The 72,089-nt window shown below is 34.0% G+C and overlaps 3 protein-coding genes, 4 long non-coding RNA genes and 3 pseudogenes across 10 annotated transcripts; 2 read left to right on the top strand and 8 right to left on the bottom strand.

Moving 5' to 3' along the window:
- Positions 1 to 1,367: 1,367 nt before the first annotated feature.
- On the bottom strand, positions 1,368 to 7,050 carry LOC139815991 (puff-specific protein Bx42-like; annotated as a pseudogene).
- A 12,793-nt stretch (positions 7,051 to 19,843) lies between these two features.
- On the bottom strand, positions 19,844 to 21,464 carry LOC139816395 (vacuolar protein sorting-associated protein 33B-like; annotated as a pseudogene).
- Positions 21,465 to 27,253: 5,789 nt separating this feature from the next.
- On the top strand, positions 27,254 to 30,335 carry LOC139816010 (uncharacterized). The gene is made up of 6 exons (XR_011732889.1): positions 27,254 to 27,332; positions 27,533 to 27,725; positions 27,805 to 28,047; positions 29,288 to 29,443; positions 29,771 to 29,881; positions 29,998 to 30,335. It is a non-coding gene; the product is annotated as an uncharacterized lncRNA (long non-coding RNA).
- A 1,613-nt stretch (positions 30,336 to 31,948) lies between these two features.
- Positions 31,949 to 33,902, bottom strand: LOC139815955 (uncharacterized). The gene is made up of 3 exons (XR_011732870.1): positions 33,688 to 33,902; positions 33,276 to 33,600; positions 31,949 to 32,306 (listed from the first exon to the last, which is right to left on the bottom strand). It is a non-coding gene; the product is annotated as an uncharacterized lncRNA (long non-coding RNA).
- An 8-nt stretch (positions 33,903 to 33,910) lies between these two features.
- LOC139815954 (uncharacterized) lies at positions 33,911 to 34,515 on the bottom strand. Its single transcript, XR_011732869.1, has 3 exons — positions 34,384 to 34,515; positions 34,149 to 34,308; positions 33,911 to 34,063 (listed from the first exon to the last, which is right to left on the bottom strand). It is a non-coding gene; the product is annotated as an uncharacterized lncRNA (long non-coding RNA).
- A 1,463-nt stretch (positions 34,516 to 35,978) lies between these two features.
- Positions 35,979 to 39,654, bottom strand: LOC139816114 (uncharacterized). Of its 3 annotated transcripts, none has more exons than XR_011732945.1 (6): positions 39,241 to 39,654; positions 38,850 to 39,040; positions 38,483 to 38,778; positions 37,161 to 37,316; positions 36,721 to 36,831; positions 35,979 to 36,607 (listed from the first exon to the last, which is right to left on the bottom strand). It is a non-coding gene; the product is annotated as an uncharacterized lncRNA (long non-coding RNA). The 3 variants fall into 3 exon arrangements; XR_011732943.1 differs by having other exon boundaries at positions 38,483 to 38,782; positions 39,241 to 39,653; XR_011732944.1 differs by having other exon boundaries at positions 38,544 to 38,782; positions 39,241 to 39,652.
- A 5,187-nt stretch (positions 39,655 to 44,841) lies between these two features.
- On the top strand, positions 44,842 to 49,898 carry LOC139816394 (eukaryotic translation initiation factor 3 subunit C-like; annotated as a pseudogene).
- Positions 49,899 to 49,984: 86 nt separating this feature from the next.
- Positions 49,985 to 55,775, bottom strand: LOC139815830 (uncharacterized). Its single transcript, XM_071783013.1, has 4 exons — positions 51,680 to 55,775; positions 50,853 to 51,596; positions 50,397 to 50,722; positions 49,985 to 50,319 (listed from the first exon to the last, which is right to left on the bottom strand). The coding sequence occupies exons 1-2, from the start codon at positions 51,873 to 51,875 to the stop codon at positions 51,070 to 51,072; spliced, it is 723 nt and encodes a 240-aa protein (XP_071639114.1). The 5' UTR covers positions 51,876 to 55,775; the 3' UTR covers positions 49,985 to 50,319; positions 50,397 to 50,722; positions 50,853 to 51,069.
- LOC139816393 (vacuolar protein sorting-associated protein 33B-like) lies at positions 50,056 to 50,907 on the bottom strand. Its single transcript, XM_071783885.1, has 3 exons — positions 50,853 to 50,907; positions 50,397 to 50,722; positions 50,056 to 50,319 (listed from the first exon to the last, which is right to left on the bottom strand). The coding sequence occupies exons 1-3, from the start codon at positions 50,905 to 50,907 to the stop codon at positions 50,056 to 50,058; spliced, it is 645 nt and encodes a 214-aa protein (XP_071639986.1).
- A 149-nt stretch (positions 55,776 to 55,924) lies between the features above and the next one.
- Positions 55,925 to 61,199, bottom strand: LOC139815829 (melanization protease 1-like). 2 transcript variants are annotated; one of them, XM_071783012.1, is made up of 5 exons: positions 60,817 to 61,199; positions 60,249 to 60,400; positions 58,416 to 58,692; positions 56,971 to 57,251; positions 55,925 to 56,589 (listed from the first exon to the last, which is right to left on the bottom strand). In XM_071783012.1, exons 1-5 carry the CDS (start codon positions 60,890 to 60,892, stop codon positions 56,236 to 56,238), a joined length of 1,140 nt encoding a protein of 379 aa, XP_071639113.1. In that variant the 5' UTR covers positions 60,893 to 61,199; the 3' UTR covers positions 55,925 to 56,235. The 2 variants fall into 2 exon arrangements, with proteins under 2 accessions (XP_071639113.1, XP_071639111.1); XM_071783010.1 differs by having other exon boundaries at positions 60,234 to 60,400; positions 60,817 to 61,198.
- Between the last annotated feature and the right edge of the window lie 10,890 nt (positions 61,200 to 72,089).

Below are 72,089 nucleotides of genomic sequence, written 5' to 3'. Positions count from 1 at the left end.
TTTTAGCCATCGAAGTCGTAGATAACGGTCGAAGATGCAGTATTTATTAGTGGCATTGTTTATAGAACCTTATATTTCGAAAATTTGTTTAAGCTATCTTAAAGCAACAAATTTTGGTGTATTGTTTTTTTGAATTTGAGCACTCTATATGTGTTTTTTTAGTATGTGGTGGGGCTAGAATCTGTGTCAAACTGACCCCTCCCTATGTGAAAAAATATATATAGAATGCTCAAATCGAATAAACGTTTATACCAGAATTTGTTACTATTTTGTTGCTTTAAGATAGCGTAAAAATATTTTGGAAATATAACGTTGTTTAAGATGCAGTCAATATATAGTGCTGTCAAGCAAATTTAATGGTACACATTTAAAGAGCGTTCCTTCAAGTACAAAATTGCTTAAGGAAATTTTGTTGTACGTCGCTTAGTTTTGCCTCCAGGAAAGAAAAAGTGACGCGAAGACAAATTTTCAAATTGAAAAATACCGGGGTAAACTCGACACAATTTTTTCAAAGGCAATTTTCAACAATTAGTTAAAATTTTCGAGCAAATTTAATGGTACACATTTAAAGAGCGTTCCTTCAGGTACAAAATTACTTAAGAAAATTTTGCTGTACATACGTTGCTTAGTTTTGCCCGAAAGCTCGATGAAAGAGTAGACCATTTTTGAGAGATCAGAAAAATTACTTTTCACTATCAAAAACGCTTATGTCGCGTTAAAAATTACACTATAACTCACATTTACAGTAGGAAAAGTAAGTTTCTACGATAGATTTAAATTGGCAAAAAGCCTAGTGTCAAGTTTGCCCCGGTGTCGAGTTAGCCCCGGTCTCCCCTACGTATTTTCTAAAAAAAAACGTTATATTTCAAAAATGTTTTCACGCTATCTTGGAGCAACAAAAAAGCAACAGATTCTGGTGTTTGTTCAATTCTGGGTTCTGGTTCAATTTGTTTTTTGGATTTGAGCACTCTATATAGGTTTTTTATTATGACGACAAGCTGCCCCCCCCATTTCGATCGCCGTTTCCTGCTAAACGGCTTGAGCAACAAAATCCGGACTAGAAGCAACAATTAGCACATAAATAGCACTAAATTTTTTAATAGGTGCGGATTTTTTTGGAATAGTGGGGGGTTTAACTTGATAGAGGTGGCATTGGCGTATAATAATGGGCAGTACGCGGCAGTGTTCATAATTGCATGGCATTGCCTTAAGTTTATATTATTTATATATAGGATTGACGGCATTGTAGGTATTGACTAAGCATTGTCGGCAGTGTACGAAAATGTCGGCAGTGTTTTACAGTAATGCCAAAAATCGGCATTGGTGCATGTACAAAATTTTGGGTTGTGAATTTTCCCTCAAAAATTAAGCAATAATTTCCACTCATAAAGCGACCTGTAAAGTCCCTCTTACAGTATTCTTTGGTATTAAATTCGTTGAAGCTTTCTTATTAAAATGTAAAACGTGTTTGCTTTTCCGTGAAGCAAGTTATAAAAATAGAACGGAAAATTGTGGGTAGAAGATAAATTTTTCATACACATTACGCTACCATAGTCTTTATGGAAATTTTGCTTTATTAAAAAGAAGTGTACAACGGCATAGCAATATCAGCAAGTTTTATTAATTGTGGTTCGTGTGCTGTATAAAATTTTTTTCTAAATTTATACAAATTAAAAAAAAATAAGAATACTCAAGATGCGACCCAAGAATTTAATATAATGACAAAACATAGGGTTGCTTGCTATGTTTCCTAACATTCCAAAGCAGAAGTGTGCAATACATCTTCACAATGATTAATAATTAATTATATTTAAAAAGTAATGTCTTTTTATTTATATATCTATGTATATGTATGTAAATAAAAATAAGTTGTGTTACATATTCTATGTTTTTTCCAATGGTTTTTTTAATCGTGCCCAGGGAGTAAGATTCGTGCCATAACAATGGAATAAACTTTTAAGGCTTCTGGGTACTCGTCGCAGCCATGTTGGAATGTGAGAAAAAAGCGAGAAATTACACGTTGAAAATTCTTGCGTAGTATTTCCAAATAAAAAGATATTTGCTTAAAATAACACTACAGATCACTTCAGCACACTTCGAAAATACTCCGAGTTGAGGTTAAGTCTACCCTTTCCCTTGACAGTTAATAAACAGCCGTGAAACGCAAATATCTTTTTATTTGGAAATACTACGCAAGAATTCTCAACGTGTCAATTCTCAACATTTCTCGCTTCTGACGTCACATCTCATGAGATGTTGGAAAAGAGCCCAGGAGCCTTAAGAATGTCTCGCGTGATATATGAAAGCATTAAACATACTTAATGCTTCCTACGTTTATCACGATCGTCTCTACGCTGTTCGCGTTCATCTTTGCGCTTTGTTGTTGTCGTGGTCGAGCTACTGGCATGCTTGGCCTGTTTCAAGAACTGATCCAAACCGAAAGGATCCTCTTCGTCTTTCTCAAATTGTACCGGTCCCGATAGAGCGACTGATCTATCGACTCCGCTAAATTCTTGTCAGGAACGAATCTGCAATAAAAAATAAGCAACAATAGCAACTTTAAATTTATAGACAACCACTCATAATCATTTATATTACCGTGAACAAAAATAGAAAGATTCTCACCTATTTGTCTTAACTAGTTTCTCCAAATCGTCTCCGTACGTGTCTTTATCGATATTCTTGCTGGGATGATAAATGTGCGAAGCGATAGAATTGCCATCTTTCCACGGCTTGTCATAGACGTTATACTCGTCATCGTGTCCGAAACCGCTGTTCATCCCTTTGTTGGTATTAAAGAGACGCTGATCGAACTGCGCCTCTCCCGAACTAGGAATGCTTTTTGCGGGTAAGCCGAGGACGATTTGCTCGCTGATGTCGCGTTCGCGTTCGCGTTGCAAACGAGACCGTTTGTCAGGCGCGGCGCGAGCCAAGTTACGTTTGCGAGCGCGATCCTTGTGCCGCTCTTGTCTGAGTTGGTCTCTCTCGCGTGATTCTTCAGCCTTATCTGTTGAAAGAGAGAAAGCATTTATTTATCACTTGAATATTTGTCTTAATTTTCAGAAATATTCTTTTTATCTGCTGTTTATTTTGTATGTAAACAATTAACAATTATACAAACCTAGCGTCGCGGCAGATTTCAAGTCGGCGCGCTCTTCTCGGGTCTTTTGCGCGAGTTGCCTCAAATTATCCTCCTTCTTCTCTTTCTCCTTCTGAGCCAATTTCTTCTCTAACTGCGCGCGCATTTCGACAGCTTGACGGATTTCTCTTTCAACGATGTAAAGAGCTCCTATTAGATTGGCAAAGTTCTCGTTGATGTGAACTTGTTGCAAGCCCCAACCGTCCGCAGTAAGACGCTTGTCTAACGGGATTGTATAACCCTGAAATATAACATTGCTTTGTTTAATCCTAGGTAGAATCGAATACATCTAATTATATTTCATTGTTGTCTCTCTTATGGTAGCGAAATATACGTGATGTTCAGCACAAAGTAAATATTTGCAAATACCTTTGCGTTTTTCCAATTACTTATACACGGTGAAATTTTACATTCTTTTTGTTCCTTTACCGTCACTTTTCTCGTGGGAGAATGCATGACAGGCGCTGGAGGAGACGGAGGTTTTCGCGGAATCTTTTTATTAATCCTGCAATCGCAAATCTTTATATTAATACATCCGGTAATTGTATCTGTTCTTCGTACGATTTCTCACGATCGTCTTATTTTTGCTCTACATACTTGAATTTCGGTGGTTCCAGAGGATCTACCTGTGCCTGCACCATTCTGATAACCCTCTGCTTTGCGCCTGAATTGAATGATTGCCTTTGCTGCGACGGCGTATAACGTATATATTGAGCCGGAGCTTGTTTCTCCGCACATCTCACAGGCATGGCCGCCGCAATCTTCGATCTCGTTTCTTTTTTTAACGCTTTTTTCGTCTCATCTTCAATTTTGTCATCGACAGGTCGTTGCAAGGTAGGATCTTCCTCGTTTGTAATTTCTGATGGTAGCAAATCGCTCGACTTGCTATAGACAATCTATAAAAAAAATTAATATAGAATAAAATGCTAGTCCGAGAATATATTTTGCAGCAAAATCGAAACTTACTTTATCTTTGCCATGACCTTGTCTTGCTATAAGATCATATTTTACTTTTCCTTGATCGTCGAGTTGTATCGCCAGGGCATTGCTTGTCGATTCCTTGCCCTTCATTTCCATTCCAAGTGTATACTGTGCAACGTGAATTTCGGGGAAGGCTCCTCCATCTCCAAAGTCCTATGCAACATACATTTCCAAGTACTATTGTATGTACATACATACATATATTCCAACCGTAATCATTCGTAATTTCATAAAACACAAAAGTAATTGAATTATGCTGACAAAGAATGATTGTTTGTGCAAGTCTTTAGCAATTACTCACTTCTGGAGTGCGTGGCACCCATCCTCGTCGCTGTCCATAAGGTGGTGCGGTGACGACAGCTTTGACTAACGCTGACACGGGCCTCTGGCGCAGTTTTTGTTCGCGTGCCTCATCCTCCCTGTCCCACACCACTTGGGTGGGGGCAAGTAACAAGCTAATTGCAGAGAAAAATGGAAAAAAACTACTATTACAACCAGATAATTACTTGTTAGACACTGATTCTTAAGGCTGATCTACAATGTGCTCTTTGCTTTCTGTTTTCTGCTTTTAACCTTTTTGCGACTATCTCGTCCCTGGTAACCATTTCTTTGCAATTCTGCTGTAAAACTGCACGAAAAGTCGTGCACTAACTTTCAGGCAGATCATGCGTTTTTTATTTCCAACTTTGACTATTTTTCTGTTGGCAGAAACTTGCTCTCGTCGTAGTGCAACAGAATTGTGGAAGATATGTGTATGCATTTACATATAGCAGAATAGTGCAAGAAATGCGGCAGATGCTTGCGCAAATCGCAGTGCAACATAATCGCGCCAGATTTGTAACAGCGCCTACTGCTACCCATACAGCACAAAATATTTTAAAAATATTTTTTAGGAAAATTAAAATAATTTACAAAAATATTTTTTATATTTATATCACCGCAGTGGTGTTGGGTAAGCCTTGCTGGCGAAGATTGTCGCGAATGTCACGATTTTGCTTCGCGCTTCGCCGGAGGCCTGCTTATATTAGATCCCAACTGAAATTTACTTGCGAGTTAGTTTTACTATTATGTGCCGCTTAGCGGCATTGTTGCAAACTAGCACATACAGCAGAATTCAACAAGAATTACGGCAGATGCTTGCGTAAGAAGTAGAGCAGCAGAAATACAAATGATTTTGGCATAAATAAACAAAACAAGGCAAATGAGAGCTCGTTCGCGACGATGGACGGGCGACAGTAATAAAATATTACAAATTGAATAAAATATATATAATAAAGTAAACGTTTCGGTCCTTGATTTGGACCCTCCTCAGTACATATAGCTGGTCGAGTGAAATGCAGTGGTCACAAGTAGTAAAAAATGCAGTTATTCCGCTCTCCGATTATGAGAGTGTGGATCTCGTATCCTCAACGTGACTGTTACCTTAATTCCATAAAAAGAAATAAATTAAACAAATATATATAGTCATACCTTAAAAAGTGATCACAAGAGTTACCTGACAGTCAAATTGATAAGATATATACGACACTATCTCTCCGCGTAATACAATAAGTATTACGCGGCATTTTTTACTACTTGTGACCACTGCATTTCACTCGACCAGCTATATGTACTGAGGAGGGTCCAAATCAAGGACCGAAACGTTTATTTTATTATATATATTTTATTCAATTTGTAATATTTTATTACTGTCGCCCGTCCATCGTCGCGAACGAGCTCTTATTTGCCTTGTTTTGTTTATTTATCGTTATTGAGAGCGTTATCTTTGTTATTTTGGCAGAATATACCGTACATCTGATTTATCAATCAAACATTTTTCGAAATTCGTAACGCCAAAATGGACCGTATAGCCTACATCTCACAGCACGAAGCTATAACAGTTTCACAATCTCCACTTAACTTACAGTAATTATTTCTATAAATATTTATAACATAAATTAAAAACAACTTTAATAATATTGATGATAATTATTTACACTTTATTTTATAATATTTATTATAATCTTTTAGATACTTTTATTTTTCGGACATTATAATATTTACAAAATATTCAACGTATATATTTTCAAAATATTTAAATCTTTTTTATAAATATTTTATAAATATTTTGTGCTGTCTGGGAGTTTAGCGCGCTCGGCTGTTCTTTTTCTGACGGGCAGATGCTTGCACGTTCTTTTCACGTTTCTGTCGGTCGGATCTGTACGGCAAAAACAACAATTTAAGCGACATACACTTGTGAAATTTTGCTGCAAATATGTTTCAAGCGTCTAGCACACTCAACTGCTCTTTTTCTCACGGGCAGATGCTTGCACGTTCTTTTCACGTTTCTGCCGGTTGAATCTGTACTCAAAAGATACTTCCATATTGTTTTCACATTTCTGCTACATGCTTACTTTTAACAAATAGTATAAAATTTCACAGTAGCTTCTTACAGCAGACTACTGCAATAGTACAGTAAGTACTTGTTCAATCACAGATATTATGCACTTTTGTCGCAATTTTGGACTGTTTTCTTGCGCACTTCTTCGGGACGCATCTGAACTACCAAACTGGTTACCAGGGGTATTTCGCAATTTCGTCGCGTAACGTGGTTTCTTGTCTCTTCTAAAGTTCGTCAATTTTTATCTTAGGCGACAGAAAAAAAAAACATCGCGTTACGCGACGGAATTGCGAAATACGAGATAGTCGCAAAGAAGTTAAGAGCAAAAAACAGGAAGCAAAGAACACATTGTAGATCAGGCTTTAGGTTAAGATTTCTGTTTTCTAGTCAATTTCAGAGAGAAAACGTCTCGCCTTTATATTACTTAGTATTATGATAAACAGCAATGAAACGGTTTTACCAAATATACAAATACACATATAAAAGTAACAGTCCCTTACTTTGTTAAAGACATCGTCGAACACGACTTTTGTATCTTCTTCTTCTTCTTCTTCTTTCTGCCCCGAATGGATTTCCGGTTCCACAGGAACAGTCACGCATTATAACAAGAAATCTGGGGGATTATCCGGGGGAATAGTCGCCCTCTTGCGTCTTTCATCAGTTACTCCTCCTCCACATGCCGATAAAGAAGAGAGCCAAGCTCCATATCAATCAGTTATAAATCGAACTTACAATCATTCAAAAAATTAATAATCACCTTTAAGGGGATCCTAAAGCCGTTTGTATTACCGACCAAATTCTATATCTGTCCTTGTATAGACAATGATGATAGACAAGGATAGACATGGTTATAGGTTATAATTTCTTCGAACGTCTCATTTTTATTCCAGGCTTTCAATCTCAATTTCAAAGGTACGTTATTGTTTGTGCACGTCTTCTGAAGGGTGGGAACATTTCATTTCGTACATATTACTTATACAACTGTTTATATTAGAAAATGAGGTAACAGCATTTTTAATTTTTTTCAATTATTACTCATTATTTTACATTCCCACCCTTCATTAGTACCTATACTTTACTCTTGTAAAAGAATTTTGCGATCTATAAAGCCGTTTCAAAATTAGACCTTTGACTGTAATTGTCGGTAATTGAGTCACTTTAGCATCCCCTTAGGGTGCATTCGGGGAGACGCTATTAACGCTATAAACGCAAACGCTATGAACTTCGTTCGAAGAGCCAATAGCGCGACAGCGATAGCAAGCTCCCCGAACGCAGCTTAAGCGCCAATAGTATTTCGTGCCTCACCTCGAAAATAATAGCGAAAATAGCGCGAGTGATGACGTCACGCTGCCTTTACAGTGACGTCATCATCGTATATCACAGCGCCACAAAGCGTCTCCTCGAACAGTTTTGGACGATAATTGTGCTAATAGCGTGCTCCCCGAATGCACCCTTAAGGTGATCCTAAAGCCGTGATCCTAGCCGGTTTTTTTCAGTTTTTTTCTTAGCACTAATCTTTTAATTGGCTTTATAGAAATGCAAAATTCTTGTCTAGAATTAAAGTACGCATCAAAATCTAGGTCATGGTGGTCGAATTTATATCGAAAACGAAAAAAAATTAATATTTTTTGTTATACGTGACGACCACCACATATAAATTCAACCACCATGACCTAGATTTTGATGCGTACTTTAATTCTAGACAAGAATTTTGCATTTCTATAAAGCCAATTAAAAGATTAGTGCTAAGAAAAAAACTGAAAAAAAACCGGCTAGGATCACGGCTTTAAGATCACCTTAAGGTGAAATTTCATGGGCAGTAAAAAGCCAGCAGCAGATCGTATACTGATTGGCTACAAAATAGAGAAGTTCTAGAAACTAGAGAATCTCTCTATTTTGTAGCCAATCAGTACGATCTGCTGCTGCTTTTCACTGCCCATGAAATTTCACCTTTAGATTTGTATCGAGACTCGTGGTTGTTGCGTCGTAATAAAGTATTATTCTAACTTTCGTAATCGAGTGTATAATTATTCCTCGATTCCTCTCATCAAGACGTTGGTAGTAGGCCGACACCCGGAGGGATAATCGACCTCCTGTGGTATTGAACAGTATCGAATTCCTACAGCGTCCCGGGTAAAAACACAGAGGACTGGCCTCTCTCCGGAGGGGGGGGTTCTCTCAGTTTCTCTCTAGATTTTAAAGTGAGCCTAAAGCCGTGATCCTAGCCGGTTTTTTCAGTTTTTTTCTTAGCACTAATCTTTTTAATTGGCTTTATAGAAATGCAAAATTCTTGTCTAGAATTAAAGTACGCATCAAAATCTAGGTCATGGTGGTCGAATTTATATCGAAAACGAAAAAAAATTAATATTTTTTGTTATACGTGACAACCACCACATATAAATTCGACCACCATGACCTAGATTTTGATGCGTACTTTAATTCTAGACAAGAATTTTGCATTTCTATAAAGCCAATTAAAAGATTAGTGCTAAGAAAAAAACCGAAAAAAACCGGCTAGAATCACGGCTTTAGGATCACCTTAAGGGGATGCTAAAGCCGTCCAAATTACCGACAATTACATTTCAAAGCTCTCATTTTGAAACGGCTTTACAGATCGCAAAATCCTTTTACAGGAGTAAAGTAGAGGTACTAATGAAGGGTGGGATTGTCAAATAATTAGTAATAATTGAAAAAAATTTTTAAATGCTGTCACCTCATAACCTTATTTTCTGATATAAACAGTTGTATACGTAATATGTACGAAATTAAACTTTCCCACCCTTCAGAAGACGTGCACAAACAATAACGTACCTTTGAAATTGAGATTGAAAGCCTGGAATAAAAATGAGAGCTTTGAAACGATCGTGTATATTTTTCACAAAAATATTCACGCAGAGCAGCAATTATGTCACAGCAGTAGTTCACGGATCTTGCGAGAGATGGCGAGCAATCGAAAAAAGGACAGATGTCATTTCGTTAGACAAAGACAGATATAGGGAAAACAAAATTAGAAAGGTTGACATTATCGACATCGAGGAAGTTCGCCAGTCACTGTAGGATCCCCTTAAGGCTATTCTACAATTGCGTAAACGTAGGGTTGTAGGAGTAGGAGTAAGAAATTGACCAATCACAGTCGAATTTGAAGAGAATAATCGACTGTGGATTGGTCAATTTCTTACTCTTACTCCTACAACCCTACGTTTACGCAATTGTAGAATAGCCATTAAGCGTCGTCTACAATGGCAACGGGAGTATGCGGTAAGACGTAAGCAGTGAGCTATTGACCACCACAGTCGATTATTCTTGAATTGTAAAAATCCCATATAATTTTTGAATGATTGTAAGTTCGATTTATAACTGATTGATATGGAGCTTGGCTCTCTTCTTTATCGGCATGTGGAAGAGGAGTAATGGTGCTGTTTTGCCCGCTGCCTGCGTGCCTGGTGGGGGACACGCACACAGCTGACGGAGCCGTGTACCTACGTGTGCGCTGGGCGCTCGGCGGCGCGGCGGCTCGACCAGCTTCGGGCGGGTAGAAGAGCGCAGACATACATTCGGATGTCTCGTTCTTCCGCGAGTCGTAGCATAGCCATAGCCGGTTCATCGAAAGTCGTATGCGTTAGCGCGTCGACTGACTTGGCTCGAATAAATTGATCAAACTATGAATAAAATATATATATTATAACATTGCAGATGACAATAAAATATCCCTTCCCACACTAGGCGCGATACACTATCGTGTGTCTCTTAATTATTTAAAAGTAATGAAACTAACAACAAAAAATGTTAGTAAAATTTATTAATTACATAAATAATGTCTAATAAAATTATATTATCTTTATTCTGAAAATATATAAACTATATAAATTAAGTAAAGAAATAAAAAGCAGAAAAAGCGTAAATAATAGAGATCCACTCTTGGCCAATATGTACGCTTTCTTTTAAAAAAATCTTGTTATTAATTTAGAAAAACGACTTCTGAATTCTTACATTTTTTAAAATAAAAATATATTACTATACATTATCACTATCAGCACACTGCGTAATTTATATTTTCTCTTTACCATATACGATTATACATATATCCGTATTAATGCATACGGTAAAATTATTACCATAAATAACGATACATATTATATCGTGTATATACGATTGATTCAGACGGGCAATAATTGTACATAGAAAACGATTCATAACTATAAAATTTGTATAGTTATTTTCTTATTCGGACCTAAAACGATAGAAACCGATTCGATTCGATTAATGTTTTATCTGTCTTCTAAATATGCAACGATAGAACCGATAAGATACGATTAAAAACGATACAGATATAGCCGTTTTTAATCGTTTTCTATTGGATATGGTTACCAGGGGTTCTAATAAATGGCTCCTGCCTCATTCGTATGAATGTTAGCCGACGACTGACACTTTTTTAAAAAAATTAGTGACATGTTTTAAAAAAATGTGAAATCGATTATATTTCGTTTGTAGATTATTGTAGTGCATTTATTTTCGTTTGTTAATTTATAATTAATTATTTAATTATAGACCATGAAACTAGCCGACATATATTATAAAATTAAAAAATTTGGACATTACTTCCTCACAATTTTCAAGTATGCAAATTATAAATTTGCACGTTGCTTAATCAACATTTTATTTCGCTCATAAGCTTCCTTTTATGAGGAAGCCTATTTTTTTATGTATAATTAGTAGATATTTATTAATTTGGCTTCTTCATAGAGGAAGCTTTATAAGCGAAATAAAATGTTGATTAAGGACGTTCTCCGGTCCTTATACTAGAGAAAATCGATCACCCAAAAAAAAATATTCTGCCGATAAGTGGGGAATTCCTCTTAGCAGTTCCTCTAAGCAAAAAATCTTACATGAAGAATATCCTTCTTTAAGTAATACGTATTACTTTATAAATGAGTGGATGCGTAAGCTATAATCAAGAGTAAATTCCTCTACAGTAAATTCTACTATTAGCCTCTTAAAATAAGAGGATATGCTAGATATTTGCGGCGCGCGCGTTAAAGTTAAAAGACGATCGTCTTATTAGCTACGCGATGCGTACGCTACCACACGAGACGCCCGTGTAGAAAGTTCAGCCCCTTGCACAATGCCAGGCAACAGGCAATAGGAACAGGAAATAATAAAAAATCGTTAATTACAACCTAAAATATTCGAATGTTATGATTTGTTGGCAACAGGCAATAGACACATAATTTCCAACGTGACGGAAACTCCTGTGTCTATTGCCTGTGTCACTGTTTATTCTGCATTTATACATTGATTTCTGATTTTTATTCCCTGTTCCTATTAATTGCCTGTTGCCTGGTATTGTGCAAGGGGCTTTATTAAGAATGGCCTTATATAACATAAGTCCTCGATCATTAGTTATATATTAGGGATGCCATAAAAAACGTTTTCTTATTTTTGTCTATTGAGGCCCTTGTAAGGATTTGATAAGAATGTTTTAACGTTTTAACTTTATAAACATACTATTTTCATAAATATATTTACGAACACAAAATTTCATAATAAGCCGGCACTGGTTTCTGACATTCACCCGACATTAAGAAATATTATATCATATATCTTATATCCAATTCAAAATTTATTACTCTTTTTAAACTGAATTGTTTATTAAGATGATTTTGGAAAATTATATATTTGCGCTGGTTATGTAGACAATATATAACACTTACATCAAATTAAGAAGTGGTCTACCATGTAAGGAAATAGCTAGTTTTTACTCACCTTTTTCTAGCATACTTTTATAATGAGTTACGGAACACACTAGACTTAAGTGCAACACAATAAGATATCGTTTATTTTCTATTACCAAAGACTAATATGTATTCGATTGCGAGAGCCCAAGCTGGCCAGACTGATTGTACCCTAGTTCATAAGAATTTTCTTGTTTATTGGAAATATATGTAATCCCGACAATTTATATGGTGTGCAATAAACATATTAAAAAAAAAAAAAAAAAAAAACCATGTAAGGCAGTTGGCTCACGATCCAGAGGTCCCGAGTTCGATCCCACCAAGGTAAATGTTTTTTCCAATACAAGAAAATATTTATAATCATAGACTACATCTAAGAAACAAATTTAGTTATAAAATAGTAATAAAATTTCAAAATAAATAATTTTTTTTATTTATTTCGGGTGAATATCGGAAATCAATGTCCTCTAATATTAAGAGGACTGCACAATCTTGAATCTAGAGTCTCATGATTAGAGGATATTCCTCTACAGTTTAAAACATCTTCTTAAGGCCCTATTTCAGAGGAAAATCCTCTAGCATGAACCAGGAACCGCTAAACTGCAGAATATTTTTTTTTGGGTGATTTTCTTAGAATTTTCTTGAAACTGTGAATATACGTTAATTTAGGTGTGCTTTATGCGTGGTATAAATTTCAGTACCTCTTCCGGGATAAAAAATAAAGATACTGAGCCTCAAAGTTTCAAAAAAAAATTTAAAATTTAATTTTTTTTAGTTTTGGCATTTTTTCCTTAGAACTCGACAAGAGGAGCAACTTTGGTCCTTTTGGCCAACCTCGTATCTTTTACCGTTTGGCCTGGAAATCCTTTTCATTAGTAAAAGTTGAAACTTTGAGGCTCAGTATCTTTATTTTTTATCCCGGAAGAGGTACTGAAATTTATACCACGCATAAAGCACACCTAAATTAACGTATATTCACAGTTTCAAGAAAATCTTAAGAAAATCGATTTTCTTTAGTATAAGGACCGGAGAACGTCGCAACGTGCAAATTTATAATTTGCATACGTGAAAATTGTGAGGAAGTAATGTTTAAATTTATAATTTGTACACTTAAATATTATGAAGAAGCAATGTGCAAGTTTCTACTTGCCCACTTAAAAACTATGAGGAAGCAATGTGCAAGTTTCTACTTGCACACTTAAAAACTATGAGGAAGCAATGTGCAAGTTTCTACTTGCACACTTTTTTATTGTGATAAACTTTATTGCGACTAATATTTGTTATACTATTATAAAAATCAATTAAATAATTAATGTTTTTATTAAAATGATCCCTACTAATTGCGGATATTTCTTAATTTTTCCATGTTGTTTCGTTTTTTTATTTATACATTAGTTTTTTTATTTCTGTGCTTTAAAATAATTTTTTAAATATATAAAAAATGATTTTATTACTAATTAGTGGCACAAATAGAGTTTTACAATCAACACAATGTTAAATCAATGTTGACTTGAGTTTAGGCTACATGGTCCATATACGGACTTGAGAATATAAGACTGAAGAATATAACAGATTTAGAATTGAATAAATTGCGACTGGTTTGGCGCAATTTTTCTAATTTTATTATATTTTTAAGTCTTTTCTACCCATATTTTATATATAATTTTTTTAGATTTGGTTGATTAGTTCTTGAGGCATCCTGTCTTTTTATTACAAGAACGTTCAATGAATTTATTCAATCGCAATCTGTAAACAAAACACTGTTGCTGCTAAGGTGACGACAAGCGTCTTGAACATTCAAAGGAGTATATGGATGTATTAAGAATTAATGAAACTTGACAAGTATTTGAAGTAGAAGAAGTTGTAGTTATTCTTTAATTAAATAAAGATTAAACACTATTCTTTTTAAATTTAACATATCTTTGAGATGCTGTGATGTAATTGTGTCCGAAATTATTTTTCTAATACCAAAATTAGTAGCTGCTATAATTTTGGTACTATAGGTACGAATCATGCCCCGATCATGGCTTAATTGTCTAGATCATGCCCCGATCTTGGCTTAATTGTCTGGATCATGCCCAAATCTTGGCTTAATTGTCTGGATTATGCCCCGATCTTGGCTTAATTGTCCGGATCATGCCCCGATCTTAGCATAATTGTCTAATAGATCATGCCCCGATCTTGGCTTAATTGTCTGAATCATGCCCCGATCTTGACTTAATTGCTTGAATTATAGCGATTTTAGATCATGATCCGATCTAGACAATTAAGCCAAGAATATAATAAAACTATAAATAGCCCGATATTTCGAAATTTGCTACACATATTTCTAAAAAGATTATGGACCTTTGATCGCATATAAAAATGGATCTAATCAATCAAATCTTAAAGAATTTTATATGAAATAGAGGTTAAAAAAACTGAAAAATATAATAGAATTAGAAATAGATCGATATCTCAAATATTGAGAAAGCTACAGCGTAAAACACGCTTTTCTGAAAAATAAAAATCCTCTTAAAATTTATATCGGTCGACGGATTTGAATAAAATTAGAGGATAACATACTTTCTATGATACTGTATTTGTGTGCAAAATTTCAACCCGGTATCTAAAAAATTGTAGAAGTAGATGCGTGTACAAAAAAATAGATGTAAAATCGATTGTATTTTGCTTGTAGATTATTGTAGTGCATTCATTTTTGTTTGTTAGTCCATAATTATATTTTAATTAAATATTTAAAGTGTTAGTCGCGCGTCAGCTATAACATCATAAGATACATCAACATATTATAAAATAAAAAAGCTCGTTTGTAGTTAATTGTATTTTGTTTGTAGAGCTTTGTAGTAAAGTTAAAAAGTTTTGTAGTCTCTTTAAATTGTTTATAATTAATAAATACATTTGTCGAACTGTGTAGCTATCGTTAATTAATTGTCGGACATAGTTTAACAAATGTATTTATTAATTATAAACAATTTAAAGAGACTACAAAACTCTACAAACAAAATACAATCGATTTCACACCTAATTTAAAAAAAAGTCAGTCGTCAAAAGTGTCAGTCGTCTAATATTATTACAAATTCCTGCCTCTTGTCAGAGGTCAATACGGTCCGTTGTTCGTTTCGAATTACGCAAGAAGCGCATAGGGCCGACATCACAGTTTCCGATTAACGTAATCCTCCAATTAAACTCACTCTTCGTCTCTTTCTAAGGGTATAGTTAGAAAGAGATGCAGAGTGAATTTAATCGGAGGATCACGTTAATCAGAGACTGTGATATCGGCCTATAGACCGCATAAACGCATCAAACGCATCAACTGCCTCAAGTCGAAATGGAAGCAGTCAATGCGCTGGGAGGAGTGCTAAGAATTCAGTACAGTTAGTACAATCGAGGGAATTCTCTGCACTACCAAAACGCTTCCAATGCGCGCATTGATTAAATTGGAACGACTTTCCGAATTACGCATGAAGCGCGTAGACTGCATATAGAAAGTCGTTCCAATTTAATCAATGCGCGCATTGGATGCAAATATAAAATATAAAACTTTAATACACGAAATAATATTGCAATAAATATTATGAAAAATAGGCCTCTTAGAATACTTTACGGGAAGCTCAGATATATTGCGACGTGATATCTCCTTGGATTCATCCAAAGAGAGTTTTATACGGTTTGCATATTTTGAATGACGGATTACCTACAGAGATTCATTTTTATGCATTAAATTCTCTCTCGAAATACTCTCCTTAGAAACCCTTCTTATGTAGCTGCAAATAACATCGGAACAAATTAATTTTTTATTATTAACAGAATAAAGAAATTTTAATATTACTTAATGTTGATAATAATACCTTCCATCCCTACAATATTCCATTACAATACAATATTCAGAAAAATGTCCTTGCAGATAATCTACATCCAAATGTGCATTTTTGAAATCTGCTGTTAAATTATGAATATCATGGTGTGGAAAGTACATGCGGTTAATTTCTTTCAACAGATTAGTTAAAAGATAATAATTTCTAGGACGAACCAACTCTGATGTACCTATAAGCATCACAGCATCTAGCTTTGTGCAAAGAGGTATTTTACGGGAACTGTCTTTAAAAAATAGTCTTAGCATTTTCGTTTTAAAGTCACGCGGGTAATATAAGGGTGGGGAAAATAATATTGGGGGTATACAATCTTAGACTTATAATCAGTTTTCCACAACTTAAACCACTCATTATTAGAATCGTCTTGAGCCGAAATTCGAATTACGTTTCCGTTTGTACATTTCGTACATAGAAACTCTGATTGGATATACAGCTTCATGAAACTCGATATCTTCAAAAAAGGAAATATCTTTTCAACAAAAGCGTTGATATATAAAATAAAATCTTAATAAAATCTTTTATAACAATATTTTACTTGTGAATCAGGTATCACCAATGTAATCATGTTCAAAACCTTGCCATGGCGCCCTTCGTATACTATGAAGATCTGTCATGGATTCGTCTTCGTATTGCCACGGAGTTATTGAAATGACGATATCATATCGATTCAACTTCTGTTTTGAAATGTCAAAATGTATCAAATAGTAGAAAAAATCTTGTAGCATATAACATATATAAATTTAGATTCCGATTACTTTGTACAGGACAATACAACGGATAATACACATACTATGAAATATCTTTCTCCATTAAAACACTATATAAGAATAAAATAAGATAATTATTTAGTTTAAAAGAGCAACCTTCTACGACCTTGATTTTGACATATATAGGGAGCACTCTCCTGAGTGACCTTCCAAAGGTTTTAGCCGTCGTTCGTTATTTATTAAAACGTTATTAACAAAAAAGTTTAAGAAATATAACAGTGCTAATTAAGAAAAGTCAATTTGCTGATATGTAGTGTTTATAGACAGTACACATGTGGGCGAAAGAGGAATTCCGCCTCTTTTTTTAGCAGGGATGGACTAGAGTTCCTCTAGTAATTAGGAGTTACGACTCCGCGTGATAACTCCTGATTGGTCCGCCATCAATAAGGAAAAAGTTAGTGGGAGTGAGACAAAGCTATAACATCCAAATAAAAAGTACGAGAGTGGGGAGGCTGTCTCTCTCGATCGTTCGCTATTAGATCAGATCTCTAGTAATTATTAATTACGGGCGGTGTCGCAACTCTTACTAGAGGAACTCTAGGGTGGACCCCGTTTTGCCCTGTAAACAGAGATAGAGTGGGGTAAGCCTCGCTTAGAAAGTTAAACCGTACAATGATAAATCTTGTCTTGTCTAGTGAGCAGGGGTGGAGTGGAGATGACATCGCTTTTCGTGTGAAAATGAAACTTGAAAACCCATATTGTACCATGATAGACCTCTAAACGAGAACTGAATATTTGCATGTAAAAAAGAATCGAAAGTGCGATAGTTCTATCTATACGGTGTTAAAGAAATCTATATTCTATTTATTATATTTCTTAATTGTTAATAACTTTTTAATCAATAACGACGGCTAAATCTTTGGAATGTTACTCGGAAGAGTGATCTTGGCAACATATGTCAAAGGTAAAATCATGGAGGGAAAATCGTCTATTTAACATTCTAAATAATTACCTGAAATAGTTCTCCATAGTTTGAAAATTTGGGTGGTCCGATTATGTCAGGAGCAGTATGAAATGCACTGAAATCAGAGTTGATTTTAACGTGTCTTCTCTTCACAAATTGATAGATGAAGTCAACTTTAATATCCTCTTTTTCTATGGATTTTTTACCGATATAAGGATATCGATCACAACTCTCACAATGTAAACTTTGGTAATTGGATGTCATATTTTCTCTCTGAAAGAAGACCAAAAATATGGAGAATAATAATCCTTGCTTTTGTAACATATTGCTAAAATGTATAATTGTATCATATTTGTAATTATAGCATAAAGATTATATAATCTAAATTCATCTTCCTTCCATTCACATTGCTAATTATACTGACACTATTGTCTGCATGTGAACATACGTAATGTAGACTATAGATTTTTAGTACTGGCTGTGAATATATTGCAGCTCTTGTAGAAAAAGATTTTAATTAACGATACAAATCTTGTTCTACAGAGAATAGTGTATATCTAGTGTATCTGATCTATAGTATTGACTGATTGAGTTTTATATTAATTGAAACCAAATGAGCTTATAAAAAGTGGTAGGTCGGCGGACTCTGCAGGCACGTAAAATAGCTTATTTTATTTGTTAGATGTCTTAGCAACGGTAAATATCACATTATCATTTGATAGCGAGAGGTGGAGTGTGAAGTCACGCATCGACCGGCGCGGCGCCGCGGCGGTTGATGAGTGACGCGCGTGACATTTATTTACGTGTCTGCCGAGTTCGGCCTACCGCTTCTCATGCGCTCATTTGCTCAGATGTTTCAATTAATAACTATATATAACTATTGCAAATGTTGTATTTTACTTCAGTTTGATCTATTTTACCAATCACCTTTTGGTTGGTCAATGGCTTCCTTATTGACTCCTGTACCTATACTTATTTTAAATTTCCAAATATGTCTTAAAATATAAATTATATTTTAAATCTATAATTAATACATAAAATCTATAACTTTTTGTTATAGCTTTCAAAATGGAGTAAAAGGAATTTAAATAATAAAAAAAAATTAGAAATATTATATTACATGTAATTTACAAATATTTTTTATTTAAATGTAGGAGAATTTGTTAATTGCGTGTGCTGATGTAAACATAAGCTGACGTCTTAAAATGTTTCTTACATACACATATATGTAGACTGTCTGTGAGTGTACTACATCATATAATTGTAAGCATATCACTTGACTGCTCATCATGTGAAAAAAGAAATTGATGTTAGATAATAGTGTAGTGTTTCTGTTTGTAAATAAAAATTAAATTTTAACAACATATACGTTATTATTAAATAATTAAACATTTAAATGCAGGCTGCATGCAGCCGTTAAATAGGTTCGGGACGGTGTAGTGCGGTGGGATGTATTACAGCTGTTCCCAATTATCCGCCGTTCTCAATTACCCCACCCATTCCTAGTATATAGATCTTTTTTTGTATATATCTTTTAAACCATTACAGATAGACTAATTTTGTTTGAGGCATTTAAAAGCACATGAAAAGCACATAATTCTAGCATATTGAGTTTTTTATTTTATATGTAATTTTAATGAGTGGGGGTGCTAGCTTACGTTGAGCCAGCACCCCCACTTTCAATTGCGATTTCCCGCGAAACCGCTCGAGCACAAAAATCGTGAATAGAGCGATCATTTTGTAGCTGAGGGGTTAGTCATTTATTTTTTATCAACATTCGCCGAGTTATTGCGAAAAAACGAAAATTTTGGTTCCCCCAAAAAATAAAATTTTTGCGGTTTTTTGCATTTATCTCGTTTCGATTAATAGATAGCACTTTTTCGCTCGTGAAAAAGTTGTAGGGCTTGAAAAAACAAAGAAAATGAGCGGTGACTCGTCCCGATTCGTCAAAAATTGGTTCCTCCTCCCTTCTCCCTCAAAAAGCTCTGGGTCTCATGATACGACAACTCAAAAAATAAGCCTTTCTAAACACCCCCAACACGCCTAAAAAGGAATAAAAAAGTTCGCATCACTTGAGAACAAAACCCTTTTTTTTGTCTAATTTGACTGGCCTATGCAGCTTTTGGATATTTTAAAGCTCGCTCTGCGTGATACCGTCGGTATGGTGATAGACAACAAGCACAGGAGACGCAAACATCGTAACGCATGTTCGTCTGCAAAAGAAGTATTTCACATTTTAATCGTAATTAAGTCATATTTCAATCACAATTTAGTTCCGATAGCGACCGCGATTAGATATAGTTTTAATTTAATTGATTCTAGTATTTAAAAATGCACCTCTATATTACTCTCAATATAGCTTAACAATTCCTTCCGGTCCTTGCAATCGATCATCAGTTTCTCGATCGTCTGCAAGACTTGAAATTCGGAGCCTAACGTGTCCGCGATGGTCTGGCACACTTCCCAATTGCCGGGTCGTGTCTCTGGTCCTTTGCAATCTCGTCGACACGTATCTCTCCATCTCGGTCAACTTCATCGTCTGTATCGCCTCCTGTTCAGCTGATGTTAGGCCAGTTATTAAAAATATTGACAAAGCGAGAGGCGCAATAATTAATGATAAAAATCAATACATTTAAGTGACTTGGCCTTCCCATGTAAAATCGGAAAGACCTCGCTGCAGGGCATGTCTCTCACTTCTCCGTAGATCTGATCTTTATTCGGATCCAATCTAGTCTGCGATTTTTCCAACGTCGCCATGCCGACGTTTACCTCTACGACTTCGTTCAATAAGCCGCGCGCGTACGTTACGAGCGTGAGGAGAGACGTAGCCAGATCGAAACCCCTGTTCATCACGATCAGGGCGCCGATCTCGTTTTCCAAACTAGACGGGCCCAGACTCTGTTCCATGGATTCCATCAGTTTGCTCATTTGCTGGCTGTGCTTGCCGAGAAGCAGCGAGAGCTTCGGCGAGCCGATTATCAGCTGCAACGACTACAGGTTGCGCGCTAACGCTAATGCTCGCAGAAGACTGAGGTCTTTGTGATAGTAGAGGTCGATAAATGTTGGATTTTCCAAGGACAAAACGTTCCCGTCTAATCTTATGAATTCTGCAGATAATGTTCGCAACGTAATCAGCTCGGACAAGCCTAAATAAACGATTCGATGTTATAAAGATTAAACGGAACAGGTAATGACCGTCGTTGGCGCGGTAATTTGCTGACCTTCCTCTTCGACTAGATTGTATAACACAGGCGGAACGAACGGCATGACCAACAGATGATGGCACACATCGACGTGAGGTCTGCCAATAAGGGATATTTCGGATTGTATTTGATCTAGAACCCTCTTGCACACTATCAAGCTGTTAGACACTAAGAATATACATTGACTATTCGATGGCTTCAGTCCTTCCTCCATTTTATAAATCTTGTCCACACCATATCGCCTAATTATAAAATGACACAGTTTATATAGTATGGATTGTTAATAAAAGTAAAACGTGGGTGTATTTTAGAATACGAGGACATTTACTTCAGTACGGTTACGCCTCCATCCGCCATCCAGTACTTTCATCAGTTTTTGTTCTATTATCAGATCTTTCGTTCCTGGAATGGTATCGAGTATCTTCACAGCTTCTGCTGACTCGTCTGCTGCAGCATGGACAGTTTATCATCCAAGGTAATTTCCATTTTGTTTTATTCGCAATAAATCGTAATATGTATAACAGTGCTCCGAGAAAAGTGGTCTCTAAAGCTGATTATCTTCATGGATGTATTTCATACCTAAAAATTAGATATTTAGAATTATTTCATGTATGTATACATGTGATTCTGCTAAATTTATTACTGTAGGGTAAATTATGTATATAAGAGTGTCGCTGTCATTTTTTTCACTCCACAAGGAGGTAACAGATTTTGATAAGTAAACTAAATGTAAAGTACAATTTAATTATTCCCAGACTTGATTACCTTCGCAGACACTCTCTTGTCTAAATACAAGATATAAATATCTTTTTCTTCTTCTTACAAATGTAAGATGTAATTTAATTTTGCATATCAAAGTCAATCCGTGTTGCACCTAGGCATTTAATTTAGGCACTTGTTTAGCAGTCTATGCTAACAGCTGACAAAGGAAAGCTGCGTAAGCAACAGAGTAGTGTGCAAGAAGATAACAGACTTTTATACAAATAAGTAAATTATAAACGTTGTCACGTTCTGACTGTTATTGTTCGTCCGTTTCTTGGTCAATGCATTTAAGCAATTTACCAGGGATTTGGACAAGTCGTGTAAAAGATATTATTATTATATTTATTATTCGGGACCGAAAAGATATCTGAGTTTATACGTATGGTAACGAGGATCAGCTTTATTTATTTGATTATAATTAGGATAGTCAACGTCGAAATCGACAGGAATAGGTTTAAAGGGAGGTGCGTTTTCTAGTTGTTGCAATTGTTGGAGGAAAGGGAGAGAATCTTGATTAGAAATGACTGCTTGTTTGATCTGGAATCTGATTCGTTTAATTCGAACGCGCCTACCTCCTTTCTTCGTCATTCAGCGGCGTTCACGAAAATGAATTTTAAGCTCGCCACACTCTTCGGCAGCGCTCTAAAACCAATCCGCCACACCCTCTGCTCGCCACACTCTTCGTCAGCGCTCAGATCGTCAGCGTAGAGGTCAAATTCACTTTCGGGAATTTATCGAGATTATTGTCTTTTTCTGGAAACCAACTCCGTAATCGCCACGGTTTCGACAGCGAAAGTACCGGATCGCCACACTCTTCGTCAGCGCCCCAGCACAGATCGCCACGCTTTGTCGGCGGAAATTGCGAGTCGGAATGCCAGAAGTGACAGTGATTATTACGACTCCCAAGAATCAACCCCGTAATCGCCACGCTTTCGGCAGCGAAAATACTGGATCGCCACACTCTTCGTCAGCGCCTCAGCACAGATCGCCACGCTTTGTCAGCGACAACTGCGAGTCGAATCTTAGAAGTGATCGATTTATGATTAAAAATACGAAATGAGATTCCAGATTTTTAACTTGTTCCTTTTTAAACTTATCTTACCTTTATTCTAGAAATCTCAATACAACTTGTGCGTGAAGCGCGGTCTTATAAGGTATGAGAGTGTAGGGACTAAGTCCCAGAATTGAGCGCGAATGCTCGAACTTAGCGTATAGCGGAACGTAGGAAATCGAATAAGATTAGGAGAGAGTCTGAGAATTACGTCTAGTCAAGACCGAAGTTAAAACTTATCTGCCTTCCGCGGCGTTTTTCCGCCCTATTTATACCCGAAAAAGACCGGAATCTTCCGCGCGAGATTCCCGCCTTTTTCCTACGCGTCTTAAGGGGGGAGGTATTCTAGAAGCTTCTAGAACATTCTAGAAGCGTAGTTTTGGGCCCATCTGGCCTCCAGCCCTTCAACGGACTCCGATAAGATAATCTAAACATTTACACTAACCCGGCCGTTTCCTCGGAATTCCGAGCCTAGCGTGCGTCGTCTAAGCGTTCAAAACTTTTAACGTGCGTCGTCGAAAATATAAAATTTCCGTACGTAACAACGTTAAGCGTAATTTATTATCATTTGCATATCAAAGGCAATTCGTGTTGTACTTGGACATTTGTTTAGCAGCCTTTACGTTTACATCTGGCAAAGAAGAGACGTCAAAATAACAGTATGCCAACAGTGAGCAACACCTCAGCGAAACCTTTTCATTTCAATTCGCGATTTCGCTGAATTCCTCTTTACATGAGACTAATTAAAAATCAAAATTACTCCTCCTTATTAAAAAAATTTGAATAAGAAGAAAGGAGAAAGAGGAAGTCAGAAAAGCATCAATTAACAATAAAACAAACATGTAGTAAATATTTTATTATTTACTTATTATCTCCGTGTTACATGCGAAATTAATGATATATTTCCCCAATAGTCCGTACCGTTTAATTTGTATATTTTTGTATCAAATATAAAATATACATATCTCACACACACACATTAATAGTAGAGAAAATTCAAACTGCATCGGATGTCCGATTACGTTCTATGTTCAAAAGAAACATTTATTTACAAAGGACAAAGTATTTTTCAGCTTATCGAGATTCGCACCTTCTGTTTTGGATTGCAAATTATACAAATTATAAAGGTAACAATTACAATAGAATGCATATTTAAATTGAAAAAATTTAAACTTTTGTAGATCGTCTAATAGTACGTCTAATAGTCATCTTTTCGACTTATCATATGTAACTATTTTGTTCTTAAACTTAAATTTTTATATTATGATACAAGTTACAAATTTGCGGAAAACGCGTCCCTACAATTAATACAAACAAAATTATCAACTAGTTGAAAAGTGGTTTAACTGAATACTAATTTCAACCATAGACGACATAGCCGTCTAATATAGCCGGCTTTTCGACTTGTCACTTCTGACTGGGAATTTATGTCAAAATTTATATAACAATTAGGCTAATTTCTTTTTTTAGGGTATAAGTCATTAGTAACTGTAATGTGTATAGAATATAATTCATTTGTTACAAACATAAAGAAAACTTTTGAAAGTAACTGTAATGTAAAATAATTGTTTTATTGTAAAAAAAAGAACTTTTAAAGAATCTTAAACTGTTTATGGAACAAGTATGATAAAAACAAAATTGAAAGGCGAAGTTCAAAGCTGATTTACCTTTCCGAGCACATCGAAATATAATGCACAATAGCAGCCAAAGATATCTGCAAAATACGTTTTAGGGGAAAGGGGGGTAAAATGACAAAATGGGGGTAAGATGACGAATTGCTAATTTTTCTAAACTAATAACAGATAACGAGTGTATGCGAAGGTCCGAAATAACCGTACATACATTCCTTCAAAGTAAACGGTACCATTGTAAGCGGTGATTATTGCTGTGGGCCGTGGGCTCACTAGAGAGAAGACGTCTTAATGATAGGACCGAAATATTTGCCAAATTTATTGTCACATGTATTAATATGTTTCGTTTTGCCACGATAGAAACCATATTGAATATTTTAGATTATATGCATAGTAATCATACACACATTTCTGCATTCTTATTGCATTATTTTCCGAAATTGTATTATAGATCAAAAATCCCGCAAATATCCACTTGATAAACCGCTTAATTATTACCCATCTTTATACACAAATTGGGTACTAAGGGTCTTAATGTTTCCGATGTTTCCCAGGATTTTTGATCTGTAATACAATTTCATAAAATAATGCAATAAGAATGCAAGAATGTGTGCACGATTATTATGCAGATAATCTAAAATATTATTGTCAATTGGTAACATCCCATACAGCATGGAATATGCAAGAAATTTGCTATAAACAATCTATAAATATTTTAATATTCCACGGGTCATTCAGAATATTCCGTAGAAGTTCTATAAATATTCCATGAAATTTTGTCCATTCGGAATATGCATAGAATATTCTACAAATGTCTAATAAATATAGTACATTTAAAAAATGCATAGAATGTTCTATAAAAATTTTGACAAATATAGAATATTTGGAATATTTACGGAACATCTTGTTAATATCCTTAAGGGGATGCTGGAGCCGTCTGTTTTACCGGCATTTTTTGTCGGCACGTAGCGTCGTATTAATTTGACAGAATTAAAAATCCTTCTCCAGAATTGCAGTACATATATTAATGATTCGGAGAAATTCTGATTTTATATAGAAAACGAGAAAAAATTACGGAAGTACAGATTTCCTTATCCTACTCTTGTCCCAATATGGCGTCTCGAGTTGCGGCGAGCTGTCAGCTCGTCACAAGATGTATTTCATATAAGAGATATACCATTAGTACGAACGCGAAAACAAGTTTCCCCGAATTGCACAACAAGAAAAACATCTTTAAACCCTCCAAATCAAGATTTGAAGCGTAATATAAAAGTATAATGTCGGTGTGCATCGTGCGTATGTGTGCGTGCAATGTAGCGTGCTATCCTTGTCTATATCTTTGTCTATACAAGGACAGATATAGTTCGCCGGTCTATATTACGCTTCCAAATCTTGATTTGGGGGTTTATCGATGTTTTTGTTGTTGTGCAATTCGGGGGAACTTGTTTTCGCGTTCGTACCAATGGTATATCTCTTATATGAAATACATCTTGTCGCGACGAGCTGACAGCTCGCCGCAACTCGAGACGCCATATTGGGATAAGAGTAGGATAAGGAAATCTGTACTTCCGTAATTTTTTCTTGTTTTCTATATAAAATCGGAGTTTCCCCGAATCATTAATGTATGTACTGCAATTCTGGAAAAGGATTTTTAATTCTGTCAAATTAATACGACGCTACGTGCCGACAAAAAATGCCGGTAAAACAGACGGCTCCAGCATCCCCTTAAACATTTATAGCATGTGCTATGAATATTCTGAAAAACTTTTCTAGAATTGTTGTGAATATTTCAATAATAATCTGTGAACATTGCAATGAACATGAAATATTCAGAATATTAAGGGAATATTTTTTACATATTAGTAGAATATTTTTAAAATAATCTATAAACATTTTAGGAAAAATATTGAAAACATTCTAATTATTCTAGGAATATTTAAAGAATATTTTGGAACATTATATAAATATTCTGGAAAGCATTAATAAAAACTTTTTAGAAATCCGAGACCTCTGCGAGCTAACGAAGGGGAAGCGTAACGAGACCGCGAGAGAGTCTTCAGGTAGGAAACGCCGATACTCGAGAAACGGGCCAAGACTGGCACGAGTATCGGCTTGCCAACGTTTAATGCCCAAGCCTGGCCCAACTATTACCCGAATTTGGGTAGCCAAGGCTTTGCAAGCAAGTGCCGCCCAATATTAGGCTAAAGCTTAATAGCCAATCCTTATTCTTTATCATTATTATTAGATTTACAATTTTCTTTAAAAAAAAATAATTAAAAATATATAATTGTATAAAAACATTTCATAATGAGCCGGCACTGGTTTCTGACATTCACCCGACATTGAGAAATATTATATCATATATCTAATTCAAATTTTATTACTCTTTTTAAACTGAATTTGTTTCTTAAGATGATTTTTGAAAAATTTATATTTGTGCTGGTTATTATGACATATGTAGACTATATATAACGCTTGCATCAAATTAAGAAGTAGCCAGTAAGCAAGGAACATTAAATTAACGTTTAAAAATATTAACTTTATGTGTATTTTTTAAACGTTTTTTAATAATATTATACACATATTTGAAAAATATTATTTTGTAATATGATTTTTTTGAATGTTGTTAAAATATTTTAAAAACGTTACAGAAAATACTTTTCAAATGTTACTCTGACATTTATTTGAGATTAATGCAACAGTTCAAAATTCCTTATAATTTGGACTTGGAAATAACGTTGGTAGTATATTAATTTTCTGTTGTTAGAATGTTATTGTTTTATATTGTGCGCAACGCTCATCGCGACAGCCATGATGCGTACATTTACGTATACGATGCGTGAGTGCGTATACACGCGTGTGGATCGAGCAGTGCGGAGTGCTCTTTATTTACAGTATATTTATATATAAGTAAGTAACTATTATATTCTAAAAGTTGTATTAATAATAAGAACTCAATTAACCATACGTGTTATGAATATAGTAGCTGATATGATGATCTATAACCTATAATTTAGGTTAACTACAAATAACGTTCTTTGGGTATCGGTAGAAGCTATATAGTAGAATTATTTGCTATTTTCTTGCAATTTACTGCCGATTATTTTCAGCTGTTTGAGCGCGTCGAGATCATGAGCAGACGCACGCTTGTCGCGACAGCCAATCGGAAGCATGCAGTAATAGTTCTGGAGACTGTAGTCGCATTACCTTACATATACGTATGATGCGTGAGTGTGTCATATATACGTATGTTTGTGCTTGTGCTGTCGAGCGCTTTTAATTGTATACAACATTTTTATATGGGTAAGTATAATTATTATATTCTAAAACTTGCATATTAATGATAAAAACTCAATTATCTATATGTGCTGTAAATAGGTAGCTGGTGATTCGAGATCTATTTTTCGACCTATATAAGAGAGAGATTTGCAGAAGAAAAGAAATATACCAAGTATTAAGGATTGAACATATTCTTGATGTACTCGGGCCGCGAGGCTGAGCAATAATCTGAGGAAAGTATTGTACAAGATACAAAGATTGGACAATATCTCCCCTTATTTTTCATTGACAATTTCTGACTTTTGAAGATATGCTAAAAACTGATCAAGAAGCTTTCATGCAAGTTGTAAGTAAAGCTGCTTATCACAATTATAATTAATTTTATAAACATTTACAAATAACATTTCCGGTTAGTAGTTACATAATCGTAGTAGATATAAATTTACACAATAAAATCAGACTTTGAAAATTTAAGAATTAAGAGAAAAGACTGTAAGAGATATCTTCTCTCCCTCCCTCTCTCTCTCTCCCTCTTTCTCCCTTTCTCTCCAAGAGTAGTAAATATAATATTTGCAATTTAGAGTCGACAAAGAAATCACCAGGACTTGTAATTTTTACCGATTTTTTGGTATTATTTTCAATGTAGTGCCTATAGCAAAGATAGTAATTGCGTATTATCTGTATCTACTATGTTTATAGTTATTTTGATTGTGGCGTAACATATGCATATATTTTTTGTTTATGACAATTTATTAGATGAAAAAATAGATGAAAACTCTAAAAGTGTCAGTAACATACATACAAAATCATCCAAACGTCATATCAAATAAGTACTAACGCATTCACACTACATTGTTCAAGTCGATCTTTTATGCATATAGATTTTCTATATATAAATGTATGTTGCTTTGTTTTACCATATTTAGCAGAAAGATTAAGTATTTATATATAAAATCTTCTTGCAAACTTTTCGTGTATTTTTAAGCTTTTAAATTTAATGAAAATGGTACAGTAATATTTTTTTACAATTTTCTTTAACGGAGCAAACATACTGATAATATATAGAAGTTGTACAATTTTTGTAACAGATAAATATTTATACTGACAACTCGAGATTTTTACTTTGAAATTTTTTAATCATTTTTGTGATATATTGAGCAAATGCTCTAATTGATTTACACCTATTTTTATTATGTAAAAGCATTTGTAATTCTATGCAACCAATACGATACATATAAACTTTCTAAAAAAAGGTAGAATTTTGTCGGTAAAGTTTTCAAATATGGTATGTCCTTCAAAAATTAAAATGTATTTGTATTAATCTCTATAATGTATTCAATTGTATGTTTTATGTATAAAACGATCAAATAGAATCTTGAGGAGCACCCAATGGGTCTAAAACCAAAAATGGTTACTCTGACTCTTAATCTTACAAACTTTATTATATCTATAATATATGTCCTTTAATATGTTCTATAATATCCTATAATATGTGTTATTATATTTTAAAAGTCTTCTGAATTATTTTCCTTGCAATTTATAATAATAAACTGCATTATATAGAATTACAAGTATAAATTTTTCAGGTGAACAAGGTTATGTTAATTGGAGGGAAACATGAAAAGGATTTTATTAGAAGAAGTTTGAGTGCTACATTTTCTGATGACTTAGCCTCCATGTGTTCATGGATTGGCCAAAAAAATAATTATAAAATTGGAGATACGCAATTCTGAGCATTAAAAGTAAGTAATTTTTAAAGAGATGTATATATTACTTGCAGTATTAAATGCTATGTTTTATGTCTCAGAATTTATTAAAATTGTCTCCTATTTTTTTGTAGCAATCATCGTTAAAAAGCAGGACACACATACACGTTAAAAAATCTTACGAAATAAAAGAAAAATATATATCCATAAACTAATACTTTTGATCGATTTAGTATATATGTAAACTATTCCGGAAACTTTTGTGTTATTTCAATAATTATCATAAGTTTTAATTGCTGTTAAATTAACATTATTTATTTCTTTCATCTAACAATAAACTGTATTGAATTTTTCTTATTCCAGAAGCTTTTAGAGCAATATTCCCTCGGAATACAGAAAAAGATTTTAAACACTTTGTAATGGAGTGGTTCAGATTCGCAAACGTCCGTAAGGAAAGAAAAAAACATTAAAAAGGTAATGTAATGTATTTCGGTATATACTTTCCATAAAATAAAATCATTATAGTTTGCCGCGTTATAATTTATAAGTATAAACTTTTTCACTAATTTAGTTCTACTTATATTTTTCAGGAAGTAATAAATATATTATCTTACTTGCGTGGCTCCGAGCGAGTGATTATTATAGTAACAAATTTTTTTATTTGAAAGATGAGTTTTATCCCAAAACCTTCCGCTAGGATCAGTGATCTTCACCAAAGATATTATTGTGATAAACTGAAAACTGTAATATATAGTATATATTATTTTTATATAAATAAAACTTTTTTATGATAATTAGTGAATTATTCCCTAATGCTGATTAGTATATAACAGGCCTGGGCAACTTTGAGCTCCGGAGCCGCGACACTCCCCTACTTTCCGTGGATAGAAAAGAATTAAGTGTCGTGGTTCTGGAGCTCAAAGTTGTCCAAGCCTGATCTATAAAAAAGCAATCTAAATATTAATTAGACAATAAATATTAAGATATTTTATTACTATTGCATATTTATTGAAAACATGTTGCCTGTAATAGAAATAAAACATCAATAAGAACTTTAAATAAATGTTATAATTAATATTATGGTAATCTTAATATAATATTGTAATAAAGTTGATAATACATTTAAATTTTTATCTCAAAAACATTACAAGAATGATAGAAAAACCTTAGCGCAATGTTATTTGCAACGTTATGGCACTCCCATTTCAACATTACTGAAATTTCGGAATTGTGGTCAAAGTATGTTCATAATGATGTTCTATACAACATTAAGAACTACATATTTAACAACATTACAAGTTCTAGAATATCGTTGCAATAACATTGTAATAATGATTTTTTGCTTACTGGGGTCTACCACGTAAGGCAGTTGGCTCACGATCCAGAGGTCCCGAGTTCGAATCCCACCAAGGTAAGTGTGTTTTTCAAATACGAGAAAATATTTATAATCATAGGCTGCATCTTAAGAAACAAATTTAGTTAAAAAATAGTAATAAAATTTTGAAATAAATAATTTTTTTTTATGTCGGGTGAATATTAAATGTAAACAGAATATGCGATATCCCATTTTTAATGTTCCTAAAATAATCTATAAATGTTCTATAAATATATTTTGCATATATAAAAAAATTATGGATTATGCGGAAAAATTTATAAAACATTTGTAGATTATTCGAGAATATTTACAGAAATTTCTAAGGACATTGAAAGCGGGACATTACATGTTCTTTGCACATTTATAGATCATTCATAGAAAATTCATGAATATTCTAAAGAATATTTATAGAACATTCATGGAATATTTCATGCTGTATGGGATTATTATTGGTAGTAATATAGCAGACGTAAAGATCATGAGCACCTCGGAGTATTTTTAAAGTGTGCTGAAGTGATATGAAGTGCTTATTTTATGCAAATATCTTTTTATTTGGAAATGGCACGCAAGAATTCTCAGCGTGTCATTTCTCGCTTCTGACGTCACAATTAATCTTACGTGATAGCAGAAAGAGCCCAAAAGCCTTAATATAGTTTGCCTTAATATTTCGCTAAACAACTATTTCAAGCAAAAAAATGACCATCTGCCAAAAAAGTCAAATTACAAAAAAGAAAAAAAAAGATAAAACTGTTCGAAAATAAATTATAAATAAATGTGGATATCTCGTTTTTATTAGGCACTAGACACTACAAACGCGCGCGCTTCGCGCGCGCTATTTAGCTTTAACATTATGCTATTATATAATAATCGCGACACGACGCGGGACGATTAACCTCGCGACACGACGCGAGCTGTCACATCATGACACACACGACGCACTACACGCACGAAACTCGCCACACTCCGCGATGACAGTCCCTCACGGGATGAAGCAAGCTACGGCGCGGCAATCAATCGAGATAGCCAATCGGCATCGCGGAAAAGAGGCTTCAATTTTACGATACATTAAAAGTGGATTAACTTCTTTTACAATCTAGTTCGCTATAGATAATTTTTAAAAAGTAAATTGATATATACATATTTGTATATATATATATATATATATATATATATATATATACATCTCAAAAGGGTTAACAAAACTATTAAAATTATCATTCAAGTGTATAGATGGACACATGCGGATATCTTTCCTTCCATTCGTTAACCAAACAATCGTCAATGTTACAGGCTAAGAGATGAAACTCTTGCAGTTTTGGACATTGTTCCAAAATAGTAAAACACTTATCAGGTGTAACAAGTTTCACACAATAAAGTTGTAACTGTTTTAAGTTTTTGCACTGCGTTAATAATTTCAAATTGTGATCAGTGAGAACAATATTGCTTAAAGTAACTAATTCCAGGCGTTGCCAAGAAGAAAGTAATCTGTGCAAGCAATCATCAGCGATTGGACATGGCGGGAATCTGTAACAAAAATCATATAATTATTATAGTATTGCAATTACAAAAAGTGTGCAAATTAGAAATTTCCTCGTTATTACAGATTACTACCATTGCTCCTATTCAGAGCAATTTAACATTTTATTTCGCTCATAAAGCTTTCTCTTATGAAGAAGCTTGTATTTTGCTTGATGCATAATTATTAGTATTTATTAATTTAACTCCCTCATAGAGAAAGCTTTATGAACCAAATAAAATAGGAGCAATGGTAGCGATCGATCTGTAATAATGAGGAAACGAGTTCCTAATTTGCACACTTTTTTTCAAATTTTAAGTTTAATTTTTTTATGAATTGATAGAAGATCAGCTTAACACAAGTGGGGTTTTACAATCGACGCAATGTCAAATCGAAGTTAACTTTGGAGTTCAGGCTATACAGTTTATATATGGATTCCACATATGGACCTTTGATCGCGTATAAAACTAGGTATAATCAACCAAATCTTAAAGAATTATATATGAAATAAAGGTAGAAAGGACTGAAGAATAAAATGGAATTGTAAATAGCAAAATATCTCAAAATTTGCGGAAGTTAGAGCTACCACGGACATTTCTCAAAACATTTAAATTTTTTATAAAGTTAAAGAAAGTCCTTTACCGATCATCGCCAAATTCAATACCAACCTTCCTTTAATAATATTCTATTGATAATTAAAAAAAATTTAGCCCGATATCACACACACACACGCGCGCGCGCACGTACGGACATTTTTTATAAATGTGATATTTCAACGTTTTAGAATATTTAGAACACATTGGCAAAGAAAACTGAAAAAATTTTTTCACAAGAAACAAAGATTTCTCTATGAGAAAGCACAAAGAAAATTATTGTAATTTTTTCAAGATCTTCGAAATGCAAGAGAAGCAAACACAAATTTCAATCAAGAATATTGTAATGTATTAAGAAAAAAAAATTAAGAAGCACACACTTACTTGGGAAGATACACTTTTCGTAAATTCTTACAGTCAGCGAGAACGTCAATATCCTGCGATGTAAGATTAAACCGGTTCTCTAAACGTATTACTTCCAAGTTAGGACACACATTTATAAACTCTGTTGCAGCTGGATGTCTTATAAGAGAGTAAGAAAAAGGTTCAAAATTGAACTCACGCATCCGTTGATTTTTTTGCAGTATTTTGTAAAGACATTCATGTTTTATAAGTGTATCACGAAGATTTAAATGTTCCAAGCTATTTAATTTCTCTAGATACGAAAATCCTTCGTCGTCTATGCGATGACAATAATCTAGATTCAATTCTAAAAAGAAATATGTGTTAGGCATATACAATTTATCAATAATCCCGACAATCACATGTTTTATGTACTTTATATGTATATACGTACCTTTCAAATTTACACATATCTCTGAAATTTTAAGTAGGGTAAGATTATTGATAGAACGGCATTTTTCTAATCTTAAGTGCGTCAAACGTCTGCCACAATTATCAAGAAAGTTATTAAAATCTTCAACATCAAATCTGCTTGCTGTTAGATCTAACTGCTGCAAATATTTACATCTAGATGTAAAGTAACAAAATATATTGCTTATATCGCGTTCTGCCATAGATAGCCACACAAAATAGTTTGCGAAACAGTGTATATTCAAACGTGTATAGAGTCGAGGGTCTCGTATCAAATCATTGAAGCGTTTATTTACATAATTCAAGCGGCATAACGTCATCAGATCCAAGTTTTTTAATATTATTAGTAGTATTTCATCCTGCAAAAATAAAATATAAAACTTTAATACACGAGATGACATTGCAATAAATATTATAAAAAATAGGCTTCTTAGAATACTTTACAGGAAGGTCAGATATATTGCAACGTGATAGCTCCTTGGATTCATCCGAAGAGAGTTTTATACGTTTTGCACAATTCGAATGACGAATTACCTCCAGAGATACATTTTTGTGCATCAAATTTTTTCTCAAAATACTCCCCTTAGAAACCCTTCTTATGTAGCTGCAAATAACAAATTCATTTTTATTATTAACAGAAGAAAGAGATTTTAATATTACTTAATGTTGATAATAATACCTTCCATCCTTACAATATTCCATTATAATGCAATATTCAGAAAAATGTCGTTGCAGATAATCTATATCTAAGTGTGCATTTTTGAAATCTGCTGTTAAATTATGAATATCCTCATGGTGTGGAAAGTACTGCATTTCCTTTAACAGATTACTTAAACTCTTCTCATAATTTCTAGGACGAACCAACTCTGACGTACCGATAAGCGTCACAGCGTCTACCTTTGTGTAAGGAGGTACTTTACAGAAATCTGTACCTCTGTCTTTAAAAAATAGTCTTAGCATTTTCGTTTTAAAGTCACGCGGGTGTGATAAGGGTGGAGAAAATAATCTTGATGTCGGGGGTACAATCTCAGACTTATCATCAGTTTCCCACAATTTAAACCACTCATTATTAGAATCATCTTGAGCCGAAATTTGAATTACGTCTCCAGGATTGTTTCGTGACATTTCGTATATAGAAACTCTGATTGGATATACAGCTTCATGAAACTCGATATCTTCAAAAAAGAAAATATAATTATACTCTTTTCTCAACAAAAACGTATCTTCTTTAACAATATCTTACTTGTGAATTCAGGTATTACATACCAATATAATTATTTCCGATCGGTCTTCTAGGATAATGCCATGGCGGCCATAGTATTCTATGATAAATTATCATGGATTCTTGGTATTGCCACGGAGTTATTGAAATGTCGATATCATTATTCCATCGATTCAATTTCTGTTTTGAAAAGTCAAAATGTATCAAACAGTAGAAAAATTCTTGTAGCATATAAATTCAGATTCCGATTACTTTGTACAGGACAATATAACGGATAATACACATACTATGAAATATGTTCTTCCATTGAAACACGAAGAATAAAATAGAATATTTATTTAGTTTAAAGGAGCAACCTTCTACGACCTTGACCTTGACATATATATTATAGGGAGCACTCTCCTGAATAACCTTTCAAAGGTTTTAGCCGTCGTTCGTTATTTATTAAAACGTTATTAACAAAAATGTTTGAGAAATATCCCAGTAAGCAAAAAATCATTATTACAATGTTATTGCAACGATATTCTATAACTTGTAATGTTGTTAAATATGTAGTTCTTAATGTTGTATAGAACATCATTATGAACATACTTTGACCACGATTCCGAAATTTCAGTAATGTTGAAATGGGAGTGCCATAACGTTGCAAATAACATTGCGCTAAGGTTTTTCTATCATTCCTGTAATGTTTTTGACATAAAAATTTAAACGTACTATCAACTTTATTACAATATTATATTAAGATTACCGTAATATTAATTCTAACATTTATTTAAAGTTCTTATTGATGTTTTATTTCTATTACAGGCAACATGTTTTCAATAAATATGCAATAGTAATAAAATATCTCAATATTTATTGTCTAATTAATATTTAGATTGCTTTTATAGACCAGGCTGGGACAACTTTGAGCTCCAGAACCACGACACTTCTTTTCTATCTACGGAAAGTAGGGGAGTGTCGTGACTCCGGAGTTCGAAGTTGCCCAGGCCTGTTATATACTAATCTGTATTAGGGAATAATTCACTAATTATCATAAAAAAAGTTTTATTTATATAAAAAATAATATATACCATATATTACAGTTTTCAGTTTATCACAATAATATCTTTGGTGAAGATCACTGATCCTAGCGGAAGGTTTTGGGATAAAACTCATCTTTCAAATAAAAAAATCAGATTTCTGTCTCAAATCCAGGAAAAAATGCATTTTAAGGCAAGATCAGATGTGGTTCCACATCTTCGTCGTTGATCCTTGAATACAAACTAAACGTAATATTGAGAAAAAATGTCAAACCAAATAATTTTATCAAAATCTTCCTTTTTTATTTGAAATGTGTCCCCTCGAATGAGGGTGTTAGTGCCTTCGACCTTATCCTTTTAGATCATATAGCACAAATCACTATTTCTAATGTATAAAAATTTTTTTTTACTATTGCCTAGACCTATGTATTTTTTTTTCATTCTACAAACTTTCTAAAACGGATTATTAAACCACATACAGGTCTTTCAATCCTTAAACCATTTACTTCCTCTTAATCAACCCCTTACAGGGAAACAAGTTAAACGAGGACTGTATATGCGGGATGCAGACTGAGTCGAGATCAAACCTAAGACCCTTTTGTTACTATAATAATCACTCGCGCGGAGCCACGCAAGTAAGATAATATATTTATCACTTCCTGAAAAATAAAAGTAGAATTAAATTAGTGAAAAAGCTACTTATAAATTATAACGCGGCAAACTATAATAATTTTATTTTATAGAGAGTATATACCAAAATACATTACATTACCTTTTTAATGTTTTTTTCTTTCCTTACGGACGTTTGCGAATCTGAACCACTCCATTACAAAGTGTTCAAAATCTTTTTCTGTATTCCGAGGGAATATTGCTCTAAAAGCTTCTGGAATAAGAAAAATTCAATACAGTTTATTGTTAGATGAAAGAAATAAATAATGTTAATTTAACGGCAATTAAAACTTATGATAATTATTGAAATAACACAAAAGTTTCCGGAATAGTTTACATATATACTAAATCGATCAAAAGTATTAGTTTATGGATGTATATATTTTTCTTTTATTTTGTAAGAATTTTTAACGTGTATGTGTGTCCTGCTTTTTAACGATGATTGCCACAAAAAAATAGGAGACAATTTTAATAAATTCTGAGACATAAAACATAGCATTTAATACTGCAAGTAATATATACATCTCTTAAAAAATTACTTACTTTTAATGCTCAGAATTGCGTATCTCCAATTTTATAATTATTTTTTTGGCCAGTCCATAAACACATGGAGGCTAAGTCATCAGAAAATGTAGCACTCAAACTTCTTCTAATAAAATCCTTTTCATGTTTCCCTCCAATTAATATAACCTTGTTCACCTGAAAAATTTATACTTGTAATTCTATATAATGCAGTTTATTATTATAAATTGCAAGGAAAATAATTCAGAAGACTTTTAAAATATAATAACACATATTATGGGATATTATAGAACACATTAAAGGACATATATTATAGATATAAGTTTGTAAAAAGAGTCAGAGTAACCATTTTTGGTTTTAGACCCATTGGGTGCTCCTTTTCAAGATTCTATTTGATCGTTTTATACATAAAACATACAGTTGAATACATTATAGAAATTAATACAAATACATTTTGATTTTTGAAAGACACCATATTTGAAAACTTTACCGACAAAATTCTACTTTCTTTTAGAAAATTTACATATATCGCATTGGTTGCATAGAATTACAAATGCTTTTACATAATAAAAATAGGTGTAAATTAATTAGAGCATTTGCTCAATATATCACAAAAATGATTAGAAAATTTCAAAGTAAAGATCTCGAGCTGTCAATGTAAATATTTATCTGTTACAAAAATTGTACAACTTTTATATATTATCAGTATGTTTGGTCCGTTAAAGAAAATTGTAAAAAAATATTACTGTACCATTTCCATCAAATTTAAAAGCTTAAAAATATACGAAAAGTTTGCAAGAAGATTTTTATATATAAATACTTAATCTTTCTGCTAAATATGGTAAAACAAAGCAACACACATTTATATATAGAATATCTATATGCATAAAAGACTTGAACAATGTAGTGTGAATGCGTTAATACTTATTTTCTATGACGTTTGGATGATTTTGTCTGTATGTTACTGACACTTTTAGAGTTTTCATCTATTTTTTCATCTAATAAATTGTGTCATAAACAAAAAATATATGCGTATGTTACGCCACAATCAAAATCACTATAAACATAGTAGATACAGATAATGCGCAATTACTATCTTTGCTATAGGCACTACATTGAAAATAATACCAAAAAATCGGTAAAAATTACAAGTCCTGGTGATCTCTTTGTCGACTCTAAATTGCAAATATTATATTTACTACTCTTGGAGAGAAAGGGAGAAAGAGGGAGAGAGAGGGAGAGGGAGAGGAGATATCTCTTACAGTCTTTTCTTAATTCTTAAATTTTTAAAGTCTGATTTTATTGTGTAAATTTATATCTACTACGATTATGTAACTACTAACCCGAAATGTTATTTGTAAATGTTTATAGAATTAATTATAATTGTGATAAGCAGCTTTTTACAACTTGCATGAAAGCTTCTGGATCAGTTTTTAGCATATCTTCAAATTGTCAATGGAAGATAAGGGGAGATATTGTCCAATCTTTGTATCTTGTATAATACTTTCCTCAGAATATTGTTCAGCCTCGCGGTCCGAGTACATCAAAAATATGTTCGATCCTTAATACTTTGGTATATTTCTTTTCTTCTGCAAATCTCTCTCTTATATAGGTCAAAAAATAGATCTTGAATCACCAGCTACCTATACAGCACATATAGATAATTGAGTTCTTATCATTAATATGCAAGTTTTAGAATATAATAATTACCCATATAAAAATGTTGTATACAATTAAAAGTGCTCGACAGCACAAGCACAAACGTATACGTATATATGACACACTCACGCATCATACGTATATGTAAGATAATGCGACTACAGTCTCCAGAACTATTACTGCTTCCGATTGGCTGTTGCGACAAGCGTGCGTCTGCTCATGATCTCAACGCGCTCAAACAGCTGAAAATAATCGGCAGTAAATTGCAAGAAAATAGCAAATAATTCCACTATATAGCTTCTACCGATACCCAAAGAACGTTATTTGTAGTTAACCTAAATTATAGGTTATAGATCATCATATCAGCTACTATTCATAGCACGTATGGTTAATTGAGTTCTTATTATTAATATACAACTTTTAGAATATAATAGTTACTTACTTATATATAAATATACTGTAAATAAAGAGCACTCCGCACTGCTCGATTCACACGAGTGTATACGCACTCAAGTATCATATGTAGGATAATGTACATTATGGCTGTCGCGATGAGAGTTGCGCACAATATAAAACAATAATATTATAACAACAGAAAATTAATATACTACCAACGTTATTTCCAAGTCCAAATTACAAGGAATTTTGAACTGTTGCATTGATCTCAAATAAATGTCAGAGTAACATTTGAAAAATATTTTCTGTAACGTTTTTAAAATATTTTAACAACATTCAGAAAAATCATATTACGAAATAATATTTTTCAAATATGTGTATAATATTATTAAAAAACGTTTAAAAAATACACATAAAGTCAATATTTCTAAACGTAAATTTAATGTTCCTTGCTTACTGGGATAATAGTGCTAATTAAGGAAAGTCAATTTGCTGATGTGTTTATAGACAGTATACATGTGGGCGGAAGAAGGATTCAGCCTCTTCCTTTATATGTATGAGTCTATATACGAGTATGTATGTATATGTATATTATATATATATATATATATATATATATATATATGTAGGTCTAGAGGTATGTTCGGGACTGTTTACGTTTTTTGAAATGTACAGTCCTGGAATATAACGCATATATATGTAATCAGATTCAAAAAATTGTCCCGAAACGTGCCGTAGGACATGAATTTTTTCCAGGACAGTCCTGGAAACTGCCAAATGTCCTGGAATATACCGATGTAAAAAAATAAAAGTCCCGGAACATACTTCCGGACCTACATATATATATATATATATATATATATACACACGTCGTTATATACTATACATGCTTATTACGTACTATAGTTCTATCTATACGGTGTTAAAGAAATGTATATTCTATTTATTATATCTCTTAATTGTTAATAACTTTTTACTCAATAACGACGGCTAAATCTTTGGAATGTTACTCAGAAGAGTGATCTTGGCAACATATGTCAAAGGTAAAGTCATGAAGGGAAATTCGTCTATTTAAACATTCTAAATAATTACCTGAAATGGTTCTCCATAGTTTGAAAATTTGGGTGGTCCAATTATGTCAGGGGCAGTATGAAATATACTGAGATTAGAGCGGATCTTAACGTGTCTTTTCTTCACAAATTGATAGATGAAGTCAACTCTAATATCCTCTTTTCCTACGGATTTTCTGCCGATATAAGGATATCGATCACAACTCTCACAATGTAAAATTTGGTAATTGGGTATCATATTTTCTCTCTGAAAAAAAACCAAAATATGGAGAATAATAACCCTTGCTTTTGTAGCATATGCTAAAATGCATTATAATTCATATATTTGTAATTATAGCATAAAGATTATATAATCTAAGTTTATCTTCCTTCCATTCACATTGTTAATACTGACACTATTGTCTGCATGTGTATTACGTAATGCAAACTATAGATTTTTAGTTAACTAAAGATTTTAATTAACAATACATTGTAAATCTTGTTCTACAGAGAATAGTGTACCATCCATATATAGCATCTATTTTTAAAAACATTAATTTTTACTGAAACTATAATTTCTTTACTTTTCTATTAACAAATTGTATTATTATTATAGAATATTACGAATAACTTGTTAACAAATAATTATTTTATATATTTTAATTATGATCTCAATATTCTGCATTGTATTCTTTTTTATGAAATAGATAGATGTATTTATTTATTTTTAATGCACCCTTTTCAATGCATCGTCTCCCGGCTAACACCCGCCGGATGCCTCCCGACCAACCGTCGGGCGAGGATAAGGCGCGGTGCGCCCACCTTTTTTAATTCGCTCAAAATTATTGTGTGCACGAGCGTTTGCGGCCCCGACGGAACCGCGACGGGAGCCGATCTCCGCCGAATGCGAGCGCGCGTAATTCATCTGCACTGCTCCGCCGCGTGGCTCGCACGAGGATCGGCCTCTTCACCGAATCTATCGAATAATAATTTATAAAAATCGGCGCCGCGGCGAAAGAAGACACTTCGACTTGAGATCAGCAACCGATCCGCTGCTCCCGAAGAGAAGAGACCTAACCAGAACCTCCTAGGGCGACACGCAAAACGGGGTCCAGTAATCTGTGCCTCGTCCAAGAAGTCTTGGTCGTCACCCGAACTTCCGTAGTCTGACTTCCCGGGTCGATTGAACGAGGTGAGCGCATGGCAAACACACGTGGCGGGAAGTAAGGCAAGCGAACTTGAGAGACGGGACGTGGAAAAGCTGAAGGGAGGGATCGGGAGAGCAAGGAAAGGATTGGAAGAGAGAGAGAGAAGGCAAAGGATGAATAAAAGTAATTAAGGGAGAAGGAGGAGAGAGGCAGGATATGGGTTTAAGATTTTCCGAAATGTATTTTTTATCTTATTCAATGTATCTTTTATCTCATTTTCTGATACACGTTACACGCAGTTCACCAAAGAAAAAAAATTGCAAAATTAAATTGCTTACGTTCGCTACACTTACACTATTTAGAATATTCTAAGACCGCACTCGACTGTACGTCCGCACTCTTCAACAGCTAGGCGAGAAAAGACCTCGACTATCCTCGATCTATCCCGACCTTTCCTTCCACCATATACGCAGCGAGCGCCTGGGCGGTCGCGCCATGCACTTGTATGCACATCTGCCATCTTCTTTCTCTTTCTATCATGTAGCTCTCTCTTTCTCTCTTCCGCTCAACGGAAACTTTGGGTCCGTTCAGGTGCAATTTTATGAACGCTAGAAACCAGCGGCAAGAAAATGTAGTGGGAGAAAAAGTTCCATTGAATTTTGCGGTACGCTAAAAAGCTGAGACGGTCTAAACTTTTTCCCCCACTACATTTTCTTGACGCTGCCGCTGGTTTCTATTTATTTCATGGACGCTAGAAACCAGCGGCAGAGTATGCAAATTTGACAGATGAGATGTTTTGGCAAGGAAAACGTGCTGTAGAACATATTAGCTGAACAAAATTGGACTTTTATACATTCTACATTCATGTTGAAAAATATCACTGTTTAGCCAGTATACCTTGTTGTTGTTAGACAATAGAAAAAGATATAAACCGCATCAGCGGTTTGCGCAGGTGTTAGAATAGTGCAGGAGAGTTTGGTCTTATTGTTTCATATTCAATTTGAATTTTACATCTGAAAGTATCATATTGTGTATTCAATTTTTACATCGATAATTTTGGATAGATATGTTTCTCTAAACATATCTTATAATTTTTATATTTACTCAAAGTTATAATTATAATATAATAAAGTAATTGTTGTAACTAGATGTAATCTTAAGGGCCCTGTATACCCATGTCAGCCATCTTGAATTGAGAGATGAAATATGGACAATTTTTACGGAAGATCTCAAATATAAGGAGTCACCGTACGATTGAATATAAGCGCTCAAATAAAAGATGAAAGCATATTGTATGTTTACCTGCTCATTAAAATTTACTGGTCCTAATATAGAAAGTGTAGTAACAGTGCAATGAAAAATTGACAGCTGATGCCGTCGACGTAGCACTGTTCTGGAAAATGGTTTATGGCACTTTATTGGATTATTATTTGAGGCAATGGACAGCACATTGACATAATCAACAAACTGAAGCTCAATAATGCACAATTTTTAGTACGATAAATGAGTTATTTTACCAATGAGATCTTCCGCAAGACAATATTGTCCACTGTTTCCCGCCGCGAGCCACTCGAGAGAGTCGAGAGTCGACTGGTGGGACACACGCACACAAGAGAAAGAACGTATCTGAGGGCACAGATACGTGCTTTCTCTTGTGTGCGTTTCCCCCACCAGCCGACTCTCGAGTGACTCGCGGCCACATCGCGGCGCTCTATATCAAGCTACGAAGCTGCCTCCAGTAAGTGTCGTGCCACTCGACCGCTGTATTTTCCGTGACATCCAAGGGCCTTAATAAAAAATAATAAATTTAACGATATATTATATGACACCATAATTTTTTTTTTTTTTTTACATAGGGCTTTAGCCCAGGAGAAGTACGAGAATAAAGCGAAGAGGAAGGAGCAACGTAAAGAACGCAAAGAAAAAGAACGAAGTAAAGCCCCGGACACACGAATCGACGGAAGACGTAAGACGTAAATCGTAAGGAAATCCACTAATCAGAGTCAACTATTCCCCTCTTCTTCCCTCTTAAAGAGGGGCATAGTCGACTCTGATTGGTGGATTTCCTTACGATTTACGTCTTACGTCTTCCGTCGATTCGTGTGTGAACCCTGCCGAAAATGTTCGATTAAAACCGATTAAAACATAATCCGTTTTAATCGGTTTTAATCGGTTCAATCCGCGTCCGGATTAAAAAGTAATTGATTTTAATTCCAAACTAATCAGAATGGGTTTTGATATCGCTTTTGCAGATTATTTCCAATCCGAAATCATTACATTCTAATCCATATTGTTGTCAATCCAAAATAAACACTAATAATCGGATGGATATATAATCCAAAATAATCCGCCTAATTTTGTATATTTCTTTTCAAGAGATGAATCCGTTTCAATTACAAAAACACCGATTCAATAAAATCGGTTGTAATCCATCTGAATCCGATTTGCTAGGAAAGACAACATTAATCCGTTTTAATTTGAAATTTAGCGATTGCGCGTATGCAATTTCAATCCGTTATAATAATATCCACTTTTAATAATTGAGTTGATTTTGTAATCCGATTTAATCCAAAATTTACCAATTTCGGGGATAAAAACTAAATTGATTTGAATGCAATAAGAATCAAATTTATATAGTCTGTGATAAAGCAACAGTAATTCGTTTAAATTTGAAATTCTCCGATTTTTCAGATGAAAAGGAAATCGGATATAATGCAATTAAATCAAATTTTTGTTATAATTATATTTGACTGTGTGTATATATAAATAAAGAAACAAAATTGTATTTATTACAAAGTTTTATTTATTATTGAATTTCAAATGTATTCGAAAGTTTGCATAAATATCTACAATATCCAACATCTATGTGAATAAGCTTGCTTTTGACATCGCTTATGGGAACTATTGAGCTATGTACATAATCTTCTGATTCTATCCTATCCATGTACGACACTTTAAGGTGGTTCGATGGCTACAACAAAATTCAGAGAATTTCATGAAATTTTAATATGTTGTTCTGCAATACAAAATAGAATTATGTGAATTTTTTGGGAATTTTTCACCGTCCCGTTTTGAAAAAAATCTACTCCAAAAACCTAAAAAGTACAATTTTAGGAGTAGATTTATTTCAAAACGGGACGGTGAAAAATTCCCAAAAAATTCACATAATTCTATTTTGCATTCCAGAACAACATATTAAAATTGCATGAAACTGGCTGCATTTTTAACATAGGTTCTTATGGTTTTTATGGGAAATGACATATTGCATATACCTTCAGAATGAAATAAGTGCAAGAAAAAATGCAAATGATAAAGAAAAAAAAATTTGCACATGTAACTTAATAATTTACAAATAAATGAGCGAAAGAAAGGGGAAGGTTACCGCACATTTCGTAGAAAAATTAATTATTAAAGCATAAATTGCTTGATTTTTCGTCTGCATAGACTGTCATGGTCGTGAACGACGTGAACAGCAGCACGCATTATACACGCGGCGACCAATCAGAGCAATCCCCTTCATTCCCACTACTTCAAACGTTAGTGCGCTGTTTCCAGAACCCCCGCGTCCCACTACTCCCCCCGATGAAGCCATCGAACCTCCTTAAACGGTTTATTGGAACTAATCGTAATTTTTGATATTTGCATGTGGCATTTATTATTTAATAGAATAATGTGCATTATTTGACCATATTCGCCTGAATGTAACTGAATCATTGTATCGTTCGTTCTTTTCGCTTTGCGATACTTCTGGCTGTGAAATACAACGCCTCTAACGATGCATTTTTTATATGCTTTATAAATTTTATCATCGCATTTTACGCTATAGCATTTGCCAATAAGAATGACATTGTTGTCATCAGATGTATCGAATTTTGATAAATGTTTATATTGAAATCTGCAGTAGTCAGACACGGCAGAATCATCACAGTAATCTACATTATCCGTTAGAAAGTGCAATATCTCCAGGACTTTTTCGACATTTGCTGGTCAATTCTGTTTTGACCATTCATACATTGTTTTAATTTATATATATTACTCTCGAAAGACGTAAATGTTGTTGAGGATAACCAAGATTCTCGTTTTTACGATTACTCACCCGAATTGTATTCATCATAATAGTCAGAAAAATTTGTTTTTTTTAATATATTAATGTTTTGATAGCAAAAATTTTATGTTTATTTTGAAAAAATTGAGAATAAGATGGAATTTTAATCAATTTGAAAAATTTATTAGTTCATAATAAATTTCAAATCTTAAACGCGTATATCTTGAGATTGCCAGTTACGTCGATTAAAATTCCATCTTATTCTCAATTTGGTTAAAATTGCTGGCGAAGTTAATGTACTTATTTGTTTATTTTGAAGATTTTATTTTCAATTTTAATTGTTTGTATTGCTTAAAAGTTTGAAAATTGATTAAAAACTGCAAACAATACACTCATATTAGGAGTTAATACCTAAATAAACAATAACCACTTGAAGGTTAACGCTTAAATTGTATTTCTTTTGTAAATATTATGCAGTTGAGAAAAAAATAAAGATTTGATTTTAAATAGCTTTATTGTGACTTATGATAACAGCAAATCCTACTCACACTACATAAAATCGATTTACTTTTTATCTGCGAAATGATAACATTTTTTATTAAAAGACATTATTTTTGCCTAGGGATTGACTATGGTAAATTCTAGCTAATTCAATTGCATTAAAACATATTTAATTGTATATCGCGATGTAATCCGCAAAATCGTGAAATTTCGAATAGCAACACTTTTATTGTTATCCTCCGACAGATTCACAGCGCATTAAAACCGATTTAAATGTTCGTAAAATAGAATTTCGGATTGCAACGGATTACTTTTGTCATCCTCCGACAGATTCACATCGCATTAAAACCGATTTAATTATAGCTCATGAAATCGTATAATTTCGGATTTAAATGGATGTATATCAAATCCGCCTGAAGCGTACTAAATTCGATTTGACTATTTTCAATCGGTTTTAATACCGTATTTTCGGTGCAGAAATCCCGATCGATTCGGATTACTTTCTTTTTAATCGGTTTTAATCGAACATTTTCGGCAGGGAAGGCCTTAAGAAACGCGACGAAGACGATGGCGAAGGAGAGTGGGAAACCGTTTAGGGCGGCGTGGATATATTCCCTCCGAGAAACCAAAAATGTTCGCCAAGGACGCAGAAATTAATATTGGTGCGGTGCTGAAGAAGTTTTCTGAGGTAATTGCAGCTCGTAGTAAAAAGCGCACGGACAGACCGCGAGCAAATAGAGCTCTTGCACGAGCTACAACTACAACTGATAGCCGACGCTCAATCTCTCGGTCCGGCTGTAACCGTGAAGATTAAGTTTTCATTGTATTTTCCATATTCGATTACAATCCAAAGGTTTCTGGTGCTATAAAGCCGGAATATTGGTCGAAGTACGTATTTTTGTATAAATAGATATGTATATGTAATGTAAATTTATAAGCCCTCTAAAATAGATGATTTAAAATAAGCGAGTATTATATATAAATATTTTTGTTACAGAATACTGGAGCGTATTACCGAGATGCTGGATATGTTACTGAGCAACTCGGACATGGTAATAGCGGAAACAATAACGGAATAAATGGAGGAGTTTGAAACGACGCCATATAAAATACATGGTTGTGTGTTGACGCTGGTGGAACGTCTCGATGAGGAATTCATATAAAGTTGCTGAAGAAATGTGATCCATACAGTAATGAATACGTGGAAAGGTAATGTCTTTTGAGAGAAATTATGCGAAATATATTGTACTTACGATTATTATTATTTTTTATACGATAAAATATCCACTTTGTCACAGATTGAAAGATGAGAAGCAGGTTGCTGCCATAATTGACAAGGTTCAAGAATATTTGGAGAGGCAAGGAACCGTGTCCGAGCTCTGCCGCGTGTATCTTCGTAAAATCGAGCACATGTATTACAAATTCGATTCGAATGTTATGAAACAAAAGGAGGTAAATCTTGCAAAGTATATTGCGTATAAAATTCTTCTATTTTATTAAATTGTCAAAATAATCAAATGTGCGTTAGAGTGGACTGGGATCAGACGCAATCACATCCGTGCAAGTTATGGAAAAACTATGCAAATACGTTTATGCCCACGATAACACTGATCGGTTGAGAACTTGCGCGATTCTCTCGCACATTTATCACCACGCTCTTCACGATAACTGGTTCCAAGCTCGCGACTTGATTCTGATGTCGCATCTCCAGGAAACTAAACAACATTCTGATCCAGCCACACAGGTTTGAATGTGTATCTGCGTTAAAAATTATCTTGTTAATAAAACGTGTAAAAATAATGTATTTTATTTTTTAGATTTTATACAATCGTACGATAGCCCACCTGGGATTATGTGCGTTCCGTCGTGCGAATATTAAATACGCCCACAACTGCTTGGTCGATTTGATGGTGAGAACTTCTGGCGCAAGGTCTGCTTCCGCAGCGACAGCACGAGCATAGCAAAGAGCAGGAGAAGATCGAGAAGCAAAGGCAAATGCCTTTCCACATGCATATTAATCTCGAACTCCTGGAATGTGTGTACCTTGTTTCAGCAATGCTCATCGAAATTCCGTACATGGCTGCTATGTTTTCTATGTTTGATATTCTTTATATAAAATACATTTAGTGTATTTTTTACGATTGCATAAACAATTACTTTCAACGTTTATTATACACGACAAATTATTTAATTCTAGCGCACGAGTTTGATGCGAGACGGAGAATGATTTCGAAGACATTTTACCAGCAATTGCAGTCCAGCGAACGCCAATCGTTAGTCGGACCTCCGGAATCTACGAGGGAGCACGTCGTTGCCGCTGCCAAAGCGATGCATAACGGAAATTGGTCCGCTTGCAACGATTACATTATAAATGAAATGATGAACGCAAAGATATTAGCGCGAGATTAACATTAGCAATTTTTTTTCAAATGTAGAATACGATGTAGTAATTACTTTTTATTGAAATAGGTGTGGGATCTCTTCCATCAAGCGGATGAAGTGCGAGCTGTGTTAACACGATTGATCAAAGAAGAGGCATTGAGGACTTACCTGTTCACGTATTCGCATGTATATGATTCGATCTCAATGCCGAAGCTCGCGGACATGTTCCAGTTGAAGCGGCCCATAGTCCATTCGATTATGAGTAAAATGATCATCAACGAGGAACTTATGGTATTTTGGCAGAAATACTTTTACGTTGTACAATTATTTACGTAATATTCTTTATAACTTATGTACTTCCTTTTTTTACAAACTTAGGCATCTATGGACGACCCAACTGGAACTGTAGTTATGCTGTTATGCATCGAAGCGAGCCAAGCCGCCTTCAATCATTGGCTCTGCAGTTGACGGATAAAGTCAACAACTTTGTAGATTCGAACGAACGTATCTTCGAAATGAAGCAAGGTATGTATAGATGGATGAAGTATTTTTGATAATCTTTACTTTGATATATCATCAAGATTATTGACTCGAGTACTATAAAAATTGTATTTAATTTTAACAATTAAATAGATCAGTTTTTTGCAAAAATTAAATTAATTATATTCGTTCCAAGGCAATATGTTCTATTTAAATTGTTGTTTTTGTTTTTCATGTACTTATATTTTATATTATTTTTAACAAGACCTAAACAGACCTGACCTGACTTGATCCGACTCGATCCCAACTTTGACTAAAAATTAAATTTGTACATTGATTAAAAATTAAAATCATGAAATATTCAAATAACTATGTATGTAACTTTGCATTGTCATATAACCTTGTATAGTGTTTAGACCTTTCATTATATTATAAAATATATTACTATTAATATAATGAAAGGTCTAAATACTATATATATAAAGGTACAATATGACAAAACAAAGTGAGAATAAAAGGGAAAGAGGAGGAATTAAGATATTCGATTACATACATAAAGTTATTTAAATATTTTATGATTTTAACTTTTTTTTTGTCGTCCAAAATACTTTAAAAATATTTATTCAAGATCATTTGAACTACTTTGCTGTAATAATAGATGTCAATGAAATATGGTTGATTTTTAGAAACTACTTTCAAACGTGACTTTTTTACAAAACCATAGATTTTATCGTTTACTTTAAGCTACATTTTTTCAAGTATATCTCATACTTTATTATATAATGCATAATTAAAATAATCTTCTAGTTCATAATAAAAATAATATTTGCAGGTAACTTCTTCTCAAGAGGAAACCAAGGCAATTTCCGCAATCGTCAGAGTTACAATATCGCCAAGGACAGGATTGGGGCCGGCAGAGACGCGATCGTGATCGCGATCGTGATCGTATTCGAGAAGAGAATCGTAATTATTAAGTACATGATAATACCGATATTAAAACGGTGCAAAATAAGAAATCAGAGGTCGAAACATTGTAATCGTCTAAGCACCAATACATAAATAATACCGATGACATTATATACAAACAACAATTGTAATTTGTTGATACATTGCAGAATTATTCGTGTTTTTTCCTGCAGTCGTCACAAAAAAGGTGTTATTTATAATTTATATAAAATAAATATGTATGAAATCATTTGTCTATTTATTATACAAAAAGATAACATTTTTACATTCCTGATGGATGCCACGAGATTTCATATCTTTTGTATCCTCTGGATGAGTTTGTTACCCGTTAGAATAGTATCGGATATAAGGACGAGGCGTATTCCTGTAGATTTCTCTATGAGTCGACAAGCCGCTATTTCTGCGCAAGTAATACCTCCTATCACGCAAATCACGACCATCTTTGGCGATAACGCACCCCGACGACCATTTACCACACAATTTGGTGAATTCGTCAAATCGTCAAAGCTACGAGGATCCTTCTCCTGATTCGATACGATGTTTAATATTTGCGCCTGTAATACGTTGAACGATATTACGTTAATATCCCATAATCGCTTGATTCATAATACGAAAAGAATGAAATACGAACTATTGTGGGTATATAAACGTTGTTGAACACGTAGCTAGGACAGGTACGACCGTTCTGATCAGTCCGTTTGGAATAACTGGGTAAGATCTTCAATTTTTGCGCGTTGCTGCTCCATTCGCTGCTCCAGTTCGGCAGTTTATGTAAAATATATTTGTTTCTATACTTCAGCAAGCCGGCTGTGTGCAACTTGTAGAACAGCGGGATATGCTGATAACCGTGAATATGAAGATGCAGCTTTTGGATATTTTGAAGCTCGCTCTGCGTGATACCGTCGGTGGTGATAGACAACAAGCACAGGAGACGCAAACATCGTAACGCATGTTCGTCTGCAAAAAAAAAAAGTATTTCACATTTTAATCGTAATTAAGTCATATTTTAATCCCAATTTAGTTCCGATAGCGACCGCGATTAGATATGGTTTTAATTTAATTGATTCTAGTATTTAAGAATGCACACCTATGTTTCTCTCAATATAGCTCAAACATTCCTTCCGGTCCTTGCAGTCGAGCATCAGTTTCTCGATCGTCTGCAAGACTTGAAATTCGGAGCCTAACGTGTTCGCGATGGTCTGGCACGCGGATATGTGAAATGCCAATTGCCGGGTCGTGTCTCTGGTCCTTTGCAATCTCGTCGACAATTATTAAAAATATCGACAAGGCGAGAGGCGCGACAATTAATGATAAAAATCAATACATTTAAATGACTTGGCCTTCCCGTGTAAAATCGGGAAGACGTCGCTGCAGGGCATATCTCTCACTTCCCCGTAGAACTGATCTTTATTCGGATCCAATCTGGTCTGCGATTTTTCCAACGTCGCCGTGCCGACGTTTACCTTTACGACTTCGTTCAACAAGCCTGCGTACGTTACGGGCGTGAGGAGAGCCGTAGCCAGATCGAAACCCCTGTCCATCACGATCAGGGCGCCGATCTCGTTTTCCAAACTAGACGGGCCCAGACTCTGTTCCATGGATTCCATCAGTTTGCTCATTTGCTGGCTGTGCTTGCCGAGAAACAGCGAGAGCCTCGGCGAGCCGATTATCAGCTGCAACGACCACAAGTTGCGCGCTAATGCTCGCAGAGGACTGGGGTCTTTGTGATAGTAGAGGTCGATAAATATTGGATTTTCCAAGGACAAAACGTTCCCGTCTAATCTTATGAATTCTGCAGATAACGTTCGCAACGTAATCAGCTCGGACAAGCCTGAATAAACGATTCGATATTATAAAAATTAAAGATTAAACAGGAACAGGTAATGACCGTCGTTGGCGCGGTAATTTGCTGACCTTCCTCTTCGACTAGATTGTATAACACAGGCGGAACGAACGGCATGACCAACAGATGATGGCACACTTCGACGTGAGGTCTGCCAATGAGGGATATTTCGGATTGTACTTGATCTAGAACCCTCTTGCACGCTATCAAGCTGTTAGACACTAAGAATATACGTTGACTACTCGACGGCTTCAGTCCTTCCTCCATTTTATAAATCTTGTCCACACCATATCGCCTAATTATAAAATGACACAGTTTAGTATGGATTGTTAATAAAAATAAAACGTAGGTGTATTTTAGAATATGAGGACATTATAACTTCCCGTTGCAGATCATTTTCTAGCAAATCTAAAATAAAAGAGTTCTTGTCGCATGCAGTCGAGTTCTATAGTTCTTGATACTTTTTAATAATAGTTCTGTTGATTTTGCCAAAAAAAGTCCATTGGAAAAATTATCTTTAATTATAATAAAAAATTAATACCGCTTGAAAACAATCATACGACATTGCCAGGGTCGGGAACTTTTTAGAAAATGCTTTAGTATGTTCAGAACTATTTGAAAAATATTTTAGATAAACCGGAACTGCGACATTTCGTACAACATATCACACTATTCTCTCTAAGTACTCGGTTTTTGGGCGGTATTAATTTTTTAAACAATCGTACAACATTGCTAATGTCGGGAACTCTTTAGAAAATGCTTCAGTATGCTCAAAACTATTCAAAAAATATTTTAAATAAACCGGAACTCCGAGATTTCGGAAAATTAGCAGATAATTTTTTCAATGGACTTTTTTTTGCAAAATTAACAGAACTATTATTAAAAAGTATCAAGAACTATAGAACTCGACTGCATGCGACAAGAACTCTTTTATTTTAGATTTGCTAGAAAATGATCTGCTACGGGAAGTTAGCAGATCATTTTTTCGATCGACTGTTTTTTGGATAAAATCACCAGAACTATTACTAAAAAGTATCAGGAACTATAGAACTCGACTGCATGCGACAAGAACTGCCTTTTATTTTTGATCTGCTGGAAAATGATATGCCAACTTCACAGACACTGTTGGAATGTTCCGGCGACACTTCCAGACACGAGGAAAGCAGCCATTTTGGAAACATCAGAGAAAGCCTTTTCAGGTTTAATACAAGAAGCCACTTACGAACTGTGGAGAAATCTAATTGTGGCATGGTTTGTGAGACCATTTATAATTACTATTCTGTATTGTCTGATGAGATCTGCTATTACAAGGTAATCGTTTTTTCACATTCACGAGTACGGACGTTAGACTTTCATCTAACGTTACATTAGGACGGACGTTAGACTTTCATCTAACGTTCATTATGGATCCGCAATGGATCTTTATTTCTCTAACGGTTACAAAATTCAACTTGCTGAAATCACGAGAGCAAGTGAATCGTAGAGTTGTGCACAATTTATTTCGAGTCAATTAATATAAATGAGCTTATTCAACTTTTATATACATTATTCAGTTTGTCGATTGCAATCAATTCTTCTTATAGATAACAAAATGTAAATAATTCTTCAACTTGCGTGCGTTTGAGAAAGTTTGATCAAAACGAAACTATTATATCATTTGAATTCAGATAACACTAACATACATGCGTATATGCGTCGCTCTCATGAATCAGTAATAACAACGTTAATGGCGATAATATATTACATTGGCTTGCGTGTCGATAACTTTTCTTTAAATATTTCTTTGTCTTATATAACCGTGAATATTTTGCGAATTAGTATTATTATCATAATATGTGTCTCTAACAATAACGTTTTGAGTTTTGTAATTCAAAGTTTGATTTATTTAAGCGTTTTTTTTTGTAAATATTATTATCATTAACTTGCGTGCGTTTCCTTTCTTTTCAAGAAAGATAGTAATTAATTGCAGACAACTTATTGCAAGAAATATTTGAATTCTCTAAACGAGAATTAGTGTGTCAATCAAGGATTATTTCATTGAGCTTACAAGTTCTAATTTTCTTTCATTGTCTTGCTCGTTATTAGTGGACTCAATCCACGCAGATTAAAGAACATTATTTTTCGAAACATAACCATTTACGAGCAGTTAAATTGACACGCTGATTCCATGCATTTTATTGCTTTATTTGCTTTAAACTATTTTTTGCTGTATATTTCTTTATATATATTATGTATTGTGTATTCAAATTGAAACGATTTTTTTTTCTTGATAGAAATTAAAACTGTTGATGCTTGATTACTTTATTTCAATAAGATCAGATAATTCAAGATACGTCTCACTTTCACATAAGTGTCGCATTACCATACAAGATACATTTTCTTCTAAATAATTATTGTAAGATAGAGACTTTTACAATATCAAGAAAGGGATCCGTTCCGATTAATTGATTTATTATTGACATTGTTTTTGATACAACTAAACTTCGGATCTTGTAACCAAAAAAGGAAAGTTTATATGTCATATATGTATTACACTTAATTCAAACTGCGTTTAACTATTCTGTTGTAAGAATACTGGTAAGGTTTTGTGGCAGTTTTCCTTACCCTTGCAACAAATGTTGGTATTCATTGAATATTTCTGCCATTTATAAGTTTCTTTCGATAAATAAATCACGGTACACAATTTCTCTCTCCATACACAGATTCGTTATATTTATTCCTTTTTCATCTAGATCACGAGGCCAGGCTCGTGCGCGAGCTTGTTCCAAACACAAGATAACTACAGGATATTAGATAATTTTTCCAAGGAAGAATTAATTAAATATATTTATTAATGATTGTCTTCTCTGTGACAATTCAGATAGCACCGTGTCTAAAATCGAGACATAAGACGTTATTAAGATGTATTTTTGTCGTCATTTCATAAGACGTCTAAAAGATGTCTCAAAGATGTCTTTAAGACGTCATATGTCCCAATTTTGGATATACATGCTGTCTGGGAAGTAAACGTATTTTAATATTTTATTTGTGCATTTTACGCATTAACATATAAAGTGGATAAAATTAAGATATTTTAAATTTTTTAGAATATGTTCTAATCTAAGAAAGTATCGTGTAAACTACGCTTTATATACATATGAACTTTGCAGAGCTTTCAATTGCTCGTGCATGAAGGCGCAACAGAAGGCTTCTCCGAAGAGCGCTTATGCTCGAAAGAAGAAAAAGAAAAAAAAGAAGAAAAAGCAGCAATCGAAAAGGTCCATGTCAAGTAGCTTGGATTCGTATCTGAGCTTTGCCAGCAACTCTAAACCGAATTCCGGATCATTAACCAGTTCTTTCGGTACTCTGATTTCAAGCCAATCATCGTCGAAGTCGTCGGGTGATTCCTCCGATAAATCCACGGCCAAGTCGGAGGCCTCGACGTTGAAGAGGAAAGTTGATCGCGGGCCGCTGAAGGTGTCGATCAACGAGACGGCGGAACTGATTGAGGATCGTAACGAGGAATTGTTCAGTATAAGCGACGAATGATCTCGCAGTGATAACGTCACTGCCAAAGAATGAATTGAACCGATAATTCTAATTATTGCGAAATTATTTTGAATGTCAGGTTCCTACGTTTGACTAATTACGATTAGATATTACGACAATTAGCTAAGCTTTGATTAGCTAACCAAGACGCAGTTTGAAAATATCTGAGGAGGAAGTTTTTTATCTATTCAACTTTTATAATCATTATTTATATGTTAAACTGCATTTTATATCTTTTATACTTTCATATATATAATTATTAATAAGGGTATAAGTGTAGCTAAATTTCTGATATGTTGACACTTGTCGAGAAAGAACGGTTCTGAGTTCTGAGTTAATCGAAGAATTATACGAAATTAAAGCGATTGCAATATATTCCGGGAAGTCCAGTGTTATCGCGAACGACACAAATACATCTTGTAGAGTTCTTAGGGAACAAACACCTTTTTTTTTATAAAAAAATTGTATATCATCGATATATTATAAAGAGTAAAAACAACATGATATGTTAACATGATATGTTATAAATTATAATCACGCATTGGTTTAGCACAAATATCCATTAGCAAGCAGAAAACGTCCGTTTCTCTCTCTCTCTCTCTCTCTCTCTCTCTCTCTCTCTCTCTCTTATTTTTTTTCTTTTCATCGAAGATGTTATGTGTTATATGCTTATTACACATGCAATAAAATAGCATAATCAAATTTAACTTACGTTACAATTCCGAAAGATCTCCGTCTAATGGAATAAAGTTGTACCGGCAGTTACTTTATTCTAATAAAAGAATAACTTTAAAGTCAACAATAATTATTTTATTAAAAAAACGCACCAACGGTATTCACTTATGGACCCACTTTTCTAGACGCCTAAATCACCTATTTCCACAAGAATTGCAAATATAATCATTTTCTGCCGCTGCAATTTTACTTGTTCTGCCAATATTTCGAATTTCAATTTTATTTGTCTCTCGAATGCCTCGTGAAATTTATGTTCTCATTCTCATCTCGCGATCGATTACCGCGTTTGCATCAGTATATCTCAAACACGTAGATTAGAAGTATTGTGAAAGACTTGCGTTCCGCAACGAGTTTCAGTCGCACTTTAATCTCTCATCGTGTTAAGGATCCAGTTCATGTAGTAAGCAACTTTGGTGTAGACTCCGGGGAAGCCCTCGGTGCCGCACTGTCTGTCCAGTCCGAAGCTGACCACGCCGTGTTGGATGATGCGCACTGACCTGCCGTTGTATATACCACCCGCTTGAAGAGGTCCACCGCTGTCGCCGAAGCAGGAGTCCACGTTCATTTGGCCGCCGGCACACAACTGCTTGTACCAAATCTGCGTGGTCCGTTTGTATATTTCTTTACACTGGTCATTGTTCATCAGCGGCAACTTCGCCTGCAGGAGGTCCTGACTGCGCAGACCCAATTCCGTCACGCCCCAGCCGGTCACTACAGCCTGTCCATCAGAAGAAAAATTTTGAAATAGAAGTGAATCAATCTTTATAAAATCGAGAGATAAATCTTTAAATATCAAAACAAAATTCTTTAGGAACAACTAAAGAATGTTTCTTGGAAAACTTTGATGGATTATAGAATCGAAGAGACATGGTTGCAAAATATTCTAATTTAAGAAAGAGAAAGAGAGGGAATATATATATGAGAAATGTTATTTAAATATTGCTTTGTCTAGTTATTGTCAAATTAGTAGTAGTAGATTTGAATACTTTAAAATATAAAATAAATGTAACTCTCGCAAATCTGCTCGGCTACTTCTTCCGTTATTACTTCCTGACTGGAAGAATTAAATGGAAAGAATGTATATAAATTATTCTCTCACCTTTTTATTATTTAGTATCGCCGCAGTACCAAAGGGCAGACAAATGGGCTTGGCATTCCTAGGCGTGAAGTTTACGGAATCGTTCAATCTGATAAGCGCGATGTCATTGTGCAGGTTCGTTCTCGTGTAATCCGGATGGAAGTGGACGCTATCCACGCCGAAATTCTGATACTGCTCCGACTGCTCGGCACAAAAGACCTCTTGCCCATTGTTATCTCTCTCGCAATCACGTTCCTTGCTTATATCGTGATCTCCTATTCTGACGCCTATTAATCTGCGACCTGGAGAATAACGATTCGGATTACACGAATTTATACCAATTACAAGAAACAATTAATAAACCTCCCTTAAAAACAAATATTTCAAATATCGGTAAATGTTTACAATTAGGGCCTGACCTCCGATGACCTTGACTTTGACATATGTTGTCAAGGTCACCCTCCTGAGTGACCTTCAGAAGGTTTCAGTCGGGGGTCGCTTTTTATTAAAAAATTATTAACAAAAAAAAGTTTGGCGACCTCACCGATTTCAATGATCTTGATATATGTTGTCAAGGTCATGACCCCGAGTGACCTTCAGAAGGTTTTAGCCGTCGCTCGTTATTCGTTAAAAAGTTATTAACAAAAAAAGTTTGGAAAATACGTAGTTTAGATGACGCGCTTTACAAATATTTAACTGTTTAAAGCGCGTCACTAATCTACATAGGTTAGATGACGCGCTTTAACAGTATTTAATTGTTTAAAGCGCGTCAACTAACCCATGCGTAAACCATTTCGGGGCTACCGCACCTCTCCCGAAAGCAGAGGGTGTGGGTGAACCTCGGTTCGCGTGAAAAGTGTATGCGTGAACTATTTCGGGGCTACCGCACCTCCCCCGAAAGCAGGGGGGGGGTTGTGGGTGAACCTCGGTATGCGTGAAAAGTGTATGCGTGAACTTTTCATGCGTGGAAAGTTAATATGCGAGATGCCACATGAGTTAGATGACGCGCTTTAAAAATATTCAACTGTTTAAAGCGCGTCATCTAACCCATGTTAGTATTCTCTGTTTTAACAAAAAGACTTCAATTTATCAACAATTTACTGCTTTAAATGTTGTGTTTTGGTAAAGCAGCGACTTTCTCGCGAAATAAAGTATTCTCTGCTTTAAAGAAAAACGTAATATTGGTCGTTTAGGCCTCTCAGTACTTAAAATAACTGCTATATTTTCGAAACTTTTTTTGTTTATAACTTTTTAATAAGAAACGACCCCCGATTAAAACCTTCTGAAGGTCACTCAGAAGGGTGACCTTGACAACATATGTCAAGGTCAAGGTCATCGGAGGTCAGGCCCTAATTGTAAACATTTACCCAAATATCTTTCAAACTTTATTTTTTTTATATCCTTGATTCCTTTTTTATATTTAAACCAATTTTTGTTATGTTTACGGCTATATAAGTTTTCCTTACCCGCTGGAAGTGACGTGACGCAATGAGCAGCGGTGAGGATATAACGCGAAGAGATGATCGTGCCGCCGCAAAGAAATTCCGGATTTGGTCTTCCGGTGTCGTATTCGATTAACGCCATCCATGGATATTGGAAAATTCCAGTTTTATTGCCGCCGACCACCTTCTGCTGGTTGATAGGCCCGCACGCTACATGATTCAATAGACGTAGTTTCGGGTGATTTGTTACATCTGGTGGACTTGGATCAGTGTCTGGGGCTGTCGTCGTCGTTGTTGTTGCCTATTGCCAAAAAGTAATATTTAATATGAGAAAAAATGGAAAAGCAACACTTGAATTTAATTTTTACGAAGAAGCGAAAATTCAACTATCTTACAATTATACAAACAATTTATAAGGAAATTTTATTATGTTTTACAAATGTAAAAGTAACATGCACCCTACGCATAATTGTCCAATTATTACAAACGCGCGTCCACAAAGTAATATTAAAAATCCTTAAAAATGGGAGAATTGTGCGTAGAAATATTTTCATTACTTTGTTCTGAAAATATATATCCTTAAGATTAAAATAAGTCAGCTTTTGATTGCAGGAAAATCTTTGATTTTGTCGTTACGCGCGGTATAATAAAAAATTTTACAAACAAATTTCAACGAATAATAAAGCTCTAACTCGATGTCCTGCTAATACAACGAGATCGGGATAAAACGGAAACTCGAGGTCACAGATATCTGTTTCAGTATTATTTCAGAAGACGATTAAACGGTTCGCAGCGACGACGCATCCTCATAACGTACACGAATGACGACATAATGCGATATGTATATGTATAATGACATGTGATATATCACGTGGAAATGATAAAAAGTCATCCGAAACGCATTAATCTCGATGTCCTTGATGAGAACCAATCAATCAATAAATGACAATAAATAATCTTCTGACATTTCAAAAATTTATTTACGTAACTAGCAATGAATCGGAAACAAATAAAAGAATAAAATCATTAATACAAATTTGCTACAATAATTTAGTTGCGAAAGAAGTGTGTTTTTTTAAGCATTATAGTTCTTAATTAGAATCTCTTTTTGCTTTCTAGTTTATTCTGTTTACTTTTTAATTAAATTAGCTTTAAGGGGATGCTGTAGTGGCAGTAATTAGTAATTACCGACATTTTTTTGAACACACATAATTTTGAATTGGCTTTACGGAATTAAAAAAATTTTTTTACAATTAAAGTACGCACAAAAACGGAGGGTGCTGCAGTAGAGTTTACATCAAAAACAAAAAAAATTAAAAATTTCGGCATATAGGAGCTGTCACTGACGACAATATTTGCTTAATACAAAAATACTGCAGTTTATGTATATAATGAGATTACAGCACCCTTAAGGGAAAACATTTAAGAACAACAATATCGTGAAATTAGAACTAAGATAAAAGTCTAGAAAAAAAAGTTATATGCATTGCTCAACTTTTATATATGCAAAAGCACATGCAGGTTGATATGATGAGTAGTATTGCGTGTAGCGAGAGATGGTGCAGCAATCGAACAAGGACAGATGTGATTTCGTTAGACAAAGACAGATACAGGAAAAACAAAATTAGAAATGTTGACATTATCGACATCGAGAAAGTTCGGCCGTCACTCCAGCATCCCCTTAAGTAAAATTAAATTAAATTCTTTCTCTTGAATTAGAAATTGTGGATTACACGTTAATTAAATTTACTTTATTACTTTATTTGCTTTCAATAAATTATAATTAGTTCTAAGTTAATGTTTTTATCAATAAATTAATGCGTCTAGATCAAGTTCAATTACCTGGTTGCAACAAACCTTCGGGTAAATGCCCTCAAAGCCACATTGTGAGTTTCTAAGAGTTCGCAACGCCTCTGCCGAAAGTGGTCTTGGACCTCTCAGAATTGTTGTAATCTCTGGACAATTGCGAATGTTAATGCAATCAGCACTTCCATTCGAGCACCTTATCTCTGTAACAGTAAATCATTGTTTAATTTACTCAATCAATATTTTTAAGTAACAATTTTCTAAGGACAAAATTCACATTTTATCGAAGTTTAAAATGAATCTGGTTTAGAATGGATCGCATGACCAATTTTCAAACGTACATATGTAGAAATAATTTAAATTATTTTAAATGGAACATTCATCTGGAAAAGCATCTCGATGTAAATACAAATGTATGATAAAAGTCTTGGATGCATTAAATTTTTAATATGTCAATTAATTGTGTCAAATGTAATTCTTACGATTTAAAATAAGAACATGAATTTTTAAAAAATTTGATCAAGCAAGAATTTGCTGTTAGAACTGACGTATTTTTCAAATGGAAATGCTCATGCAACGAAGAACTGACGTTAGAATTGACGTCTAATGAACCACTTACGTGCATCGATTGTTGATAGAGCGAGAAAAAAGACAAGCGTCCCGATGAACATCATGTTTATTTGTGGTATCAGCATACAACTCTTCGCCAATCAATCTCGAAATTACTTTCTGGCTATTCTTCTTTCGATCCCTCTTCTCTCTTCTCTCTATCACGGATCAGTGCAAGCCGGGGATTTTCCTATTTTGCTCCGATGGTTCTTACCGATTAGCGCGCTTCGGTCAGAGAGCTCGCCCTTTGTTGAGCAATGCGATAAATCCCACTCGCTATTCGCGTCGGTTTCTCGTGACAAGTCCGCACTCAATCCGAGGTGTATCACGGGTCAGACCAAAACCAGTACTAATCGGCTGCTTGTGAGTCGCCAATCGACTAAGCTCCTTCACCACTTGCTGGGCCTATTAAATCTGTCAGTTTGGTGGGGACGATCGTCGATTATGATCCATCGGTTGCCGTGATTCGTAACGGCCAATTAAAGCTGAATCTGGCGATTCGTGCCTTGCGGAAATGCGCGAATTTTTATCGTTGAGAATAATTCGTTATGATGCAAATTAATAGTTCCAGGAATGTTGATATTGATGCTGTTTACGTACATCCGGTTCACAGAAATAATGTTATATGTCTGTATAAAGTAAATTTTTCTTTTGAATTCACGCTTCCGATAAATTTAGAATCGACCTGCAGTTGAAAGATTTTTATAATTTTTATCTAGAGAACTAATTTTTATTTTGTACGTTGTACATTATATTATTCTGTTACCAGTTTTCTTTAAAAATTTGATTTTTAATTTATTTAAAACTTTCAGTGTTTAACCTTTTATTAATTACATTTTAAAATTTATAGATAGATCTTTCTCTTACTTTATCATTTGCGTTTGAAGAATTATGCAATAAACTTTAAACACTGGCGACACTGCACATGCATATGTTTCTCTATAAACGATTTCAAGAATCATTTCATGTTATTTCACAATTAAGTTCTAAAATCATGGAAGCTAGATAAACATATATTTACTAGGTACTGTTGCTAAATTGATCTTAATTAACGGCGTAATTTTTTGAAAGAAACATATTTGTTCATTAAAATAAAAATTTAAAAAAACGACAAAATTAATCTTCTTCTAGAAAGGAAATTAATGTCGTTTATAAATAAAATTAAAATAAAGGCAAAGTAGAGTAGCAGAAATTTTTTCTGAAAGATAAACGTAGAGAGGAGATATGAGGAATGAGAGAATAAAATAAAAGGGAAAGAGGCAGAGAAAAAACCGGTTTGATATTGGAATAATTAAAGTTTATTCTCGTTCGGAAAATGATAACTCCAAGAAGTCTCGCAAGAAAAAATCGATCAAGAATAGCGCATGACTTTTGTAATCACTGGGATTTTCCCGAAATAACATTACTGCACGATTGAGCTCAGGCAGGAGTGTTGTCTTGTTAAAATGTGCAACTATTAAGAGTCGTCTACAATACACGGAGTAACCGTGAAGTAAAGAGTAAAAGTAGGCGTAAGAGGGCTATTTTCGGTTTAAGAAAGTTGGCGTGAAGGCGTAAGCGAAATAAATTAATTTTATTTCTTACTCCTACTCTTATTCCTACACTTACGCTCGGCCAATCAGGACGCAACAGGCTATAATGCTTACTCTTGCCTACTCTTATTTTTTACTCCGTGTATTGTAGACGACGCTTTAGTCATCGTTGACAGATGAGGAAAGTTACGACAAAATATCAGCACTTTCCTCAGCAAACTTACTACCGATTGCGTTACCAAGGACGTCGCTCATTGCGTATCTCTTTACATATTTGTTATTCAACTTAACAGAATCTTTAAACGTATCGTCATGATTTATGACCGCAACAAAATGCGAAGATTCGTTTAGGAAGTTCTTCGTAATATTGAAAAAGCATTTATTACTGTAAGGCGATTAGTACAATCAATGAGTTAATGATTAATTGGCACATGATTAATAATAAATAATTAATTGACCACTGAGTTTTTGAGAATTACTTTTTTGTAAAGCTTGAAGAGGAAATTTTTCATGGTTTGTCGACTTATCTTTCAAAATAATATGAAAATTTTAAGGGGGTATTTTTGTCTACAATGCTGTTTTTGGAAGTGATTTTTAAAATAGAATAAATTTAAAATTTTTGAGTTTTTTTTCAGAAATGTTTTACATATATATTATGTTGCTTTAAAAACATATGTAAATTTTGTTGGAAAAAAAATATTTAACATGAGATTTTGTACGCTTAGGCACAATAGTGCGCCCTTGATTGGCAACCAGTGTTGCGGATGTTATATGTATCTGAAAAAAAACTAAACATATTTTTAATTTGTATGAGTGTTGTGAGGATTGGTACCAGAATTGAAATAACTATTTATTTTTATTTTTATAACTCGCTGAAGAGGAAAAAACGTAAGGAAAATTGACAATTAACATTTAGCATGTCGCTATTTTGTACAAAAAAAATTTCTTTACCAAATCTGGTACCAATTCTTACAACACTCACATTATAGATGAAGAATATGTTTGGTTTTTTTTTCAAATACATACAACGTCCGCAACTCTGGTCGCCAATCAAAAGGGCACCATTGTGCCCGGTTGTACAAAACCATATGTTAAATTTCTTTTTTTTTCTAACAAAATTTATGCATGTTTTTAAAGCAACAATAAATACGTGTAAAAAAATTCAGAAAAAAACTCGAACAATTTTAAATTTATTTTATTCTAAAAATTACCTCCAAAAACAGTACTTTAGACAAAAATAGAAATCTTTTATTCTTCCTCTTAAATCTTTAGAAATTATTAAAATTAGTATTAATTAATTTTATTTTCTAGCACAGTCGTCTTTGAATACGCTTTTTGAAGTTGCTTGGGCGTAGAGGCGTAGACCACTGTAACGTGTAGGGGAGACCGGGGTTAACTCGACACTATTTTTTCAAAGGCAATTTTTAATATTTAATTAAAATTTTTAGGCAAATTCAATGGTATATATTTAAAGAGTGTTCTTTCAGGTACAAAATTGATTCAAAAAGTTTTGCTGTTCGTCGTTTTGTTTTGCCGCCAGGAAAGGAAAAGTGACGTAAGGACAAATTTTTGAATTAAAAAATGCCGCGGTAAACTCGACACCCCGCCGGAGCAAACTCAACACTTTGTCTGATCGACACAATTTGATCTGGAACTTATTTTTTACTGTCTAAAAATAAAAATAAATTGTTTATTGTGTATTTAAAAAGTACAAAAATTCGGAATAAAGTAGCTAGAATCATTTGAAATAATGAGCACAAAAATTGTCGAACTTTCAATTATCTTCATCTAAACTCATGTCTGAAAAACAATTAATGCAGGTAAACTCGCGATCGGACGTGCGCATACATTTGTCATAAGCCATACGGCTGCATGACAAGCATCGTTTGTTACTGGAAGCCGACGAAACGGTGTAGTGTTGACTTTGCCCAGGACGTCGTTTTTCACTTTTGTCACTTCAAAAACATGAAAATTTTGAAAATATCCATAAACGATTATCGGATTCATATAGAGCATCAAATTTCCCATGAAAATCACTTACATGTATTAGGTTTGCAAGAGTAAAGCTCGATGAAAGAGTAGAAATTTTCGACAGATCAGAAATAGTATAACATTGTACAACTATAAATATAAGAATTATAAGATATTTTTATAGAAAAACATATCTCTATATCCAAAGTTATCGATGTAAACATTGAATACATACACAATACGATACTTTCAGATGTAAAATTCAAATTGAATATGAAACAAGACCAAACTCTCCTGCACTATTCTGACTAACAGCGCAAACTGCTGATGCGGTTTATATCCTTTCCTATTGTCTAACAACAACAACAACAAGGTATACTGGCTAAACAATGATATTTTTTTACCTGAATGTAAAATGTATAAAAGTCCAATTTTTTTCAGCTAATATGTTCTATAGCACGGTTTCCTTGCCAAGACATCTTATCTGTCGAATTTGCATACTCTGCTATAACGGTAAAAATTTAAACATTATTTGTATGCATTTTGCATTAATATTTATTTACATAAAAACAATGACAATCGATAGATTATTATTGATATTAGTAATAAAACTAATAAAAATTTGCAAAGAAATAAGAACGTTAATGAAAGAGAAATTAAATATTTTTACACATAAAGTGTGACAATATTTTTTTAGAAATTACTTCAGTTAAACTAAAATAAAATATATATTTAACCCTTAGCTGGCACTGTGGGGTATTGAATGCCCCACCCTAGTTCAGCTCTAATTTAAGCCCCCCTATAGTACGAAAATGGTACTAAAAAATGGAAGAGTTAAAATAGAAGAGTTATGAATTTTTGAGTAAAACAGTTATTTTTTTGTTTTCTTTTACGTTCTCCAATTCTTTTCATACTTAATATTACATTTTATCAAAATATAACCTGTGACATTTGTTAAAATAACATTCGAAGACTATCTTGAAATTTTTTTAAGTAAAAAAAAATCAATAGCTTCCTCGCAGCAAGCATATTTTAGTGGTAGGGTCTGAAACGGCCCCAGTGTGCCAGTTATGTGATTCTGGTGAAGTGTGCCAGCTAAGGGTTAATTTTTATTGACATATTTAACTTTTTTAAATTTTAGTACCAAAAAAAAGTTGTTGTCCGCACATTTACAAAGTGTATGCGAAGGTCCGGAGATAGCTGTGTATAATACATTTCTTCAAAGTACCGGTACCGGTACTATATCTTATGCGGTGATTATTGCTGTGAGCTCACTAGAAAAAAGAGTATTTGCCGAAAGCAAATTTATCGACATGTATGAATATGTTTCGTTTTGCCACGATAGAAACTATATGTTGAATATTTTAGATTATATATAGTAATTGTATGCCTAATAAAAATTGATCTATAATACAATCTGAAATTGTATATATCCATCTTGATACCCAAATTGGGTACTAAGCGTCTTATCAAGCCGATGTTTGCAAAATTTTTTATCTAATATAATTTCAGAAAATAATGCAATAAGAATGCAGGAATGTGTCCACGATTATTATGCATATAATCTAAAATATTGTCAATTGGTAACTTTATTGGTAGTAATATATACCCAGACGTAAAGATCATGCGCACCTCGGACTATTTTTGAAGTATGCTGAAGTGATATGAAATGCTTATTTTATGCAAATATCTACCACATTACCGAACATATAAAGAATTATGACTTTGAAAATTCGATATTTTATATGTGACGTATCGAAAAAGTCTATTTTTTACATTTCAGTGTAATAATTTGTTTATCAAATATCTTGAGATATTAAATATTAAGGCTCCTGGGTAGTCACCGCGGCCATATTGGATTCTTACTATCGAGGCGAGGAAAACACCTAATTTTAAATTGCGGTATTTTCCGAAATAAAAAGACATTTCAATAAAAAATCACGACAGATCGTTTCAGCACACTTCAAAAATTGACCGGATACTATCCTTTTCCCTCGACAATAAACAAACAGCCATAAAACGAAGCCTAAACATACGGAAAACAAGCCGTTTGACGACTATCGAAAGGAGTGGTGAATGTTCCTTCCGCATATATATTTCTTGCAAATCTTACCATACGGTCAATTTTACGAGTTTCACGAATACGTTAAACGTTAGAGCACAAGTACAGAGCGAATAATAAAGAAATATACCGCAACTTAAAATAAGGTTGTCAACATGTCACAAGACAGAATTCTCCATTGGAGAGAGTGAGAGGAGAGAGTTCTTATTTCTGCCGCGACGGTACGGCGCCACCGTCAACGCAGAGTTCTCGGCTCAGGGACCAGGAGCCTTAACTGCGCTACATATTCGCTAAACTCTATACTTTCGATAGTGCCGATAAAAATACAGTCACCGAATATTTAAACAAAATATTTATGTTAAAAGTTGACTTGAAATGTGGTTTATAGATGAATATTTTTGATGGCGACTTTCAATGAATTATTTGGCAACGCTGGCGCTGCAAGCTGTGCGCTCATGTCACACTTCATTCATAATGTACGGTTTATTATCAACTTTTATGTTCACAAATTGTCCCTTATTTTTGCCCACATTACTCCTCACTTTTTGTTTCTTATCACTTATTATTATTATAAAATCTCTCTTTAATAAAAAGAAAATGTCACAATATTCTTTGATTAATGAAATTGACACTTACATTGACACTTTTGTTATCAACTTCACATTTTACAATCGGCGCCCTGAAAAGCGCAGCGTTGCCATATTGTTCTGACAGTAAAATTTACCGAAAAATGAAAAATTTCTAAATACACATAATATTTTCACTTTTTTCTTATAATTAAACATAATAATCAATTATAACTTGATTTTATATAAGTTTAATGCAATATACAAGAGTTTGCTGAGGCCCTGCTTAAGCGCCTACAAAATACGCTTCTCCGTGAAAGGAATACCTTAATACAGTTTGCTTTAATATTTTGCTAACCAACCATTCCAAACAAAAAAATGACCATCTGCTAAAAGAGTCAAATTACAAAAAAGAAAAAAAAAAGATAAAATTGTTCTAAAATAAATTATAAATAAATGTGAATATTTCGTTTTTATTAAGCATTAACTTTTTTTACAATCTATAATAGTTCGCTAGATAATTTTTAAAAAGTAAATTAATATATATATCCCAAAAGGGTTAACAAAACTATTCAAATCATCATTCAAGTGTACAGATGGACACATGCGGATATCTTTCCTTCCATTCGTTAATTAAACAATCGTTAATGTTACAATGTATGAGATGAAACTCTTGCAGTTTTGGACATTGTTCCAAAATAGTAAAACACTTATCAGGTGTAACAAGTTTCACCCAATAAAGTTGTAACTGTTTTAAGTTTTTGCACTGCGTTAATAATTTCAAATTGTGATCAGTGAGGACAATACAGCATAAAGCAAATAATTCCAGATGTTGCCAGGAAGGAAGTAATCTGTGCAAGCGATTGGAGTAATCAGCAATTGGACATTGAAATCTGTAACAAAAATCATATGACTATTATAGTATTCTAATTACAAAAAGTGAGCAAATTGGAAATTTGTACATTGTTTTCTCATCATTACAGATTGCTACCATTGCTCCTATATTCAGAACAATTTAACATTTTATTTCGCTCACAAAGCTTCCTCTTATGAGGAAGATTGTATTTTGCTTGATGCATAATTATTAGTATTTATTAGTTTGGCTTCCTCATAGAGAAAACTTTATGAAACAAATAAAGTAGAAGCAATGGTAGCGATCGATCTGTAATAATAAGGAAGCGAGTTCCTAATTTGCACACTTTTTTTTAAATTTTAAGTTTAATTTTTTTATGAATTAATAGAAGATCAGCTTAGTAGCACAAGTGGGGTTTTACAATCGACCCAATGTTAAATCGATGTTGACTTTGGGAGATCAGGCTATACGGTTTATATATGGACCTTCCGCATATAGACCTTTGATCGCGTATAAAGCTAAGTATAATCAAACAAATTTTAAAGAATTATATATGAAATAGGGGTAGAAAAAACTGAAGAATATAATGGAATTATAAATAGCCCAATATCTCAAAATTTGCGGAAGTTAGAGCTACCACGGACATTTCTCAAAACATTCAAAATTTTTATAAAGTTAAAGAACTCCGTTAACGATCATCGCCAAATTCAATACCAACCTTCTTTTAATGATCTATTGATGATTCTATTGATTAAAAAAAATTTAGCCCGATATCACACAGACACACACACACGCGCGCGCGCGCGCGCACTACGGACATTTTGTAAAAATGAGATATTTCAACATTTTAAAATATTTAGAACACATTGGCAAAGAAAACTGAAAATTTTTTTTACAAGAAACAGTAGAGTTTTCTCTATATAAGGAAGCCCAAAAAAAATTAATGTAACTTTTTCAAGATCCTCGAAATGCAAGAGAAGCAAACACAAATTTCAATCAAGAATATAGTAATGTATTTAAAAAAAATTAAAAAACACACTTACCGGGGAAGATATACTTTTCGTAAATTCTTACACTCAGCGAGAACGTCAATATCCTGCGATGTATAATTAATAAAGTTCTCTAAACGTATTACTTCCAGGTTAGGACACAAATTTATAAACTGTATTAAAGCTGTATTTCTCATACAGACTGAAAGTTTAAAATTGACCTCACGCATCCGTTGATTTTTTTGCAATATTTTGTAAAGGCGTTCAGTTTTTATACTTGTATTACGAAGGTTTAAATGTTCCAAACCATTTAATTTCTCGAGATACGAAAATCCTTTGTCGTCTATGCCATGACAATAATCAAGATTCAATTCTAAAAAGAGATATGTGTTGGGCATATACAATTCACCAATAATCCCGACAATCACATGTTTCATATACTTTATATGTATATATATACCTTTCAAATTTACACATATCTCTGAAATTTTAAGTAGGGCAAGATTATGGATAGAACAGCATCTTCCTAATCTTAAGTGCGTCAAACGCCTGCCACAATTATCAAGAAAATTATTAAAATCCTCAACACTAAATATGCTTTTTGTAAGATCTAACTGCTGCAAATATTTACATCTAGATGTAAAGTAACAAAATATACTGCTCATATCGCGTGTTGCCATATTTAGCCGAAAATTATCAAAATACTCTGCGGAAGGTGAACAGTGTATATTTAAACGTGTATAGAGTCGTGGGTCTCGTATCAAATCATTGAAGCGTCTATTTACATAATTCAAGCGACATAACGTCATCAGATCCAAGTTTTTTAATATCATTAGTAATATTTCATCCTGCAAAGATAAAATATAAAACTTTAATACACGAGATGATATTGCAATAAATATTATGAAAAATATACTTCTTAGAATACTTTACAGGAAGCTCAGATATATTGCTACGTGATAGCTCCTTGGATTTATACGTTTTGCACAATTTGAATGACGAATTACCTCCAGAGATACATTTTTGTGCATCAAATTCTCTCTCAAAATACTCTCCTTAGAAACCCTTCTTATGTAGCTGCAAATAACATCGGAACAAATTCATTTTTATTATTAACAGAATAATGAGATTTTAATATTACTTAATGTTGATAATAATACCTTCCATCCCTACAATATTCTATTATAATGCAATATTCAGAAAAATGTTGTTGCAGATAATCTATATCCAAGTGTGCATTTTTGAAATCTGCTGTTAAATTATGAATATTCTCATGGTGTGGAAAGTACATGCAGTTAATTTCCTTTAACAGATTAGTTAAACTCTTCTCATAATTTCTAGGACGAACCAACTCTGATGTACCAATAAGCATCACAGCATCTAGCTTTGTGTAAAGGCCAAGACGTGTTTCATCGTAACCGTTTTTAAAAAATAGTCTTAGCATTTTCGTTTTAAAGTCACACGGGTGTGATAAAGGTGGGGAAAATAATCTTGATCTTGATGTCGGGGGTACAATCTCAGACTTATAATCAGTTCCCCACAATTTAAGCCACTCATTATTAGAATCATCTTGAGCCAAAATGTGAATTACGCCTCCGGGATTGTACATTTCGTATATAGAAACTCTGACTGGATATACAGCTTCATGAAACTCGATATCTTCAAAAAAGGTGAAGTGTTTTGCAAGCGTTTAAATTTAATATACGCACTTGATAAGGACCGGAATCTCGGTCAAAACGCGTTGTGCTTTTTAAATAAAGACTGCCAGTTTGGTTGAAGAAAAGGATTTTGCTCGATTTATCTAGAGAACTAATTTTTATTTTGTACATTGTACATTATATTGTGTGTTTGTGTGTGTGTTTGTGTGTGTGTGTGTGTGTGTGTGTGTGTGTGTGTGTGTGTGTGTGTGTGTGTGTAGGTGTGTGTGTGTGGGTGTGTGTGTGTGTGTGTGTGTGTGTGTGTGTGTGTGTGTGTGTGTGTGGTGTGTGTGTGTGTGTGTGTGTGTGTTTGTGTGTGTAGGTGTGTGTGTGTGTGTGTGTGTGTGTGTGTGTGTGTGTGTGTGTGTGTGTGTGTGTGTGTGTGTGTGTGTGTGTGTGTGTGTAGGTGTGTGTGTGTAGGTGTGTGTGTGTAGGTGTGTGTGTGTAGGTGTGTGTGTGTGTGTGTGTGTCGAGCTGCATGACAAGCATCGTTTGTTACTGGAAGCTGACAAAACGGCGTGGAGTTGACTTTGCCCCGGACGTCGTTTTTCACATTTGTCACTTCAAAAACATGAAAATTTTGAAAATATTCTAAAACGATTATCGGATTCATATAGAGCATCAAATTTTCCATGAAAATCACTTACATATAAGTTTGCAAGAGTAAAGCTCGATGAAAGAGTAGAAATTTTTGAGAGATCAGAAAAATTACTTTTCACCATCAAAAACGCTTATGTCGCGCTAAAAATTACACCATAACTCAGAATGTCATCGAATCCCGTTGATAATACTGGCACATAAAGACACATTTACAGTAGGAAAGGCAAATTTCTACGATAGATTTAAATTAGCAAAAAGTCTAGTGTCGTTTGCCCCGATGTCGAGTTAGCCCCGGTCTCCCCTATATTGACTAATAAGATTTTTACAATGTAGTTGATCAATTTTTACTGCTTACGTCTTATCGCATACTCTTACGGCTATTGTAGAATAGGCTTAAGATTTTCCGAAATATATTATTTATGTTATTTAAAAAAAATGTATCTCTTATTTTATTTTCCGATACACGTTGTAGTGTGTTCCACCTCGTGTCTGTGAAGTTGGCATATCATTTTCCAGCAGATCAAAAATAAAAGGCAGTTCTTGTCGCATGCAGTCGAGTTCTATAGTTCCTCATACTTTTTAGTAATAGTTCTGGTGATTTTACCCAAAAAACAGTCGATCGAAAAAATGATCTGCTAACTTCCCGTAGCAGATCATTTTCTAACAAATCAAAAATAAAAAAGAGTTCTTGTCGCATGCAGTCGAGTTCTATAGTTCCTGATATTTTTTAATAATAGCTCTGTTGATTTTGCCAAAAAAAGTCCATTGAAAAAATTATCTGCTAATTTTCCAAAATCTCGGAGTTCCGGTTTATTTAAAATATTTTTCGAATAGTTCTGAGCATACTGAAGCATTTTCTAAAAAGTTCTCAACATTAGCAATGTTGTACGATTGTTTAAAAAATTAATACCGCCCAAAAACCGAGTACTTAGAGAGAATAGGGTGATATGCTGTACGAAATGTCGCAGTTCCGGTTTATCTAAAATATTTCTCGAATAGTTCTGAACATACTA

This window comes from Temnothorax longispinosus, chromosome 7, assembly GCF_030848805.1.
Source record: "Temnothorax longispinosus isolate EJ_2023e chromosome 7, Tlon_JGU_v1, whole genome shotgun sequence".
Taxonomy (NCBI): Eukaryota; Metazoa; Arthropoda; class Insecta; order Hymenoptera; family Formicidae; genus Temnothorax; species Temnothorax longispinosus.
This window is presented reverse-complemented; position numbering and strand designations above follow the sequence as displayed.

Excerpts from the sequence above, each read along its gene's own strand:
- LOC139816393 (XM_071783885.1), bottom strand. The coding sequence starts at position 50,907 with ATGCTCGACTGCAAGGACCGGAAGGAATGTTTGAGCTATATTGAGAGA. Across the intron at positions 50,723-50,852 it reads CTATATTGAGAGAAACATAG|ACGAACATGCGTTACGATGT; the intron begins GTGTGCATTCTT and ends TTTTTTTTGCAG. Across the intron at positions 50,320-50,396 it reads ACGTTTATATACCCACAATA|GCGCAAATATTAAACATCGT; the intron begins GTTCGTATTTCA and ends AACGTATTACAG.
- LOC139815830 (XM_071783013.1), bottom strand. The coding sequence starts at position 51,875 with ATGGAGGAAGGACTGAAGCCGTCGAGTAGTCAACGTATATTCTTAGTG. Across the intron at positions 51,597-51,679 it reads CAATCTAGTCGAAGAGGAAG|GCTTGTCCGAGCTGATTACG; the intron begins GTCAGCAAATTA and ends TCGTTTATTCAG.
- LOC139815829 (XM_071783010.1), bottom strand. The coding sequence starts at position 60,892 with ATGCTGATACCACAAATAAACATGATGTTCATCGGGACGCTTGTCTTT. Across the intron at positions 57,252-58,415 it reads CGTCACGTCACTTCCAGCGG|GTCGCAGATTAATAGGCGTC; the intron begins GTAAGGAAAACT and ends GTTATTCTCCAG. Across the intron at positions 56,590-56,970 it reads CGATACTAAATAATAAAAAG|GCTGTAGTGACCGGCTGGGG; the intron begins GTGAGAGAATAA and ends TCTGATGGACAG.